The sequence below is a fragment of the Protobothrops mucrosquamatus genome, unplaced genomic scaffold (genome assembly GCF_001527695.2).
Source record: "Protobothrops mucrosquamatus isolate PMUCROS unplaced genomic scaffold, P.Mucros_1.0 scaffold_154, whole genome shotgun sequence".
NCBI lineage: Eukaryota > Metazoa > Chordata > Lepidosauria > Squamata > Viperidae > Protobothrops > Protobothrops mucrosquamatus.
Window position 1 is genome coordinate 484,569 of NW_015386230.1, and position 72,089 is coordinate 556,657.

Consider the following 72,089-nt stretch of genomic DNA (forward strand, 5'->3'; position numbering starts at 1 on the left):
AATTGAATTAATTGAAGTAGAATTACATTTAACTTATATTAAATCAAATAAAATATTCTTACTATCGTGCATGGCATGTGTATAGAGGATATCTTGGACCTACAAGTACTTTTGCTGTTACTAGCTAGCACAAATAATTATTTTGATATTATTAACATCTATTATTTAAATCATACTATCTAGAAATGAATTGATTTCAACTTTTCCCATGATTCCCCAGGTAATTCTGATGGCACCTTCACTATAATTTTTGTACATGCCTTTCTTTCTTTCTTTCTTTCTTTCTTTCTTTCTTTCTTTCTTTCTTTTTTTCTTTCTTCTTTCTTTCTTTCTTTCTTTCTCTTTCTTTCTTTCCTTCCTTCCTTCCTTCCTTTTTTCCCTTTCTTTCTTTCTTTCTTTCTTTCTTTCCTTCCTTCCTTCCTTCCTTTCCTCCCTCCCTCCCTCCCTCCCTCCCTCCCTTCCTTGCTTCTTCTCTTTCCCTAAAAAATCCCAAGTTATCATATCCTCTTTGTAAACCTGTTTCAGCTTTTGATAGGTCAGAGTAGAAACTAGGTAAAGTAATGAAGCTATAAAGGAGTCAAGTTTCTTAAAAGAACTAACAAGACAAAATGTAGAGGATGAATTTAAGACAGAGAAAAGGAGGGAGAGAGAATGAAAGAAAGGAAGGGAGGGAGGGGGATCAGTTCGAGTATTTGACTAATGTAACCAGCACGAAATCTATACTTGGAGTTCCATTTTTATTCTGGAGAGAATGTCACATAATACATGGCAAAACCTGTAAGATAAATATATTGCTCCTCATTAAAATGTTGATGAATTCTTTCTTCTTTCTTCCTCTCAAAAATAAGGAGAAAATCAGACAGTTATCAGAAAGAATAGATTTGTGAATCTGTGGTGGGGGAGCAACCTTAGGATGAATAAACAACATGTGAGCTAAATTATAACATATAATGGGGAAATTTTGATGGACAAACTGTCACTCAGAAAAATCTGCTACAAGCTCTGAAATATAGCTAAAAAGAAAAAGAAAAGCTACCTACTAGAATTGCGTCTTTGAACCGTACGACTTGACCTTCCGGATCAAGAGTCGAGTCTACACGTCATAACTAAACCCTAACAGCAAACTACCTTAAGTGAGTAAGGTCTCGACTTTATATAGACTTTAGATGGACTTTTAGTCTATGTTTTCTCTTCAAGAAAAACCTTGAATCCTTTTTTTCTTTTTTTGTAATAGGTGCTTTATTCCAGCAATATTCCTGGAATATTTACTATGAGGAAAGAAAAAGGTACTTGTAGTCATCTCATGATTTAGTCTTCCCATTCCAGCTATTTCAATGATAGTAGAAAATTCTAGAGATATCAGGTGTGGACAAAGGAAATCATATAAATTACTTGTTAACACAATAAATAAAGTCTTTCATTGATTTAAGGTTGTTGTATGTCCGGTGATCATCACCTGTATTAAAAGAACTCAACCTTGCTTCCCCGACAAATATAGAGTCATTGTAAAAATAGCCCCAAAGTATTTAAGGAATTATTTTAAAGCCGTTTGCAATGTAGGGTTTTTTTTGAATTCAGAAGCAAATATTCTTCCATGTGGAAAAGAACTAATCTTATGAAAAGCCTCTGACAGACATACAAAATCGATCCCATGCCAAGGGGCAAAGGTAGGAGGAAATACAAATTGTGCATTGGTAGAACTTATTAAACAAATCAGAATTATTCTGATCCCATCTCTATTGTTTAACAGAAACAGGATGTTTGCATTGTTTTCATAAATGCTTTCTAATTTGCAAGGCGAGACTTGTGGGAGCAGTTTAATGATGTCACATTAATGCTTGCATTTCTATTAAGTTCAGTATTTTTACACGTCAAATTTTACAAACGTCCCACGTCCCTTCTATACGACCTTTGAGATGAGTAAGTAAGACTTTCTCTAAGTGATTTATATATATATATATATCACTTATATACAGAAAAATCCTGACTTGACGTTTCAACCTCTTCCGTTATCTTTATAGGGTTTGTATAAATAAATGTCCGTTTCCTCTATTGAATCAGTACAAAGAAGCAGAATGTATTCAGTTCATTCCGATTTTAATATCAGCCATAAGGAGGTCTTGTAGGGGAAGAAAATGTAATATTCATATCAGTGGCCTCAAGTATCCAGCTAAAGATTGACCATTGACTTTACATAGTTGGGAGATCATTAAATCAGATCTCATTCTCTTTACTGTGATTCATCATTTAATGATTTGACATCACATGGACGAAAGTCTTAATATGAAGGCTCTAATCAGTTGTGCATGTGGTTTATTATTACACATACACCAATGCTATACAATTAGAGCTCTATTGTCTCTGAAAGATGCTCCTCCAGAGAAACATAGCAATCACCAATTTCATACGGAAGGTCATTTTAAAGATATTGTCTTAAAGATGCAACATATTCAAAGTCACATGTTGGATCTGAAATTACAGTGCTATATTTATATAATTATAATATATCAGACCTATCATACTTCTGAGTAAAAAATCTACAGTGAGGATGCATGAAGCACAGAGTAATGCTCCCATATTACTTTTATTTCTGAGGAATGCAGAACAGGAACTTTAACCAGAAATCCTGAGATAAGAATAATATTTAGGATCAAAATATAAAATAAAATTTTAGTGTAGAAAGAAATGTAACTCAAAAAAACCAACTGCCATTCCTAAGAGCATCAATTAAAGGATTTGAGTAATAATATATTGCTTTATATAATTGCTATTTACAATTTAACAGTTTTCTGATCTAAATCCTATCCTTTATTTTTCCCTAGACAGGTTTAATTTTTTCCCCCCATACCGAATACAGTATTGTCTGTTTCAGATACATTGCATATGCACAAGCAACGTATAGATTGCCAAACCGAGAGAAAACTAGCTCACTTATTTAATACACTAAACTTCAGGTTCTTCCTGTCTTATGTGAAATGGCTTGAAACAGGAGGCAGCTGCCAAGGAACATCACTTCTTCTTTGCTCAAGAGAGACAAGGGAAGAAAAATGAAGAGGGGGGGGGGAGTCCCTGGATGGATACTACAATAGCATGTCTTTCATTATCGCCCTGTGTCAAGGCACTGTGTAATACTCATTGTGCATGCATAGTAAATTCCTATTTACCTGGCAGTTTCTTTGATAAGTCAGTCTTTCTTTCCTCTTTCCGTCCACGCAGCATGGAACAGGATTTTTTTTCTTTTTGCCTATAATTCTTATTAGGTGATACTTTTTCTGAATAAGAAAGCATACTGTTCCCAAAGAGGCATTCTCTGGAGTTTTTAAGGGCCATTGTTTTTATTGTTTCCCTTTTATTCCTCCCCTCCTGCTGTGTTTTAATGCTATAGTGACTTCGCTGTGTATACAGCTCTCATATTGAAATGTCTGCTGCAGATATATGCAATATTAAAGAGTGCTTATGAATTTTTGACATCTAATTAGTCGCTACCCAGTTAACATGTCAAGACTTAGAGGGATTCAGGAGTCAGCCCTTTCTGAATAAGTTAAAGCTCTGCCCTGTCCTTTTCATGTATTATTCTTTAATGTAGGTGGTGATTATTTTGCTGTGATTAATTGATGAAGCTCATTGGTCTGGCAAGTGTTACAGAATTCACCATTCCTCATTTTTATTTCTCTCGGTTGGGCTTTCCTCCTCATTTGAGAGAAATTGATTCTATTCTGGAACATGGAGATACTTTTTCTTTCCCAAATAGGGTTGAATTTTGCTTTTGCCTTTCAACATATTATCAGATTAACCTTTTGTCTTTTAGGTTGGTTGAAGCAGTTAATTATCTTTTTTTAAAAATGACCAAAGAATGTTTTTGCTTAATTCCCTCTTCCTTCCATCCTCTGCCTACTTTCTGTATTCATTGATTTGAGTGAAAATTACAGACTTCTCTTAAATACTGAAAACAGAATTGCTACCTTGCAAACCTGATCTGTTAACACTGCAGGATTGGCTGATACATACAAATCCATATTTTTGGTTTGTTTGCTCTTATTTCATATTCCTTTTGAACATCTATTTGGAGAGCCTGATGGCATACAAAGAGCTTGCATATCATTTTTTTTTTTAATTCCAAATTTTGTTTAGGGTACTCTTTATTCTCTTGCTACCATCATTCTTCCCCCTTCCTAGCACCTGTAGAAATCACGATGATGTTCATTTCAAAGAAGACAATTACATACAAATTCAGCAGCGTATTGAAGTCTTTGCTAACCTGCTAAAAGAGCATTTTAAAATATAAATTTTAAAAGTACACACTAAAGGAACATTATATTGATTATACACCTCTGGAGATAAAAATGGAAGTTTAAATAGCACCTATATTAGATAAACTACAGAAAGGATTATATTACAAACAGTAAAAAAAATGGAATCTGTATATTAAATGGATACATTATATACAAATCAGACATAGTGAGCCACCAAATTGCTGGCAGTGTTTAAATCCGTGATGCAGAACAGCATGGAACAAGGCAGGGATTGGAATGGCAGTTTCTGAATCCCTAGTTATTCTACCCTCAACATGCTTAATGTGGGAAAGGGGCCTGTCATTTGCTTCAGGGTTTCATGGGGAAGGCCTTTGCACACTCCCATCCCAGTAAGGCAGTCATTTGTTATAGAAAAATGAAACAGGTGGATGTTAGGAGGACAATTCATCAGGCAAATGTTTTCATGCAAATTTGAGCTTTAAGCAACTATCTAATCGTGCATCAGAGCCCCTTAGAACTTCATGTCATTTCCCTATCTCCTCACAGCGAGGCAACAGAACAAAAGGCTCCAGCCATCTCTAGCTGCTGCTATGGACAAAAAAATAATTACTTTGCTAAGTAATTCTCAACTCCGGCCCATCATAAATCTCTACCATTCAGTTCTGTAAATCGGACAATAAGAAACCTCCGAGTCACTTATTGCAACATTGAACGCTACACCCTCCCCTCAACCATCCTGCAGAAGAAAAGGTATCCATATGAAATAATCTTTTACCTATAGTCACCAGCCAGAGTTTTAATTATAACAGCTATGCACCATTCACAAGCTGGCTACAATTTTGTCTCTCTTCATTGCAGGTATTCTATTAAACCTCAGGCGTTTCTGCATGGCACCATTGTCTGTACCTAAAAGGATATAATATATACAGATTAAAAAGAAACAAAAAGTAAAACATCAGTCTGTCAACACTTTCATCTCAACATTTTGAGGGTACGTGTGTATGTATGTATGTATGTATGTATGTATGTATGTATGTATGTATGTATGTATGTATGGGGGGGATAGTGATTTCCAGAATGCCAGAAGCAAATTCATAGTGTGAGCAAGAAACTATAGAGTGGCCAAATATTCATCAACCCATAATAATTCCTAGGAAATAAAGGAGTATTAATATTGGCATACAAAGAGGAAAAAATGTGAAAATTTAGGTGAGAGAAAAGAAAACGGTGTATTTATAATAGGGAAAGGGGAGCTAACATGAAAGGTAGGGGGACCTGGAATTATAAGAAATATCAATCAGTACAAGCACAACGTCTGCTTTCTGCCACACAGTAGATTTCTATCAGAAGAAAACATTGAACTTTGTAGTGTTAACAGCAGCTGAAATTTAGAATTATTGTTTCCTCGTAACAGAAGACTCATTTTCCACGGCCGCATTTGCAGCATAATAAGCTTTTTGTTATTTTTTCAATTAGAGTCAATTGACCTAACAAAATGGTTGGCAATTAAGTGATTTTTGTAATGGTCCGGGGGTAATTTAGTCGAGCTTGTCAGCTGTGTTTCATGAAGCCGAGATGTCTTTTTTCCCCCATTGCCTCTCATTCTCTCTCTCTCTCTGCTTCTCTGCCTCTCTTTCTCTCTCCCTCCCTCGCATAATGGCTCATAATTTCAAAATCTTTTCCTTCTGTTTCCCTCACAATAATTCACAATTACAGGAAGTTGTTGGAGGTGATTCTCTACCCCCCCTACACAGCTTACCTTCTGAATCAGTAATTTTAAATAAAATGTACATACTGTAAAAAAAAAAAAAAAGGAGAGCGGGGTAGAGAAGGGAGAGGCTATTATAGAAATCACATTTTTATGTAAACTCAATTATTTTATGAATAGTGACACCAGTTTTAACCTTAAAAGGCTGGTATATTATTATTATTTCCTGGCCTAAATATTTGAAATAGCAAGAACACTTTCTCTAAATAAAAACAGTATTCAGTCAGCCCCCCCCCCCCAAAAAAAAAGGATTGTACTAAATTCCAAAGAAAGTAAACAATAAATGTTTTGGAAGACCATACAGTGGCTGGAATTTAGTTTATTGTTTTTAAAATATATATAAATTTTGGATTTGCTTGTTTGATTTATAACATTTAGATTACCAATTCGTTTTTTTAAGCTTTTTAAATGTGTTAAATGTGACTTTGTTATTAATTTTGACTGAGGCATAGACAATAACATTCCTTTATGACATTCATACATAGGTTTTTACCTATCTTAAATCATAGTTCTTAATTGATTTTTTAAATGTTTTATCCAGCTCCTTAGTGGCCTTATATGTTATACTCATCATTTGAGGTAAAGAAAAATTTAAAAAGTTTTTATAAAATGATGGATTGGGTCTCTAAGACATTTGCTGCAGTATGAACAAAAAGGACTTGGTTGGCAAAATGCATCCAAAATTCCATCTAAGCAAAGTTTGTTTTCCATTTTCATCCAGTGAAATATAAAGGAACTAGGGGCTTATTCAAAATATTTATTGGGGGCTATAAGCACTATTTTATGTCTGTGTTTGGGATGTATTGAAAAAAACCCAGCAAAAATTATACTATAGGAAAATGATTAACCATCGCTACACTAGCAGAAGAAAATTTTTAACTATAAAAGTTGTAATCTCAAATTTTAATGCTTTTAAGAAATAAGAAAAATAATTCTTTCCAGAGCAGAAATCGTGGCTTTGAATTCCTATGTATGGGCTTCTGCTAAAGTTACTAAACTAGTGTTAGGTAAACAAGCATCTACCTTATGTGCACTTTCCCAAACTGTCATTGCCATCTAAAATTTCATAAAGATTGTCATTTATACATTTACAGAATGGAAATAAGGGTATAGGGGACATAAGAGAAAGAACTTTAAATCAGATTGGACATCCCCAAAGATGTCTAACTTTTGCTGATGATGTCCATTCATATTCTTTATGATTGCCAGAGCTTTTGTTGTTGTTGTTGTTGTTGGCTTTGTTAAGAGGGAAAGCACATCATTCTCCCTACTAACCTCAGTTTTGGTCTGTTCTCCAGAGCTTTGATTAATCTATTGCACTAACCTCCCTCCCAACATTTCATAGACTATAAAAAGAAAAGTTACAGTTCTGAATGAGCGTTGTGGAAGAAAAAAAAAGAAGAAGCTGAAGCATAAAGTATTAAACTTTCATCTGGCACCATAGGAGAGATGTAGTTATTAAATTTCAGCTGCTTATCGAACTGATATGAAAGTCATTTTGCATGATTGCTTTGCATCCTCAAATCTTCTGCTTTTATTTGCTGTGCATCTCTCTGCTTTCTTATTAGAGAAATACTCAAAGGATAAAAAAGCTGATAATATTATTCAGTTTTGACAATTAGGTGGGAAAAACATTTTAAGAAGTGCTTTTTTTATTGCAGCTAGTAATAATATTGGTGGTCCTCCTGGTAACTGTCTCTGCTGATGTTACCCAAGAGTGATGCTAGTTCTTTTACCCAGGAACTACTAAAGCCCTAATGGGTAGAGTGGATAAACTCTTGAGAAGTTGGGCCAGCTATGTCATGCCCAATAACATAAATTTCACATGCAGTCTTAGCTTACACTGTTCACACGGGTTTTCCCATTCCTGTGTACTCCCATTCTATTAACCATAGTTGCCTCCCAAATGTGATGAACAGATATACACTCATTTTTTTGAATAGCCAGGTATCAATCATAAAGACAACCATTTTGATAATAATAATATATAGAAGCAATTCTTGACTATGTAGTAAATCAGGGATAGTGTTTATTCAAATGCCTTGTCTACTCCCCAGAGAAATCAAACATGGGTTTTTTTGGTCTTGGTCCAATAGACACGAACAGAGAAGTTAAGATCATATCTTTTTTAAAAAAATGTTCCATAAACATCAATGGCAAATAGCACTGGTGACCATCTAGGACATGGGTGTCAAACTTGCGAGTCACGTCATGATATATCGCAACTTTTTTTTCCCATTGCTGGCAATGGGGTGGGCACAGTTTTGGTGTGATGCATCCGGCCCACGGGCCGGCAGTTTGACACCCCTGATCTAGGACCAGCAGAGCCATTAATTGCAGATGGAGCCAATGGTCTTACAACAGTCAATTAAGGCAGACCTCAAGAGGTGAAATAACTTCAAGTAACAAGCTCCTCAAGATTTGAGCATTGAGAGAAGATGCAGAGGTAAATAATTCCATTCCTAAAAGCCCTCCCTTTATCTTCCAATAGCAACTATTTTCAGAAACCAAGTCAGTAACTCAGGCTCAAGTTCATAGAGGGCTGGGGAAGTCTTATTTGCACACAATGCTGAAAAAAAGCACTACCTTCAGCCTGCAACTGTTTCGCTGTTTCAATAGGAGCCCATTTCTCAGAAAAGTGGAAAGGTTCATTTTTTTAACCATAAAGATCAATCTGAACACTTCCAAGGTTTACAGATTTGTATCATAAACCAATTAATATTCTAATGCAGGTTGTGAAGAAAGAAAGAAAGAAAGAAAGAAAGAAAGAAAGAAAGAAAGAAAGAAAGAAAGAAAGAAAGAAAGAAAGAAAGAAAGAAAGAAAGAAAGAAAGAAAGAAAGAAAATGGGAGACAATGGGAAAATGGGAATGATGGGAAAAAGGATAACAATGGTGAAAAGGGGGGATGCACAATATTTTAAAAACAGCAACAAAAACCGACAAAAGGTAAGGGATTTTTCAACTTTTAATCTGCATCCATTTGTCTCTGCAGTTGACTCCTTACTTCACAGATTACCAGATTATACAACAATATTGCTATATTTTGGAAACATCTAATTAAAACAATATTGATATAGGTATTGAAGGCAAGAGATATTGTGTAATGGGCAACATGCTTATACAATTAAAATGAGTAAAAACTCTCACTAACTGACAGGCCCATATTTATGGACTGCATTAATAAAAAAAAGCAAGGGAAAGGAATGTAACAAAAAAAAAATCAGAACATCTAAATATCAATATTTTTATTATATCTTAACTCTCCCAAAATGTTTACATGAACATTGATATAGATGTCATGTTTATCATTTGTTTTGTGTATTGTAACTTTTTATTATTGTGATTTTATTTTTTTAATTTTAAATTTATATTAATATAAATTAAAACATAATTTAAATTTAAATTATATGTAATATACATATAAATTATATAATTATAATATAATTTAAATTAATTTAATATAGGTAGGTAGGTAGGTAGGTAGGTAGGTAGGTAGGTAGGTAGGTAGATAGATAGATAGATAGATAGATAGATAGATAGATAGATAGATAGATAGATAGATAGTAGATAGATAGATAGATAGATAGATAGATAGATAGATAGATAGATAGATAGATAGATAGATAGATAGATAGATAGATAGATAGATGATAAAAAGGCAATAAGGACAAGTTTGGTCTAGTGGTTAAGGCACCAGGCTAGAAGTCATGACATGGCAAATTCTAGTGCCACTTTAGGATGAAAGCCAGCTAAATGACTTTGGGCCAGTCACTCTCTCTCTCAGCCCATCTTATCTCACAGGGTTGTTTTTTGGGGGAAACCAGGTGGAGGAAGGAGTAATAGGTATATTTGCCACCTTGTGTTATTTATAAAATTGTATATTATTTATGCAATTAATAAAGGTGGGATATTAATCAATCAATCAATCTCCAAGTTGCTGCCTTCCCTCCTGAAGCTAGACACATTGTGTTATTGGCAGGAATGTTGGCAGGTCTCTCTTCTAGAGCAGGAGTCCCCAACCCCCGGTCTATGGACTGGTACCGGGCCGCAGCATGCCAGCAATTGGTCCACACAAACAAGCAAAGCCCCATCCGTGGGATACAGGCAGCACACAAAACTATGCACTCTCCAGTCCATGGAAAAACCTTTCTCCACAGAACTGGTCCCTGGTGCCCCAAAAGTTGGGGACCTCTGTTCTAGAGCAGTGCCTTTCCAACATATTCCACGAAGCAAACCAACCAACCCAACATGGGCTGAAACCATTCTACCCTGGTACGGGATATCTATTTTGCTACTTTTCCTCTTCTCTTCAGATTAAAGCTTTGTCTCCCTTTTCCAAGATGAAGCATCCAGGCTCTTCAGAGCAGTTACAAAAAGTGTCAATACAACATTGGCTTGGAAGCATAATAAAAGCATTTACTAGTCTTCAGATACTACAAAATTCTTTGCATTCTTTGTTATTTCCTGTTTCCATCCATCCTTAGCTTTCAGCATGTAAAAGATAACATGTATGTACAGGCCAGGCAGCAATGGGAGTATGCAGTATGCTTACTTGGAAAGGGAATCTTACACAATGGAACTGAAAACTGGCACAATTGGAAAATATGAAAAGTGGCTGGCAGGGTCTCTGGCAGGTGGCAGAGCAGAAACTCCAGCTCTTAAAAATAAATTAGCTGTCAGCAGTTTCCATTCTGATGGGATGGGTGATGTTTCTTTATATAATTTTTAATTCATTCTACCACTTCATATCTGTGTTAATTTGCCACCTGGGTTCCAGGCTACTTTTGAAGGCGGGGTTTGCTTGCAAATACCCTGTGTTCCCACTTTTTTAAAAAAGTAAAACAATATTTTAAAACCCAGGTGCAGGGAGTCTTGCATGCATCTGCAGGCATATTGGTGGCCTGTTTATTTCTGGGAGGCCTAAATAAGTCTCCATTCCATGGTTGTTCCAATAGTCCTTTCACAACATCATCACTGACTTACTGAAAGCAGCTGTTGCATATAGTCTATGCCAGAACCAACACCTGGGATTCTTGGGCAGTTGCCAGGGGTCCCACATCCTGGCAGGGATCACAGTTTGCCCTAGGCTCTTCTTGTTGTTTTCTTTTTCCTGACCTAGCATTCCAAGCAGGGACAACTGCCCAGAACTAGCAACTTTTTTTGATTACTCTACACCACTGTCCTATCTCACTTTTTGGGATTTTTTTCCCCGTTAGGGGTAAACTGTCCAGTAAATGCAGTAATGCAATATAGTACCATGTTTCCCCAAAAGTAAGGCTTACCCTGAAAATAAGCCCTAGCTTGATTTTTGGGGGGTGGGTGGGCCTTATATCAGCCCTACCACCAAAATAGGCCCTAGTTTTGGGGCGAGGCACAGACTTAAAAATCAAGCTAGGGGTGTGGATCTGCCCCACAGGCCCTGCACCCGCTTACCTGGCAGCCAGGTCTCTCCTCGCTGGCCCAGATCTTCTTCTGCACTGTCTTCTGCAGCCAGGCCTGCATTTCTCAGTCACAGCTCAAGAACTGAGCTATGGATTGAATCTATAGCTCGGTACTCGGCTGCATAGGTTTTATGGAAAGGCCTGACTGCAAAATGCAGGCCGGAATGCAGCTGCAGAATGAAGCTGCTCCTTCAACCCCAGAAGAAGTGGGCCTGCTGGGCGGGGCTGTTGGTGCCAGAGGTGAGTAAGACATCCCCCGAAAATAAGATCTGGTGCCTCTTTTTGAGGGAAAAAAAATAAGATCCGGTCTTATTTTCGGGGAAACATGGTAAATGAACCACCCAGGGGTCACTCAAAGAGGAAGATCCAGATTAGAAGATTAGTTGCCTAAGACACTTCCAAATTGCAGCTGTCTGTATAAAGTTTATAGGCTCAGCCTATACACATTTCATGGAGGTTGGTGTTGACTGACATCACAATCTTTATATAGAATAGTCATATAAAATACCTGGAGACCTGTCAGTTTGAGTAAAGAATACAGGGCTAGCTAGTATCCTGGTAAAAATATATATACTATATTCAATAGGTTCCAGCAGGGTTTTTTTTGTCATAGAATGCCCAGAACGGAGTTCCGGCACCTTTTTTGGATGGAACCTTGTAGGATAGGCAAGGCGGGTTGTATGACATGTTTGAGTTCCGGCACCTTTTTTTATATATATATACAAAAAAAGCACTGGTTCCAGCCCCATTACTACATTTACCTGATCAGTGGCCTTGCAAGCACCATACTAATGGTAAACTGTTATTATGACTGTCCAAGAATATAGTGCTGTAATATAGTATGCATGGGTCAAATCTTTTATTTCAGCCCTCATATTAATATGCAGCACTCCAATCCAAGGTAATCATTATTATCTCCAGGAGAGCATAATAGTTTCACTGCAGCATATGCACTTTATGTTTGTGGTAAATTTTGTGTTTCAAAATTATAGGTCTGGGGAATAGTTTATTATTATAACTATTCAGTGGTGAACAATTGTCAACTATTATAATATATCAATGGTTTAGGTAAGTGGTTAGATTCTGTTTCAGATATACCAAGCAGCTTGTAACCTAATATTTTGCTGATTTTTTTAACCCATTCTTTTTTCTAAAGGCCATTTAAGTGTAGCAAGATTTAAAGAAGCAGATATCAAACTGGTAATTTTAAAAGCATACTATTTTCAAAAGGATCCAAGATTGTCAGAATGATCTTGCTAGGCAGATGAAAAGTACATCTATTCAAGCATTGATTCTCTTGATGATTCCAGCTAGATTTCCAAGCTTGGTTGGTTTCAGAGATATTGGATGGTACCCATTCCCATATTTCTGCAATAGTTAGTCTCATAACAGATAATGAGTCCTAAAGACAAACATGTCTGGGAGTGGCAGGGGTGTAGTTATTAGGTTCTGAAGGATAGAAGGCTCACAGGCAGGGTATAATGGCAAGAACCAGAACTAGGTATAACTGTGTTACCTCTGTATTATCTATGTTACCTAAAACTATGATAAGTATGCTTATTTGGAAACCTTTTGAAAATTGTGACATTTGCTATTGATCATTTACAAAAGATTTTCTCCTTCTTTTGTTATTCCATATATATTGTTGTTGTTGTTATATATATATTTAAATGCAACTACAGTTAAGAAACTGAACAGGATGAATTTATGTGAAAGCATGCAAAACTGACACTAATAATACATTTCTATTTTTCTACCCCTAATATCTAAAGATGCAGTGATGGGGAGAAAAGAATGTTAAAAAGGAAAAGTAGTAAATCACAGAATCTTTGAGAAAGAAATAAGCAAATATAAAATTTAAATAAACATCAAAGTGAATTAAATTGAAAGAAAAGAGACACGGCCCAACTGAATGAGTAGAAAAACATTCTAAATTGTATTTTTTGTGTGAGAGAACTAGTTTTTTGTTCTTTACAAAGAGCTGTAGATATGTACCATATCTTCTTTCAAGAGAAGGAAGATACAGTATACTTTGTAAGATGCTACATTTTTTATTTTTTTTTCTGCAAGCCCAGATCCCTTGGCAGTGAACTCCAGGCTTTAAATATCTTCTACATTAGCATGGATTATTTTCTGGTGTGGTCAGCATATCTCATCTTTTAAAGCAGAGTTCCCCAATCTTTTGGGATTGGCAGCCTGGAGTGGGGGGAGGGGGGAAAGAAGAGAGGGTTTGTGGAGGTATGTTGTGATTCCTCGCCAGCCAGTGGATCTGGCAGCTGAGTCTGAGGAATCAGATGGAGTGACATTAGAGTCAGAGGAAGGCTCTGAGGAGCTCCAAGACTTACAGTCGGGCAGGGAGCCTAGCCCCTCTACTCGCGCTCAGGCTGAGACACACTGTGCTGGGAGCCTGAGTTGGACAGTGATGAAGAACAGTTGGGACAAATTCAGGATGCATGAAAACGTAGGCAAGAAAAGCGAGTAGGACAGAGAAATACAATGGGGCGGCTCCAAAGGCAAAGGAGAAGGCATTAGGAAGCCATGCCTTGGCTGAATTATAAAAGGGAAGGCATGGGAGGTGCTGGTTGCCAAAGGCAACCATTCATGTTGAGGATCGAGTTTCTGTGAACTGTGTTTGTTTGCCTTGGACATTGATTCAGGACTGTGAGAATAAAAGGGGTTGGTTTTTTCTTGTGGTTCCTGCCTATTTCTTGGAAGAGGGATTTCTCCTTGTGAGCATAACAAAGACTCACATAGGCTGGGACAGAACAGTATGTGAACGCATGTGTATGTACGTGTGCATGCACGGACACCTGTTACTTATGTGAGTGCAGCCGTGAGCTCTTGCACAAGTGGGGCTGTGAATGCCCGTGATGCTTGTGGCGACGTTCACATGAGTGGGGCCATGAACATCCGCAACAATGCTCACACGAGTGGGGATACAAACACCTGTGACGACGCTCACATGAATGGGCCACAAATGCCTGTGACACTGGCCAACAGGTTGGGCACTCCTGTTTTAAAGGCTTGTTGTGGATGGTCTCACAAAATGGTTGCCATGGGGAGGCATTCTTGTTCATAAAGTAACTGCCACAGTAAGCATTGCACTTTTCTACCAGTCCATTTAGTGCCTCTGCATAGTGTCCTCTTCATCATTTGAGCTTATTATTACTGGATGTATGGAACTTCAAAGAGATGCATCCCTTCTCTGAAACTTCATGGAAGCAAAACTGTTATGTAAACCACCCCTACTCCCTATAGATTCTTCTAAGCAGTGAAGTGTTATGCCCATGCCCACTTTTCCTCAACAAACCAAGGTGGATTCTGTGTAGGTGGAATGCATGAGCCCAATTCATTTTATGTAGGTGAGGCAACCTTCTGCCATGTGAAGTAAAGTGCCAAAGTAGAGTGAATCATGTCCTCCTTGCAAAGCAAAATATTGAGGCAGAGTCTGCCCATTCATACATCTCAGTGCTTACTTTTCTTTCAAAGTTAGCAATGCAATCATCCACCATTTATATTATCTTAAAAAACAAATACAAAGGTAAGGCTCCTGTAAATTAAAAAAAAACATTTTCTTTGCATCATGCTAACTTCTTTAATTATTTTAAAGTAATAATAGTTGATTTCCATTTGTTTCAATTAAAAGTCTAAAAGGAAACATTAAAATCATGGTGGCAAAGTCTCCTTCCTTCCCTCTCTAGTCATCCATCCATCCCATTTATTTTTTATTTCATTTGTACCCCACCTTTTGTATAGGAGCTCAAGGCAGTAGCATTCATGCATGCATGCATTCATTCATTCATTCAATCAATCAATCAATCAATTTTGGTGCTGCCCAACTCCCTACTGTCTCTGGGAGGCTCATTAAATAAATTATTCCTCCTAATTTTCCCATTTCCTATATCTTCTCTAGACTTTTTATAATAGTCTTTCCAAGTATTCATTCAGTTGTACTTAGAGTCAGACTTGGTCACAACCCCTAGAAAAATGTAATGTCAGAGCTTTTTAATCTCTGCAGTTGATAAGCGAGAACAGTGGTGGGATTCAGCCAGTTCACACTAGTTCGGCAGAACCGGTAGCTAATTTTTTGTTGCCCAGGCCCAGAATGGACTTCTGGAAGTGTCATCCACACATAGAAATGGTGTTTCACATATTTGAATCCCACCACTGAGCGAGAAGTATTTAAACACCTGCTTCATTTGACTATATCTGGTCTTCCAAACTTGATCATGACTGCCTGTATATACAATACTCCAACTTTTAGTACTACATCTCAGTTTTTGAGTGAGTCAGGTCCTTGGCAAAGCACGATAAATGTATTTGTTTTATACAAACTTATACATCCACCAGTCTATCGGGAGGAGTTCAAAACAGTGTTAAATAAAACACCTTGTGTTCTCAAGAATCTTCTTCTATCATAATATGTTGATTTTATGTTTTGTAGAAAACTATAATTAGTAATTACTGAGTTGGCCTTCTATGGTTTGCACTTTTTCATCCAGAATCAGAACTAGGTATTACATTCCTCATTCTTATTTGGAAGGCAAATGCTGTGCAAACTATGGATTACAAATCGGAAAGTAATAAAAAAAATGTATAAATCAATGGCATTATATTGGAATCATCCTGAGTCTCTAAATACTTCCTGAGAAGGTGGAACAGATTATCTATTGTACTTCAAACAGAGAGATGTAAAAACTTTAGTTGCAACAAGTTTACAAACATGTCCTTATAGAAATGGCTCATGTTATCAAAGTTGTTTTTAACCAATATTGGATTGGAATACTGAATCAAAAATATTGGTCCATACTAAATCAAACAATGATCCATATAGCTTAGCCATAAACATGGGCATTGAATCTGAGTTTTTCTGAATGCCAAGAGTAAGTTCCATCTCTGATCATGGTCCTTTCCTGATGTTCCTAAATAATTAATAAAAAGATTTACTATGATAAGATTACAGCCACTTAAATCAAATTTGTGAGCTATATCATAGTCTTTGAAAGATGTCACCTTAGTATTGTCAACACAAATTGAGCTTCCCAAACAATGTGTTGTATATAAACAAACATGCAAGATTGTTTTATTGTTTTATTCTACCATAAAGCTAATACAAATCTGACAAAATGGTTTTGTTCCACAAATATTTGTGCAAAAAATAAATTTGCAGACTAGGCTGTTAATTGTTTGTTTGTTTTTTGTAGCAATAAAATCTACCTCTAAAAGAAGTAAAAGAAAATATGGTATATACCATATACATAGAGAGAAAATGCAATGTCCTTTGCAAAATTTCCAGTGATACCATCCTTTAATATGAGTATAAAATAATAAAATTGTAGGATTCCAAACAAATAATGACACATTATTTGGATAGTCCTAGGCATTTTCCTTTAAGAAACTACTGCAGGACTGATAATATTATAAATCTATACAGTATAGTATGATGTTGCTTCACCAACCTAACATGGACTAATATAATATATTGGGACTGCAACTACCAAAATTCCTACAACAGCAATAATACAATTTTGAATAGGAATTACACACCCAACATACCTGGAAGATGATAGATTTCTGAAGGCTTGTATAGAAGTTACAATGTTTGAATGGCATCAGTGAGACCCTTGTTATCATCACCGAACCATAGGGATAACTGGATCAACTTGTGCTATTATATATGTGGTAGTAATTAAGTATATCGAATGGAGTCGTGTTATGGACAAAATGGGAATAGAAAATGTGTTTTGGGAAAGATATATTCAATTGCTGGCACTTCTTTGATATCTCAGCTAGTGAGAAATCAGTTCTTGGCCAACTGGGGAAAAAAAGGGAAGCCTTTTATTTGCTGATCATAGGATCATACATTTTGTCTGTTTCTCATTTGCAAAAGAAAAAAAAATTAAACAAATTAAAACACTCCTGCTGCCACAGGAACAGAAAGACACAATCAAGTACAATGGAAATGATACACTGATCATGTCAATTGAATGGTGAGAGGCTTAATCTGTTCCACGAACAGTTTGGTATCTGCCTGGTAATGCTCCTTAATTAAAGTGTTTCACAATAATCTTTCAAGATGTTTTGGGGCCTATCAGTTGATCTGGAACATTTCTCTGTAAGGATATAGTAATATGGATACTTGGTTCTGGGCAGCACCCTTGGAGTGTTACATTGGGATGAGAAGATGAAAGATCCACATAAGAGAGTGTGAGAGAGAGGGGAAGAGGGCAAGGGGGGAGAGGGCGAGGGGGAGAGGGCAGGAGGGGGGCAGGGGGAAAGGCAGAAGTGATACAAAACTGAATTGATGGAATAATTAGCACAGTTTTATTCTTTACACCTCTGGAAGAGGATTGCTGCATCATAGACTTCAAGACTATCCACTTTTTAGTCAAGCTGCTTGATGGCTGAACTTCTCTCAGCTTGCATGTCCAGGAATATCAGAGGAAGGATAGCAGCCTGCTAATCCCCAAGCCAGACTGAGAATCTGTTTGGTCACCCCTCATTTTGCCCCTTTGAGACTTCCACTTTCCTAGTCCTTGAAGTGTCTTATAGCAGTTAGCTAAAAACCAATAATCCAGCCCAATGATTCAAATGCTGTCTAGCAAATAGTGAGTTGTTGATATTAACATATGAACTGTTGTTCCAGTTAGAAAGAGTGGATAGGGAAGATGATGATCACCTAGGAAGAACCTCATGAAGGTGAGTCATCTACCAGCTTCAAGCTGCCCCAAATTCAGCCAAACTAGCTCCACCTTTCCCAGCAACTGCTTACTTTTGCTGAGAAATCAAATACCATGAAAATAATTTTAATAAGCTGACTGGAATAGGTTTCTATCCCACCAACCCAGCCATTTAAAAAAAAGAAGGAATGTATTTATTTGTAACTTCTTCGTGGCTTCTATCTCCTTATGATGTGACAGTGCAATAAAATTGACTTTTCAAAAAGAAAAAAAAAACACCACAAAGAAATAAAGATCAATACTTCTTAAAGTACCCCTAAAATGAATCTTAAGTTCTCAACATCAAAACAAGTCTTACAGAAGTAGAAGCAATTCAATGACTGGCTTACCTTATAGCTTTGTGCTGGGATTCTCAAATGTTGGAATAATCCCCAAGAGGATGAAAAAACATTTTTTTTTTTTTTTGGGTGGGGAAGAGAGTCAGAAATTGTTATTATAGAGGATCAGGCTGACCCAGAATCTTAAAATTTGTTCCCATTATGTTTGGGTAGTCAAAGTGTCTTTCACAAAGTAATTGTTGAGCAAAACTCATAAACCGTCAAAAACAACCAGCAGTCACGAGTGTTTTATTAATTAATAATTTGTAATTTAGTTTTCTTCAGTGGGGGTGAGGGTTGCACAGTTTTATCATTTCAGGGAATCATAGTATTGCAAAGTTTAAGAAAAACTGACTTAATATAGTGCATGAACACAATTCTTAAAGTTTGTAAACGAAGATGTTATGGCTTCATGCAATGAATTAACCTACTGTAGATATTTTGTTTAGCAAATCATGGTTAAAAACACAATAGATTAATCCATCCAAAATGTCTTCAATAATAAATCAAGAACAAAATATTTCCATGTGATATTATTTTTAAAATTCAGGATCAGGATTAATGTTCCTGGGGACAAGATACATAGTTAGTTCTTATTTTTAGGTTTACAGTGAATGCCTTTCATATCTTAGCCTGTACCTCCACTTTTATTTAAAAATGGCTTGAAATGGCTTTTTATTATCTGATACACAGCTCTTTTGTATCATATTTAAAAGGAGGTATACCATCACCAATTGCATAGGTTAGATTTGGTTTTTTTAAAGATATAGATAGATTATAAAGGTTTTAATATATATTGCCTTGTTTACAAGGGTGAACAATTTTTAGAAATGATGCATTTCCAGTAAGATGTTTGTTTAACAGATTCATTATTGCTTCATGTTATATATAGATTCAAATTTAGTTATTAAAATTACATCTTTTTTTTCATTTTAGGAGACATATGATCACAAAGTTTGAGAAGTACCAGTCTAAACAGCTTAATTCACTGAACTCACTGTTGTTAGTAGAAGCAACCAGAGAATAATATCATACAATATCATATGGCATACAAGTTAAACAAACAAACAAATAAATAAATAATAATCTAGTCTGATTTTGTTGATGAGTTAATCAGATCCAGTCAATCATTTTCTATATTAAACTTTGTTTTTCAAGTGGAAATGGCCACTTAGTCCATGGGCAATAAATTCTTCACTGAGAGGAGAAAGAGCTAAGAGGTCATGGATTGACTACATCAGGGGTGCCAAGCTCGCAACGTCATGTGACGGGTCGCGATGTATCGCAACTTTTTTGCCATTGCCGGCAATGGGGTGGGCACAGTTTCACTATGATGCATCCGGCCGGTGGGCCTGCAATTTGACACCCCTGTCTTACATTATTCTAACATTTTGAAAAGTGATAGAGGCAATAATGACTTTTTGATGGTTGCTTTTAGCCAGAGACTGTTATAATCTCACCTTGGGTATGAAGCTGGGCGAGTGACTTTGAGCCAATCACCTCCTAGCCCTAGGAAAGAGGCAATGGCATAACTTCTTCTGAAAAAAAATCTAACCAAGAAAACTGCAGGGATTTGTCCAGGCAGTTTCTGAGAGTCAGACATGACTGAATGAAAGAAAAGATCAATAACTAGAAAGAGTGCAGAGAAGAGCATCAAAGATGATCAGGGGACTGGAGGCTGAAACATATAAGGAACGGTTGCTGGAATTGGGTATGTCTAGTTTAATGAAGAGAAGGACGAGGGGGGACATGATAGCAGTATTCCAATATCTCGGGCTGCCACCAAGAAGAAGGAGTCAAGCTATTCTCCAAAGCACCTGAAGGCAGGACAAGAAGCAACGGATGGAAACTAACCAAAGAGAGAAGCAACCTAGAACTAAGGAGAAATTTCCTGACTGTTAGAACAATGCATGATGAGTCATGCATGATGATATTCCTTAATTGACAAAACCTATAGCACAGCTCTCCTGCCAAATGCAATAGACAGGTAGAAGGGACTGGGAAAAGTAGTCCTACAAATAACTTCACTCTATCCTGACCTTTTTATCCACGCTGCAGATGCCCTTCCTTCCAACTGCTCCACATGCACATAGCAAACTTTTTTTTTCCTTCCATGTCCTAATGCTAGCCAAATGCTGGAGGAAGTGTAATTGACTTATCTGCAAACTATGTCAATTTGGAGATAAAGTTCTTTTTCTTCCCAGGCCTAAGATAGAAAGCCTTTGTCAACTAGAGTAGGAAAAAGAAGCAGAATAAAGTGGAAAAAGAAGCAGAATAAAGGGCAAGAAATTTTTTTGTTATTGTGTGAATTTAAAATGGAATTTAAAAAATATGAGAAATTTGGTGGGTCTGATAGGGAATCCTTGTGGATCATATATGGCCAAAGGGTTGGAAGTTCTCATGATTCTTCTAAACAAATAGATTCACAGCTTGGGATGTTTGTTGGTACATTTCATCAGATGTTCATGTGAGTTCTATGTTTCTGCCTTTAAACTTTATTTTATTTTATTGTCTAGAATAGAGTTAGTTAAATTCCACTGACATTGGAGTGTTCAGCCACACTACAGTACACTTGTTAACTGTACTGGCTCTGAATCAGTTTCCAATTAATATTTCTGGCCCTGATAATTAAGCTACCTAATGATATCTTTTACCATAGTTAATTATTCAATGAATGTACATGTAATCAATAAGGGAAGAACCTTTTTGCTTTGTGTTTTGTATTGATTATATTGCTTATATTATATCATATTTTAAAACATCATTTTTTGCCATTTATATTCCCTAAATATAAATGTAATTTTGAAAGTGAGCATTAAGACGGGATAGAGAGAATAATAGAACTGTGGAATTGGAAGGAAACATGTGTCATGTTGTTCCTTCTTCTGATATGTACAAGAAATCTTCACAAAGCTGTGTGGTTTTCATTTTAGCATCTGAAATATATTTGTATCACATATCAGTATCATCCATCCATCCATCCATCCATCCATCCATCCAGTTACACCAAACTAAAGCCAGTTAAAGTTTTAACTCCTTCTTTAGCTTTCCATTTTCATATCTATCCCCTCAATAAAAGCTGGGCTACCAAGTGATTTAACCAGTTGAATGTGGCAAGGGATAGTCAGATTCTTATACGTTTGACTTTTTATATACCAGAATTGTGTTTTTGGCTGATGCATCAATGTATTTTTTCTGGACAGTAGATCAAATTAGAACAACAGATATGAAATTTGAAATGAACGTGAAGACTTGTCAATAAACATATAAATATGGGCTTAAATATTCTCATATATGATGTTGGAGATGTTTGCTGCAGGAAAAGAGTTGTATTATTAGCAATGCATCCAGTTTCTTTTGTTAAGAAAGGAGTTTCACTTGAGATATGTGGATTTGACCACTAGAAAGTTTGGCTATGTCTACAGAGATGGTATTATTCAAATGTTATCTTGTACTCAAGTACACACAATGGAATCTTTGAGTTATAGATTTGTATATAAAGTCATAAAGAAAGGTAAGACATGTTCACTTTTGTGGAAAAGCCACTTCATTGCTGAAATAGCAACTCCTTTTTGTATTTTATAAACAAGAATATGGCAGTGTTACAAAAGCTGTTTCATTTAGAACCATCCTATGTTCAGCAATTTAATTATTCCCTTAATTATTGAAACATTCATCATAGTTTTCCAAATGATTCATTGCTGACTGGCTTCAGCTCTTTGACTCATTAATATAGTGACAAGTGAATTGACAACCTTCTTGCTAACTCTACATGAATACTGGGAATAGGAGACTTAGAATCTTGATAGGGGGTGTGTGTATTATTGTAATTAACCAACAAGACCTAGTGGCAGAAGCTTCATTAAAAGGCAAAGGTACACAATAATGTGTCAGAAAAGCCCAATTATCCATGGCTTTTATAATCAACTCTACAAAGTAATGTCTTCCTGAGGCAACTTTATTTTATTAGGGAATAAGCAATAAAGAGGAGATTCGTAGTGCAAATAAGCCTTCTACTGAATATGGGCACCTAACACTAAAAATAAGCATATGCCACAGTTATACAGATATTTTGAAGTGATTAGAACAAATGTGGCTTCGTGAAGAATAAATAACACTTTAGAAATCTCTAAACATCTTGGGGATATTTTCCCCCTAATTTTGACATTTTTGTAAGCCACCATTTCCCCGAACCTAAGCACCTCTAATAAAATAGAAATATTTCTCTTTCTTTAGCTAAATACTGCAGTATATAACTTTTCTGCAATCTCTCTCTACAAGCAGTCTTTCCGAGCCTCTCTTTCTTTGCCCAGCCAGCACTCAGTAACCGGCATCCAGCTCTTCATCTGATTTTATGTACACTGTCCTTGGATACTTCTTGACTTCAGAACACTGAGCAATTTAACAGCCTTTCCCTCATGTTTCAAATAGGGACATCCATACATAATAGAAGGGGGAAAAGGAGAAGGGGGCAGCAGAACAAGAAGTTTGAGCTTTTGAAACAGTCCTTGAGGTTTAGTGTGCCGCTGATGACTGAATCTTGCAGGAGCAAATCCATGTAAATCAATACATTTATTTTGTTCACTCACCAGCTCTCTCCCTGAGTTAACACCCCAGCACACACAATGCTAGCGAAGGTGATTATCTCTGCTAGCATAATTCCTCCGTAACATCTGCTTTCGCCCATAACACTCCACTAATTTTTCCCTCATTTCATTACACATAATTTTCTTTCAACACAATCTACATGTATTAAGTGGTAATGACTTTCCAGTTAAGAGCAAATCGACGCCAAGGGACCCCCCTCCCCTCGATTGCCTGCCGTGCCTGACTCCGGCTATTAAAGATAAATTTGGTGTCTCAGAAAGCGGCAGTAAGCTAATCAATCAATTAAGCAGTTAGGACATACATTATCAAAATTCCACAGTGTGGGGTGCATGAGAGCATGCTGATATGCTGGATGATTTTAGGAATAAAAAATAATTTGTAAATGACTAATGAACACACTTTGAGGTTGAAAGTCAGTATTTAGCATCTTCTGAACTGAAAACACAAACTATTAGACTAGTTAATCTAAGGGGAAAATCTGTGTAAGCAGTTAAATTGACCACTTAGATGATAAATTCAGCTTGCTGTCTAGCAGTATTTTAAGAATGAAGTATGCGAGATAATGATTTGTCAAAACTGTATAAAATAAGCAAAAGGAGTTCTTCATTAAGGTAGTCGTTGCAACTTGTCAGAATGTCTGCTATCTTGCCCAACTCTCTGAAAACAGATTCGTACTAATGACCTGCTGGATACAGACAAATGGTTTAAGACAACTAATACACACTTCAATAGTTTTTAAATTAAATGGTTAACCTTGATTTTAGATGCATATCATGCATTCTTATTTTTCCCCCTAGAAAATCAAAGAAAAAATAAAATAACTTTCCAAATAACAAAGACTAACCTCCCAAACACAACATGCATGCAAGCACTGCCTGTCATCAAGAGTCTAGAATGTTTTAATTACTCACCCCTATAAGAAGAATCTGCACAAATCTAAGGCAGAGATGAGTTCTGATTTCTGTATGCAAACCGTTCCCTGAACAAATAAAGAATGCAAGTTACACCAATCACATGTGCTTTTTTTTCTCTTAAAAATTGCAATTCATTCTTTAATGGGGTTGGGGGGGGGAGAAAGAGAGCGAGAGAGAGAGAGAGAGAGAGAGAGAGAGAGAGAGAGAATGTATGTATGTATGTATGTATGTATTGTTTGAAGGAGGAATTATAGTTATTCCAGGCGCTTTTTAATTTATTTTCCTCAGTCTCATATCTCACTTATCAGCTTGCATGTTAGTGCTTTGGCAAATAATATGAGTACCACTTGTTTCTGGAGATTGCAAGCTCAGTAGAGGAGAAAAAAGCAAACTTATATTTCCTAAAACATAATGAGGCTGAATAACAAATTGGGGCTAAAAAGAATATTACAGCAACTAGGCACCTAATAATGAAATTGTGAAAAAAAAAACCCTTCTCCTGCTCCTTTTTTTAAAAAAAAAGAAAATAATCAGTGAATCTTTAAAATAAAAAGTGACTGTCACCAGGCTTTGCCAATTACTTTCCCTGTCAGTGTTAACCATTTTGCCTAAAGCTTTGTTATCCTAATGCTGTAGATATCAGATGAAATGACATTAAAAAGAAATGTAGGCTTTCCTTGAGCTTCCATCCTCCACCTGCAGTCACCTCTGTTCATTACCTTGACACAAACTGGGGTTTTGCAGTCCACATAGCAGAAGTGAAAGAAGAAAATGGTAACTTTTACTCTGCAAAAAGGTAAAAATGAGAAGAATACATGAAAAATGGAAGAGCACTTTTTAATGCAATCACAAGTTAAAGAATGCCAAGGCACACATCAGTCCTTTTTTTTTTTCTTTTGTCTTCCTTTTTTGCCCAGGTAAATGTATCATGCTAAGCATAGGAAGCAGAATAGGAATCTGCAAAGTAAAGGTATTGTTTATATAATCATTTATTTTACTAATTCATAATCAAAATATGCACCTCCTATAATATCTGGGTAAAGAAATAAAATACAGTAAAATATGAATAATTCTCCTGTTAAAAAGAAATTAGAAACACAAAAATATTTCTAGGGATTTTTTTTTGTTTTTGTCTTTCTAATATCTTTCTCCATGAATAAGTTGCAGTCCTGAAAGTGTTAAAACAATTAGCCATCAAAATTACTTGATTTCTCCTCCCCCTGACTTTCTCTTACTTACTATCACATTTGTGAGAGGCCTCGTGCTTTTGTGACATCTTAAATGTTACCGTGTTTTACTTTTAGTTGTTAGGGCCAGCCTTTAAAAAAGCATGATGTTGATTTTCTTTGAAGGAAACACACCAGGACTCTTCTATTTCACTGGATTTCTGACTGAGCTTATTAAAAAAGAAAAAAGAAAAAGAAACCTAACCAGACTCTACTTTTACTAAGATCTCTCTGTCAATTCTCATAGCTAAAAGATGCATTTTGAAAACACTCAGGACTTTTTATTAATTGCATGTTTAAGAAGAAAAAAATATTTTAAACTAAAACCTTTTCTATGCTCATTTTATCCAGCACAGGTGAACTCAGAATGTCTGGCTTTCAAAGTTTGTGTTTGCAAAGTTTTTGCAAGTTGGTGAAAATTACGTCCCCCTTACACACGTTTTGTTTTTATTTATTTATTTATCAGCAGATGGGTCTGTTCTATGGCCAAATGAGGAAATGTAGGGTGGCTGTTGTTGTTTACTAGAATCAGTTAAAACACCCACCTTAAACCCACCCCTTATTCGGTTCAGTAGTACCTTCATCCTCCAATAAACCGTTTTCATTCCATCTGGCATGTGTTTGCTCTGAAGACATTTTCCTGTCAATCTCTCCTGCCACATTAAAAAATCTGTCATTACTATTGCATTGCTGCCTGGCTCCAGAGATTTGTCTGACTGCTTTATTGCTCCACTCATTTTTTTTCCTGCTACAGCCAAGAAGCAGAAATAAAGGTTTGTTGTTGAAACATGGCCGCAAGGAAAGTAGGAGGCACACATCTGTCAAGGTATTACCTTTCTTCAACCAGGGATTAAGGTGTTTTACTGCACTCGCTACTGAGCAGTCACACTGAATAAATTTTCTCAGTAGAACATAAAAATGAACTCATACATTTTGAACTGGGTTTCATTCTTTCAACCAGCCCAGATAATTATGCAATGGCCTCACGATGGGGCTGGGTAGAAAGAGTCCGGAAGGGGAAATTCTTTCTCTTTCAAATTTGCATTATTTAAATACAAAGCAGAAGCCTGAGAGGGCTCAAAAACATTGGAGCAATGTAGGACTGAGTTGAAGGAAAACAATTCTACCTCTTTCTTTCTTTCCTCTTTCACAGAGCTGAAAATAGGCTATGGAGATATGTTTTTCTTATATGTATCTCATGCATTAGAATGAATGAATGGATAAAAGTAAAGGTTTTGTATTAATATTCACTGAAGGAAAATAAGCAATGCATTCACATCTACTCCTTGACATGGTTGGGACTTTTCCTAATTGCTGTGGGGGTTTGCTGGTGCAACAACCTTACGTGGAGAGATGGGTCATTCAATCAGTCCATCTTAGGAATCTGTTTCCAGAAGGCAGATGAGACGTTTCCCACCCCCGAAAAAAATCATGGGTTCACAAAATCATAGATTCATAGAGTTGGATGAGAACTTGGATATTTTTTTATTCCAATCTCTGCCAGGACAGAAATCCTCAAACCATCCCAGAGGCTTTATTTGAAAGCCTCCATGGATGCAGCACCCACAACTCCAAGAAGTCGACGGCTCACTTTGGAAGGCAGCTTGAAGTGATGATGGGCAATTTCTCTGAGACTTGAACCAGAGTCTCTAGGTTGAAAAGGCAGGGAAAAGCAGCCTTGGCTGAAATTGTACCTGAATGGCTTCTGTCCTTGAGGGCTCATTGGTGTTCTGAGAAGCTTTAGGGAAAGAAATAAACTAGGAGATTCCTAAAGCACAACTGGCATAAATCAAGGAGCAAAACTGATTGAGCATGGATAAGAGCCCATACCCAGGCATATAATATAGCAATACAAGTAACAAAATGTTAACATTTCTCTGTTCTTATTGTATCCACAGAAAAAGGGCACTGTGAGGAATGTTATGGACATCTAGAGGACAAAGCCACTTGATTCACTCAGGGCTTGACACAAGCTGGGCTGGTTCAGAGCAAGATGGTGGCGGCCCCATATTGCAATGTTATTTGGGTTGGATTAGATCTTGGGATCCTGAAGAAGTAGGCAAGCTACTCTGCAATATCAGTTTAGCTACTTGCTGTCTGAATACTTGCCTCTCCTTGTTGGTAAAAGCCATCAAAGAGTCACAGATAGCTGGGTTGGGTCAATGGTTAGTGCTTCCTTGAGAAAGATGTGTTATTCTCTTCTTTCAGCCACTCCTAATGTGTTGGGCAATTATTAATCTCTCTCCAAACATCCCTTTTTGAAAAACGTGGTACAAAAAGATGTTAGGTTGCAACTGCAAAGGGTATGGAAGATATGTATTATCTGTACCAATTTTAATTTGGTTCAAGCTTGGGTTCAGCATGGATTCAATCTTGTTTCAGGCATGGGTTCAGCCCTGATTATGCTTTTGATGATTTCTAGCAGGACTGGAGTAGACGTCATGTGATCCTTTGGGTTCTTCTTGAACCTCTGGCAGCTTTTAATAAAATTAATCATAGTACCCTGCTGAGTTTTCTCCAAAATTTAGGACTCAGTGCTGTTCCTTGTTCCTATTCAACATCTACAGTATGTGAAATTGCTGGGCTAGATCAGCTGTCAGCATGCTGATGATATCCAATTGTATATCTTGATCCCTGATTGCATAAGGGACATTATTTTATTCAAGTCTCAGAGGAGAAGAACAGGTTGAGTCTCCATCCCAGAAAAGACAGTAGTTTGGCGTTTGAAGATTTGCCAAATCCCAGTGAGAATCCATCATTAATTCTTAATGAGGTTGCACAGCCCAAGGCAGAGTTGGTTCACAATTTGGAATCTCTTGGACTCACAGCTGCTGCTTGAGGAACAGGTGACTGCTATGGAAAGTTGGATGACTCCATCTTGTGCTGTAATTTTTCCCAGAATGGCTAGTATTAGTCACTGTTACTTATGCCATGGTCACTCCTGAATGGATTACTATAATGCATCCCAGATGGGTTTGTCCTTGAAGACCACTCAGAAACTTCAAATGTCTAGAATGTGGCAAAGTATGAAATTATGAGTGCACCTCAGTATGCCCATGTTACATGATTAACTGTATTGGCTCTCAGTAGATTTCTGGATGCAATTCAAGATGATGGCTACCACCTACAAAGCCCTTTGTAGCATTAGTCATGTTATTTGCAGAACTGCCTTTTTCCAAATGTTTCTGCCATTTGGTGGGATTCACAAAGCAGCCCCTGCCCTTTGGAACATATACCTCAAGATTTCTTTGGCCCCAACCCTGCTGGTATTCCATAACTCCTTGAAGACCTGAATATTCTCTTGGGTATGGCATCTGAAGGCTGGGTGAGTCCATCAATGTGATTTTTTACAACATGACTACAGTTGTATAAATTGAGTTATATTGTCAGGTCCCATTATTTATTATTATGCTATAATTATGTAATTACTGCTGTTATTCTTGGGAGGATGTTTTATGCTTTTATTTTTATTAGCTTCAATTCTACATTCACTGCCTAGAGCAGTGATGGCGAAGCTATGGCATGCGTGCCAGAGGCAGCATGTATTGTCCTCTCTGTGGGCACGTGTGCTATCGCCCCAGCCCCACCTCCCCCCATGGCCCCCTCCTCACCAGCAGCCCCCCCCCGGAGAATTGCCCCAGGTGCGGCCCGCGCAGAGCAGTGCAGCCAAGGACATGGCAGCCGGGCAGCAGGGACAAGACTCTGCCCTCATGCCCCATTGTGCACAGATGATGTTGTGGGGCATGGCTGCCATGGTGCTGCAGGGCCACCTGGATCTGCTGCGGTGGGCCGTGGAGGCGGTGGATGGCCCTGCGGGCAAGTGGGCGGGGGCGGAGCGTGGGGCGAGGCAGGTGGAACAGGGGGCGGAGCGAGCAGGGTGGGGGCCGGTTTTTGGGCACTCGGTCTCTAAAAGGTTCGCCATCACTGGCCTAGAGTCACAATAGCAAAAAAGATGGCTATATTAATAAATATAAAATTAATTTTAAAAAATTGCAATTAAAACAACATATTTAAAGGACAAATAATTCCTACCATTATAATGAGTACTTATGATCTGTAACTATTTTTTTATAATATGTTGTACATGTACTTTCTTCCATAAAACTAATCATGGTCTGTGTAGTTTTCTTTTTCCTAAATATATCCATAGTATATTGGCTAATAAATATGGAATCATAGAATAGAGGGGTCTCCCTACTTCATGCAGGAAACTAAAGTCTTATATTTCCCAATATATCCTTGGAAGTCTACAGCAAGACAAGTCTGCACTTTTGTATGATTCCATTCAGAAATGTATCCTACTGTTGAACTGACCTATACTTTTCTCTGTATAATTATACAAGCATCTTTAAGGAATTTTCTCCTTCTTTTCCTATCATAAAACTTTGTTTTTAAACTCTCCATTGGAGGGGGCTGTTCATGTATCTAATAAAATTGGTTCAACCATAGGGTTACAAGTAAGATGTCCTTGTGAGAACATTCTTTTATCAACTTAGCAGTGCTTCTTATGCATTCTTCCATTGTTTTCATGGGAAGCATTAAAACTGACACACCATCAATGCTGGCATAAACATGGGCCCAATTGCAAGAGGAAACCCACTTTAAAACTTGTTAACAACTTTAAAACTCTTATTTCATCATTCATATGCTAGTCCCTCACTTATCTTTTTGTGTTGTTAATCTTTCTTTCTAAACCCAAATGAAGTGTGTCCCCATTTTCCTAATCATTTTCAAGAAACCGAAAGAATCTTTGCTCTGGTGTTTACAAAAATCTCATTGTGAAGCTATCAGGTGGCCTTGTTTGTCACATATATATATGATTCTGAAGTTGTCCTAAGTAAACAATAGTTCCAGCAGCCTTAGCTTTTGGGAGTCATAGTATTAACTGTGGACCTTACGTTCAGTGAGCAATGTCCAGCTGCATGCTTAAATGCATAAGAAAGGTAGGTATGCAAATGGCTTTAACTACATTATGGCATTTGCTTATACTGACTTCTCTAGAAATACAAAGAGTTCTGTGCCTTTAAATAGTTTCCTCAGAATTTCGTGGACAGAGAGCAACAGCTGTGACCACACAAGCTCCCTTAACCTCCTGTTTTGCAAAGCTGTGAAACCAGTAGGCCTGCTGCACTGGGAGCCCTCTTGGCCACAGGTGAGGAACTTAGCCATCTTCAATACTCAGTAGGCCAATCAAGCTGGCCCTGCATGAGGTAAGATGGATAGTCTCCCTGTGTGCCATGATCTCCCTCTGAAATTTCAGCAGATCAATGTCATTGTGGCTTTTAATTACCCCTTGGCTTCATCATTATTTCATGGGCTTTAATATGCCCTGCAGGACAAGGCCTCACAGAATACAGATAAACAACCACCAAGTACTATTTTCCCTTGGGGGTGATACAAACGCCATTGGAAAGGAAGATAGTTGCAATATATGACTTGTTTTGTTAACAAGACTGACCTCAGCCTTTTTGCGTTACTTTTTGTATCAACAACAAAGAATTAATTTGCCCTTTGATATAAAGTTCAGACTGGCTGCTTTGCTCTGGATACTACTGTTTCTTAGGATGTCCAAAACTCTCCTGCTAATATTGTAGGCAGATTGTAGCAGCTGAAGATTTTCTGTCTTGTATTAGTTTAGAGGTGGCAGATACTGATGGGCTGTTACTTTTTCTGGTAGGGAATTGATTTGCCCTTTAAACCTAAAATCCTCTTTACAGATTCTTTTCCTCTAAGAGGCCATGTTGTTTTATTTGCAAAGGGGTCTCATGTGGGTTTTGTTATATTCTGGAAAATATTCAATCTCTGATGCTCCTTCTATGGGATCTACCTAATGAAGAAAAATATCTAAGAAATCATTACCTGTGTCTTTTAATAGTTGCAAGATGTAGACCTTTCAGCAGGTCTAATTTGCATTAAAAAAATTACACTCTTCAGCATACAACTGTTAAAAAAGGAAAGTTGTGTTCTCCTTTGCATCATGGTTGTTCAGTTTGAAAGATACAAAAGCATAATAAAAAAGGAATAATTTGATAGATGCAGATGTGTCCATTTTTCACCAATAAAACTATGCCAGATACAATAAAGGAACTCCTTTGTACCCTTATTTTTTAGCCCAGGAGAAAGGACTACTCCATTAGCTCCTTCAACATTTGATCCTAATAGATCAAAATAAATCTCATTTCCAGGATCTGCCAATGAGGGAAACTTCAATGCATTCATTTTAATACTGATAGCTATACAGTAGACCCTAGCCCTTATTCCAATTTCATGTATTCAGAAAATATATCCAAGAATGCACTAGATCAATTGTTTTGGCTTCACTGCTGCCTTAGATCCCTTTCTCATATCTCTGGCATTAAACCAAAGTAAATTATACCTACAGGAATGTTTTAGGCTATGGAAAAAGTGATCTCTTCTTACTGCAAGGACAATGAAATATAAAAGGTTCTTCTATAATATCCTAGATGACAATAGCTTTGTGGTCTTAGAAATAACTTGAATGCTATTTAGTAGAAAGAGAAGAAAAAGACACAGAAATGCACAATTTAGGTTTCAAAATATGGGTATCATGTTTTTTTAGTAGTGATAGAATAACACAGCCTGGGAGTCCAACCAGGTAACTAGTCTCCATTACATTCTCTTGGCTAATATTACCAGGGACAAGGGCAGGTGTGCCTTCTTTGTAGGAAATGGAAACAGGCAGAGATACCCCTTTCACCCCACAATCACTATCCCACTGTGAGGTTTCCTTGCAAGTTAGAATATCTATTGCAATCCAAAATGTTTATTTGTCACCTGTGTCTCTTCAAATGTAGAGAAAGCACATTGACAGAGGTGACACTTGAATGGATGCTGTCCTATGTGTTTACGATAATGTCGAGTCAGCTCATCTGAACGGACAACTTTCCAACCACATCCTTCCCAAGTGCAGTGATATGGTTTCTCTCCTGCATGTGTGCGAAGATGAGCCTTGAGATGGGAGCTCTTGGTGTATGTTTTCCCACACCTGGGATGACTGCAGATGTGACTAGCAGGCCGCTTGTGGGACCATTGTTTGTGTCCTTTCTTAGGCTTGGCTATGGCTTCTCCAGTAGGTGAAGGCAGTTTCTTGAAACCAAGGAGTGGCAAAGCATAGAAAACAGAATCTGTATGGTACATTTGATCTCGGGCTTGATATGGGCTATGGGAAAAATATGGTATCCATTCAGCAGACTGCAGTGTGGCAGCTGGGAAGCCACTGCAGCTGGTAGAAACTGATTGTAAGAAGCATGTTTGCCTAGCAAGTGAGGACTTGGCTGTACATAGGCTTCACAGGTTATGTGATAATATTGCCCAAGAGATTTTTGTCTGGGCTCCCTGGGCTGTTGCCCTGCTGCAGCAAGAGCCACAGGATGTCCCTGGGCAAAGTGTGGCAACTGATTGTTGGAAAATACTAGACGCTTATTGTGTTGTGTTCTTTTGTATTCCCCCCCCCTTAATCCCCTATGCGCATCCTGATCACCCATTAAGGGTGATTGCCCTTCTCCATTGATCACCCATTAAGGGTGATTGCCCTTCTCCATCTGCATACAGAAAGTACGGGCAACGACCAACCGATTGATCGTTGCCCCAGAATGGTCGGTTACCTTAACACACTAATGTTCGCAGGGGAATCCCATAAAAGAGGGCTCCCCTGGCCCAGATGCCAGTCCGGATTTACTTTATGCCTTGCCAATAAACCGAGAGCTGACTGTCACTCGACTCGTGTCTTACTGCCTGCACGATCTAACACTGGCGACGAAGGTGGGATCCCAGTAAGACTGCACGACAAGGGCAACCTCGTGGCAAGCAACCTACTTCGAAGCAAGAGCTCCTCCACGCAGCCTTCTGAAGCAAGAAACTATCCGCGACTCCAAGATGGCTTCCACCTCGAAATTCTCGTCTTCCCTACCGGCATTCAACCCAGAAACAAACGACTGGGCCGCATACGTGGGAAGATTTGAGCTACACCTGGCCGGGAATGGGCAACAAGGCATTCCCGGGGATCAGAAGAAGGCCTTATTCCTTGCGAACTGCAGGGACGAGGTCTACCACGTGGCCCGCTCCTTGGTCGCTCCAGCCAGCATCGAGGACACTCCTTGGGCAGATATCCAACGTCTGCTGGCTGGTCAGTACGGGATCTCCGAAGGGTTCCTAGTCGCAAGGAACCGCTTCTACAACCGACGACAACGGGTGGGCAAACCCATCAGAAAGTACCTCGGAGAGCTCCGATCGATCGCAGCCCGTTGCGAGTTCGTCGCCCTGGAAAATATGCTGCGGGATCGACTCGTCATGGGGATGAGGGACAAGCACGTGAAGAAGCGACTCATCGTGCGTCGAAGTCTCACCCTCAGCGAAACCCTAGACGAGGCCCTCGCCGCAGAAGAGTCCGAATCCACGGCCACCGAGATGAGACGGGGTGACATCCATCGCATCCATCGCGAGCCAACCCCCGATCCGGAGGCCACCGAATCGGACGAGGCCGGCGAGGAAGAGACCGTCTATCGCACCTTTACCAGCTGGAAGCAGCGAGCATGGCGAGACGAGCGGGACGACCTCGAGTGTCCAGGGTGTTTGGGGAACCACACACGAGCAAACTGTCGGTTCCTAGACACCACGTGCAGCCGCTGCCTGAGGCGAGGACACATCGCAAAAGCATGCCGAGCCTCGCGCCCAAATTCCAGGAAACAGCGTTCGCCCCCNTTTCATGCCCGTTGCTGGTTGGCTAACTAGCAACGGGGTCTTACCAGCCAATGGAATTGTGTGATTACAAGCCAGGGGAATCCCATAAAAGAGGGCTCCCCTGGCCCAGATGCCAGTCCGGATTTACTTTATGCCTTGCCAATAAACCGAGAGCTGACTGTCACTCGACTCGTGTCTTACTGCCTGCGCGATCTAACATATTGGGCTCTATTATATCCTGGAAATAACTGGGTAGGATCGGGGCACAGTTCACAGAGTTCTCTTTTAGCAGGAACTGGATTTCCAAGCTTGAGGAACCAGGAACTTCTGCAACCTTGAGGCTTCCTGGGAGCGTTTCGCTGACTTCTTCCTCAACTGACACTGTCTAACAGACAGCAGACACTGAGGTCTGGTCCTCTTGGTCAACTCGAAAAAGACCAGCATTTTGCCCTGAGGTAGAAATTTTTTTTAGTAGAAGGTCAAGGTCCCAATAGGCTTCCTCATGCTCCTGCTTGACATTTTGGATCCTCTTAGGTTGGTTTGACTCCAAGAACTCCAGAGATGGAGTTTCGGGGCAGTCTTCTGTCTTCCACCACTGGAAACTTTCAGATTGTATATCCTGGAAATGGTTAAACCCTCCCAGGATACCAGCTAGGGGTAACACAGCCTCCACAAAAGCCATGGCTTATAAAAAGCTATATCCCTTTTGCTTTAGGTGTTACCATCAATATTTTTCTTCTTTTAATTCTTTCCTTCATTTGTCCTAACTGTGTGAGATATTTGTTCCACAAATATCAGTCAACAACATTGTGGAAACTGCACAGTTACATGTAGCCATTCATGTGGTGATGACAGGATTTACCCCTATTTAGAACAAGCAGCAACCATATTTCAATTCTGACACCCCTATCTTAACAGAAACTGTATGCAAGGACTCTTCTTTACAAATGTCCCAACAAATGTGTTGGAAAAAGAAGCCACAAAACACTTTCCATCATTCAGTCAGGCTGTGAAATAAAGGAGAGCTATTTCCTCTCCTTCTGTCCTTGATCAGTTCCACTGACTCTCCCAAGAGTCAATTAGCCAATAGGTATTCCATCAGCTACCTGAACTATTTCCATCTCACATGTTCATGACAAGAGCTGTAATTTAGCAAATGTTGCCAGAGCTTGCTTTTATCCTCAGTTTTCCCACTGCTTTTCCCTTGTGTGTTGCAACTTTAGATGGTAAGCTGGTGGGTAGGGAATGTGTTAAATAGATAACTAAATCGAGACTAAATCCCTGAAAGAGAGAAACTAGGAAGGTGGATGGAACCCATGTTTGGGAACTAGGGAACTTGCCTTTTCTAGATGGGGTTGCATTTAGAAACCGGAATATGATTTCAGGTAGCTCCTTGAAACATATTCCAAACGTGTTCCTGTAATAATTACTTGTTCCTATAGTAATACAGAGAATTCTGTAAGGCAAACTGTAGCGCATCCTTAAACCTTGTTCAGGTGAGATAGTACTACAAAATGTAGCAGTTGAGTGAGACACCAGGCTGTCTTCATGTTATACCTTCCTTGCATTAACTCTGCTAGCTATCAATTACCTGCCAAGCCAGGTTCAAGGATTTGGTTAGGACACACAAGGCTGTAAACAAATCAGGACCAGGATATCTGTCAGAATGCTTTTGGCATGCTTAGAGATCTAGTGTGTCATAGAGGTAAGGATAGTTCTCTACATACCAAGAGCCACCAAATTGCCACCTGAAGGTTGCATGTGGCCAGGTCTTCTCTATGGTGATACCAACACTCTGGAATATTCTTTCCCTTGAAATTTGGAAGGTACCTACTATACTATCTTCTAGACAATTGTGAAGAATTTATCTTCCTACAGGCTTTTTTCCATATGAAAAAGGTGTTTTTTTTAAACTCTCTTCCCCCCACATTTTAATGAATATGTTTTATTTAATAATGTTTTAGGTACTTTCTTATTTATGTTATTAATATTTACATTTACAATCTTGTTGTCTCAACTACAGGATTAAGAAGATAATAATTTGTGACAGGTATACAGTGTGAGAAGAATTTACATAACATTCACACTGTAGTCTATTAATGGGAGCTAGATATTATCATATTTTAAATATTTACATCCCGTCTGATTTTAAGTATATTTCAGTAGGTTTTAAATGATATTTCTGTATTTTACCCAACATTCATTTCAGAAATCAAGGCTGAGACTGAGGGTTTTTCCATACTATGTCTTCTTGAGTTGGCGAGGTTATGTCCATAAGAACTCTGATTACTTACAATCTCTTTCTCTGACCTTGTCATGCTCCTGGATTTTTTTCCCCCTAAAATAGTCCTCCTGTCAATCTTTGTCAGTGCCTCTGACTGCTCTCAAGTGACCAATTGGGTGACCTACCATGTGAGCGGTGTCTTTTTCAGGAGGAACTGCTGTTGCCACCAGTGCCCATGCTGCAAGACTTGGCTTCAGTGCCATGAAGGCAACCCTTAAATGAAGAGATAAGGGCCCAACTTGGGTTATCATTTGCTGCACGTGTAAGCACAGCAATGTCTGTAAGCAGGGTCTCAACAGCATCACTGTAATTTAAGATTTAGCTTTGGCTATGGCATTATTCGAAATTGCTTGATTCCTGTTCATGATATCAAATTCTGTTTCAGCAACAGGAGGAGGTAATGGATCCAACTCCCAGCTGTTGTGATTAAATGAAGCAGAAGCCTTGTTGCAGGCATCAGTGGAGGCCCATGGCTGCATTTGGGAAAGAAAGCTGGACTGAGATGCAGGACAGTGGCACTGCCCTGGGAGGTGGCATAGCTGGATGGGGAAGGGAAGTAGAGATGGAGAAGGCATGAATGGTGGAGGAGGTGATATGGATGGAGGAGGCAGCCCCATGAGGGAGGAAGTTGAAGAAAGATAAAACAGGTTTCTCAGTGGGTAGTGGTGGGATAGCAATCTCTATTGGAGTCACTCAGCCATCAACAGAGTATCAAGGGCACCTTGAGGGAGCTCTTGGAGGGAATCATTTTTGGTCTTGTGGCTCATACTGTGTGTGCAGCAAAGCACAACTCTGATGGTTAGCCAACTTCACTTCCTTTTTATCCCCATTCAGAATCTTTCCCGATTGCAGCTCTGAAAATGTATGGACTGAGTTCTCAGAAGCAACAGCCACTTCTGCATATCCTTTAGATTGGCTGCTGGCTCTATTCTCAGCTCCACAACATCATAAATATATTCTGGTCAATTTCTAACAAAGCTGCCAATATAAACTGCACCCATTTTACTGCATAGTCCATTATGGGTATACAAAATAGCAGTCAGTTTGCTGTTTGACTTAGGAGACAGTTCTTGGCAGCTTTCAACTGGTGGCTCAGCTAGCACATCATCACATAGATCCATCTGGTCAGCATTATTAAACTCAGAGTTCTAGTTAAACTCATTGTCACTGTAGATATTAATGAGGTTACTCCTTCTGAGGTAGTTTCTGGAGCCCCATAGAGACAATGGGAAGAAAGAGTCTCTCTCTCTCTCCTACTCCCACTCCCCCTCCCTCCTCCACAGTAAGAGCCTCCTCCACCTATCCATATTGTTGAAATATTGTCCACCTATCCTTGAGCTGTAGGGAAGAATGCTGACATGAAATTTGCTGTTTCCATTATGGATTCCTTAACTGTTCTCAGCTACCTGACTTCCCTCTTATATACTAGGAGTCAAAGCTCTTAAGGCTGTTTTGGTGGTGTCAGGAAAAGTGGGGAATGCCATACTAATACTTCTAGCGTTAAAGATGATTTAAACCTGTCTTACTCATGGTCTGGGGTTAAAGGAAAGTAATGGAAAATTGACAACCAGCAGAAAAAGAGAGGTGCCCTTACTATATAGTTGGATGCAAGTGGGGAAGGGTTCTAGGAGATAATGGCTTGCCTATAGTTAACAAGTGTGCTTTATCATTGGGCAAAATGTACCCCACTCCCTATTCCTCAAGGCATTTATATGGGCAATGGTGAGGGCTCAATAGCAATTGGGGAAGAGTTTATCAAACAGTTTGAAGACTTGTTATTCATTCTTGGCAAGTCAATATTGGCTTTGAGTTATTTATACAAACACATTTCAATAATAGAACAATGATGAAGCTATTTTCTTCCCATTATTATTGTTTTGTTGCTGTAATGATGATGACATATAAACCAGGAAACTCAAGAGAACTCTGTATCTATAGATCATTCCATCATGTTACGTGGGAAAATGTCTTTTGCTATTGTTTTTTTTTTTACTATGGTTTGTTATCATTCATTGATTAACAGTGTTTCTGTCTGCTGTAATTATGTCTGGATTTTATTATTTTAATTTTAGTTTGTTTACTATGAATGGGTTGATTCCACTACTGATATTTTAAAGAATTGTAAATTACAGTGAGTTCTTGGCAGACTTGGAGGTGTAATAAATATATAGACAAATGGACCAGTAGCACTAAAATTGCAGCCTCCCCAATGTTCATTATTTTTAATAACCTATTATGATAATTTTTCTTCAAAAATATGCTTTTTCTGGGATAGTCTTGAGGTGGAGAAGAAGCCATTCAGGTATGGCATATTCATCAAGATTATTAAATAAAAAACAGGAAAAATATAATTGTACTTCTATTATGAAGTAAGTATAAGCATCTTCAAAATATCTTCAATATATGTGGGTGCATTCTTCAATTTATTTATCATTTTGTGTGGTATCCTCCCAAAAGTAAAATGAAGTTCATAATTCCTTTTCACTCCTTATCTTTAAGGTGCATATCCTCATATAAGGACCAAGAATCAAATCCAGATTTACAACTATTTAGAATAAAATCATATTTAAGTTTCTCAGAACTAATTTAAAATCACAAAAGTTCTGATTTAATCTCACAGATTTCATTCCAGTTGTATATTTGAATTAATTTCAAAATTCAATAGAATTCCCAAAGGAGCTTATTTATATAACAAACATTCATGAACTGTGATCCATAACAGGGTGGCATAAAACACCAAGATTACAATTCTTATAAATCTAAATTATGCATTTCAAATTATTCTTTACTATTTTGGTATTGCTGCAGTGTCTTGAGTCATCCACATATAAATTTTTTAAAAGAAGGTATCAATTCCACCGAGACAGCAACCTTTCTACCTGCTTATCAGAAGTGATGTGTGAATTATTAGGCTCTCAAGAGGTTGTTACATCTATGTTCTCTTTGACCTATTATTCTCATTTTGAACATGTAGACATGACTTCATAGATTGAAATGACTTCAGGGGTTGCTAACTGAGAAAAATTAATTATGTACAATAGTAACTGCCTCTGCAATTGTATCTCTGCTTACTTGAGAATATCTTTCATTTGATCTAAAGGAATCTTTCCCCAAAACAATATGAAAGGCATTGGGCAAAATCTGCCAGCTCAGATACTTGAATATGTTGAACACTGTTTATTACAAACTATTGACAGTATTGGTCTGTATTTATTGTCTTTGACTATCTTTCTTCATTTTAAATATTATCACAATAGCGTTTAAAGTACCATATATTGGAAGTGTTTTATGGGTTCTTTAAAAACACTATTTTAATTTCTTCAAGCAATGGCGTGTGAGTGTGGGGGGAAGTCCCTCCAAAGAATATTCTTACCTCAAATCTAATAATTGTGCAGACTTCCAGTTTCTACAGAAGCACCTAATTTGGATTAGAGACACATCTAGCCATGAATATGTACTATTTGCAACATGCTCATGAATAGAGTGGACAAAGCATTCAAGAGGTCTGATGAAGCATTAAAGCAGCTGCACACTGAAGGTTCAATGCAGCTATTTCAAGAATTTCCCTTGCTCTGTTTAAATTTCCTGCATCTACAGACAATGTTTCTGTCACTAAAATACAAAAAAGAAAGACTGTGTATACAAATAGTCCTTGACTTATGACACAATTAAGCCCAAAATTTCTGTTGCTAAGTGAGACATTTGTTAAGTGAGTTTTTCTCCACTTTACAATCTTGCTTGCCACAGTTGTTAAGTGAATTACCGCAGTTGTTAAGTTAATAACATGGTTAAGTGTTATTGATAAATGAATCTGGTTTCCCTATTAACTTTGCTTATCAGAAGGTTGCAAAAAGTGACCACATGACTCCGGGATATTGCAACTATCCTAAATATGAGTCAGCTGCCAAGTGTCTGAATTTTGATCATGTGACCATGGGGATGCTGCAATGGTCAAAAGTGTGAGAAACAGTCATAAGTCCCTTTTTTTTAGTGCCAGTTCACTAAATGAACTTTTGTAAATTGAGGATTACCTGTACTTATAAATAAGTCCATCTGCAGATAAGCTGGGAAAAGACAGTGCCAAGGGAAGTGCTCTTAGATAAGAGATAGCATAGCCCATAGCTGGATAGCGAGTGGCTCAGAAGGTACCTCCCTTGTTTTGCAGGAGACAAGAGGAGAATTATACTTTCAGACTAATATAATTTTACAATAAAGTACACTTAGCTTATTTGGTTAGGTTTTCTTTCTGGTTTACCTGGAAAGGCTGACACCCTCACATTTTTGATATGTTTTCATTTTCTCAATTGGCTCATATTGGATGGGCCATTTTTCATAGTATTTTCTCTTCAGATGACTTATCTGCAAGTATATAAAGGTAGTCTTTGAATTACAGCCACAATTGGGACCAGATATTTTGTTGGACCATAAGAAAGGCTGAGCGCAAAAGAATTGAGGCCTTTGAACTATGGTGCTGGAGAAGACTCCTGTGAGTCCCCTGGACTGCAAGGTGATCAAACCAGTCAGTCCTAGAGAAGATCAACTCTAACTGCTCTTTAGAAGGCCAGATCCTGAAGTTGAAACTCAAGTACTTTGGCCACCTAATGAGAAGGAAGGACTCACTAGAGAAGAGCCTAATGGTGGGAAAGATTGAGGGCAATAGAAGAATGGGACGATAGAGAATGAGGTGGTTGGATGGAGTCACTGAAGCAGTAGGCATGAGCTTAAATGGACTCCAGAAGATGGTAGAGGACAGGAAGGCCTGGAGGAATGTTGTCCATGGGGTCGCGATGGGTCGGACATGACTTTGCAACTAACAACAAATTTTGTTGCTAAGCAACACAGTTGTTAAGTGAGTCAGTCCAATCTTATGATCTTTTTCCCTTGGTCATTCAGCAAATCACTGCAGTTGTTAAATAAATCACAGCAGTTCTAAAGTGAATCTGGCTTCCTCATTGACTTTGCTTGTCAGAAGCCACTTGGGAAGTTGCAAATGATAATCACATGACTCCAGGACATTGCATCCATCGTAAATACATATTGTTTGCCAAGTGCCCGAATTTTGATCATAGGACACCGTAATGGTTGTCAGTGTGAAAAATGGTAATATGTCACTTTTTTCAGTACTGTTGTAACTTCAGTTGCCAAATGAATGGTTGTAAGTTAAGGACTACCTGAATGGGATATATGGTTAAGTTTAAAAAAGCTGAGGGAAAAAACTACTATTTATATTCACAGATAAGCCCATCTGTAGATAAGTCAAACTCAATTTGGGGGTATATTTTGACATCTATGATGCTTGGCTTATCTACCAATATATAGAGTATGTTACAAATGGTTTTAAAGCAACCATCCACCATTTCATTCACTTTTAATGGTGGTAGTCCTCATGGCTATTTCAGAACCTAGGGAGAAGGGAAATGGAAACAATTTTTAAAACACTAGAACAAAGAAAGTATATGAATCTTGCTGGGTTCTTAACAAGGGGATTAGCACACTTTTTAAAATAAAAAGCTAAAAATACTTATCCTAACTGTAGTAAATGTATTCTATTTGTTTCCCATTGCAAATTCCCAATTCTCCAAATCACAGGTCTAATGGAAGAATAATACAAAAAAGCCAATACAATTATGCTAGCAAAGTTATGATTTACATTAGCTTATAACAATAATGAGTTTAGGATCCAATATTAAATTATTCTAAAGGCCTATAAAAAGTTCACACTATCAAATACAGAGTACTCAGTGGTCTAGAGCCAGTTTGGTATGGAGGTTAAGGTATCAGATGAGAAATCTGGAGTCTATAAGTTCTAGCCCCATCTTGGGGACAAAGTCATAAAAAGACTATGGATCTGATTTGTATCACCTGTGTGAAGAAATGTGCATTCCTTATGCTGATTTCACTCTATTACTCTCCACTTATTTATCTAACATATCAACTTTATTTGGGGTTTTATTTCTGGCTTCTAGGGTATCAGTGTTCTCACCCAATTTTTATACAGATTCTAAGTACTAAGATTATACTGGTTCTCTGCGTTTTCACTAAAAAATGAGTATGTTAACCCAATGGAGAACAATTTATTATATAGTACAAATCATGACTCACGATACACATCTGAAAGCTTACCAGATCCTTTTAAACAGATGAGTTGTAATTAGACTAATTTTATACATGAAGCGTCTGTGTTTTTACTTAAAGCAGTCATATACAACAAAGTGTTTCCTGTAAAAACTGAACCTTAAAAAAAAACCTTTTAAAAAGTTATACTACCACATGGTTTGTTTTAAAAATATATTTAACTACTATTAAAGAACAATCATTGTGTATATTTATTTCTTTTGAGTGGGAAGCAGAAAGTGTCAGTATTTCATGTTCTTCCTGCAAGTGTAACAAAGGTATAGACAACTGCAGTAATAACATAACAAAACAGAACATTTGCCTTTCATGCTATCTTCTCCAATTAAACCCCTGACAGTGGGCACCTTCTTTGCTGGCATCTATGAACACTTCATTGGAATTCCCCTCCCTCCCCAGCCAGCCCAATCTGAGCTGATACTGCAAATTATCTTAATATCAATAATGGACTTTGGAGGATGAGAAAATAGTGGCTGGATTATCACTATTCTAAGAAATCACCCAGAGTCACTTAGGCGAGGAGGGCGGTACTGGTAGTCCTCGACTTACGACCACAATTGAGCCCAAAATTTATGTTGCTAGGTGAAGAATTTGTTAAGTGAGTTTTGCCCCATGAATGTTAACTGTTAGATTAGTAACATGGTTGTTAAGTGAATCTGGATTCCCCGTTGACTTTGCTTGTCAGAAGGTTGCAAAAGGGGATCACATGACCCCAGGTACATAGCAACCATCATAAATATGAGTCAGTTGCCAAGTGGCTGTATTTGATCACATGACTTTGAATGGTCGGTAAGTGAACTGTTGTAAGTCGAGAACTACCTGTATATAAATGGAATGAATGAATGAATGAATCAATCAGTCAGTGTGCTTTAGGGCTACTTTCTGAAGAAATGCAAAACTTTCTGTCAAAAGAATAAAGCAAAGTCCAGCAGGGCCTCTAACAATCTGCTGCCCACTCTTAATTTGAGCAAAAGCCCAGGGGGTTATTTAGAGTTTATTCTTTTGTCATCCTGGCATCCTTTTCCTTGGTTTGACTAGTTTTCAGTCAAACAGAAATTCAGATATTTATGGGGATTTCTGAAAAGTCTATGAAACCATTTAGTGAAAACAAAGCCTGGGAAGAGAAATTATTTTAAGAACATACTAATTCTATTGTCAAGTATTATCTTGATGCTGATGGTATTTTGAAGCGATAACATCTGAATTTTTTGTTGCTCTGGCAGTTGGGATGGGAAACAATGAAATCTGAAGACTCAATTCCTCCATTAATGATACATTAAAGGTAGTCCTCAACTTACAATCACAACTGAGCCCAAAATTTATGTTGCTAAGTGAGATAGTTGTTAAATGAGTTTTGCCCCATTTTATGATCTGTTTTGCCATAGTTGTTAACTGAATCACTATAGTTGTTAATTTAGTAACAACAATTGTAATGTGAACCTGGCTTCCCCCATTGCCTTTGCTTGTCAGAAGGTTGTAAAAGGTCATCATGTGAACCCAGGACATTGCAACAGTCATAAATACGAACTAGTTGCCAAGCATTCCAATTTTGATCATGTGACCATGGGGTTGCTGTATGTGTGAAAAATGGTCATAAGTCACTCTTTTTAGTTGCTGTTGTAATTTGAATGATCACTAAATGAATGGTTGTAAGTCAAGGACTACCTGTACATTGACCTCTCTGAATCTGGGATAACAATTTTTGATTTGCAGTAACAGCCATCTCTGTTTTTCCATTTTGATCCTGAAAATCTGTAGCCATGTCATCAGCCCCCTTTTTAATTATACCATATTCTTTACATCTGTCCTGCTAAATAACTCTAATTGAAATAGCACCGGCGTGAATTTTTGTAATGTTCCCCCCAAGACATCCAGAAAGTGACTCACACGAGAAAACAGACTGAAGTCACAGCTGGAAGCACGTCAAGGATCATTTCCATTTTTACATGATTAATTTGAATTTAATATCTTAAATCAAAACCTGATTAATTTAAATAAAATTTTGATGGTGCCCTGCTTCTAATATACATTGCAGTAATTAGATTGGGCTTAATGTGATGATTTTTTTACATAATTAAAAAAAAGAGCAAGTCGTGTGTAACAATGCAGTGTGTGTACAAGACTTCTGATGGGGTAGGCAATTATTGCATCAGTTATTAGTTAGCACCAAAATGGCCAAGCAGAAACAATATGTGAAAAGGTCAATTTTTTTAAAAAAAACCTTCCTTTTTCTGGTCACAGGCAACTGGAATGAGGGAAAGGTCTAATATACAAAGTTGATCATCACAGTGAATCCATAGGAGGGAAATAACTAAAAGTATGGAAGTGATTTACTTGAAAAACAAGATGTAGAATTTCTTCAAATACAACTTGTAAAAAAAACCCTTTCGTTTTCATAAATATGGATAACCAAGTTAGGAAACAAAAAGAGGAATAGGAAAGAGGAGAATACAATTATGAAATTAAAAAAAAATGGGAAGAATCAGGAAAAACAGTTCATTTTTTTTTTCCAGATGAATACTTTGACTCAATAGCGTGATTTAATTTTCTCCAGGGCCAGCTTGAAGGGTGATCTCTCTTCAAGCCATTATAGAATTGGGAACAAAAGAGGAATTAGGCAATCTGTCACAACGGCAATGACCTACATCTCTGGAAATTGTTTGAGTGCCTGAGAGCTTTGAGTTGTGTCCCTCAAGGGAGCCTTTGCCAACGTCTCTACTGCAACTCCCAGCATTCTTAGCCAGGATAGCAAAGAGGGCTTACATACTCATTCTATTCTTGAAGAATCAGGCTTTATACTGTGCCACTATTTGGCAGGGCACAGCAGTTGACCAACTTTGGATTTGGAAGCTATGTAGAATTAGGCCTGATTAGTCTTTGGCGGAATCACTTCCTAGACTGGCTCCTAAAAATTTGAAAGAACAATGACACATCACTTCCCTATTATTGTTAAAGAAACAACACAGAGATTTCATGTAGAGACCAGGAGTCAAACATGATGTGAAGGAAAGTTTATCCTTTGACTGGCCACTTTCTTTTTTTTTAGCAAGGAAAATTTCCCTGCAAGGTTATAAGCTTTTATAAGTTATCTTAGTTATCAATAATTAGCAGAAAAATAATTCTGTCCCTTAAGTAGGACTATTATCTTATACCTGTAAACAAATTATCAGCTAAAAATGCTGAGAAAACTAATATTCATACACATATAACTCAAGGTTTGATATCTCTTAATATTTTTGATCTCCATCTTAGCAAAAAGAAAAAACCCTAAAGAATATGCCTATAGAATTTTATAAGTTTTAGGGGAAAAAACCAAGACGGGTGCATCTTGGCAAAATTAATGAGTGGGGTTTTGACTAACCAGTCCTTCACATCTTTCAGCTGATGGATCTTGTTGACAGAAGCCAGACAACTTGAATATAAAATCCAAGAAAGCCACTTATTTATAATTCATCAGACACATCAATAAAAAAAAGTTGCCACTTTTTATCTGACAGCCAAGACTCTGATGACAATCAAGGATTTTAATTTTTTCACCACCTCTAAATTTAGTTCTTCCTCTCCACAAAGTATATACTTTTGTCTAAAAATAGTTGCTATCTGGCTGAAGAGGATTTTTGGAAAAGGGGACTTTGGCACTAACACTCTTGTTCGGAAGTTAAAGTCAAAACAAAATTAATCAGGAATGGTTATCTATAATGAATCAACATTCGTTTATGAGAACAGAAATGTGTGGTGGGGGACTCTTTCATAGCAGCTGATGGAAAGTACATTCAAGGAGTTACATTAAACTATGGATGCTAAGGAGAAGATTACAGATCTTCCATATTCAGCATTGTGAATGAAAACTCTTAGGAACTATTCTAACTTACTGCCGCTCCCCAACTCCTCCTGCCCCAAAGCAGCAGGGATTGCTTTTTGTATAGGCAATGATTTAGATGGCTAATTGAAAGTAAGCAGCGGTGAGCTGATTCCTGGGTAAAATATTACCAAGACAATCTTATCTGAGTTTACAGAGTCATTTCCAATTTGTAAATGCTGTATTCATTTCTAGCAGATAAAACACCTTTAAAAAAATCCTACACCCAGCCAGCTTGGTTTGCTGTTATAACCACACTTGCCCGTTCCCACTTCCTCATCCTCTTCTTATCATCTGCATAAACTTTAGACTCACAACTGAATAATTCTGCTTACCCCCAGAATAACTCTCCCATCATTTTGCAAATAAAATTAATGATTTTTCCCCCTGAATCCCGATAACTTGCTATAGTTGCAGTTGTTGCTAGTAATCTGCCCTACAGAGAATTATCCTTTAGAGCCTACATATTCTTTTAAAAAAATATTTTTCAGAACATCACCTTTACAAATTCATCCCTTACCTATAATATCCATCTCTCAACCTCCACCAACATCCCAGGTTTTGTTCCTCGATTATAATAGAAGCAAATTAATGTTTTCCCATTGTTTGTTGCTGTAATCATAGAGGCAAGTGTATACGTCTAACAGCTATCTTATTTTCAATTTGCAAAGCACACTGTGCGTAATCCCATGTGGCAGCCTGTGGTTCTAGATATGAATTTTAAAAGGTAATTAGACCTGCACAGGAGGCTGTGCCTGAAATGGAGAGAACTGAGTCTTGCCAGGTCCTGGGGGGTCTCTTAGAGGACCCAGGCTGGTCTCGGTTCCCATCCTAGCTTATTAGCTTCTCTACTGTGTGAAACAGCTTATTTGTTCATGAAAATTTAAATCATGTCAGTACTAGAAATATTATTTTAAGCCATAGCAAGGGTCACAGAGTGCTTGTTGTTGTTTTGTGCTCAAGGATAGATGGGCCAAAGCTTTCTGCCTTCCTGCCCCCATTCATTTTTTTTCCTTTTATACAAATAGCCTTTAAAGAAGATGTCCACTCATAAGCATAATGGATATCCTGCAGGGGTAGTAAGTTTGTAAATAACAAACAATTAAGCAGCAAAATAAATGGAGAATCAACAGCAAAACACTAATATATTTTAAATAAAGCTCAATATGCCATGGGTATTATAGAAATAGTCATAATAACTTGTATACATGTAATAAAAATCTCCATATGTTACAATAAAAAAACTTAGAAATGGACAATTGATCAAGATTTTATGAAGCCAGGGAAAATGTGGATATTTTCTAACAAGCTAAAATGATAAGTAAATCCAAGTAGTGAACCTTTAAAATGTATCTATATTTCTATTTTTTATTTATAAAATATAATATTTAGGATGCCTAGTTTATAAAAGTACTCCCCAAAATTCCTGATTTCAGCTTTGCTGACTATCTTATTAAATCTAGGATAAATAAATAAAGGTCAACAAAGCACTCATAATTATGTCCAAATCTCATTTTTGTTTCTCTAATTTAATGGTTAAGGTATGAATATCTTGTCTATAGGCATTTGTGCACCCTCAAATCAACATATGTATGATCCAATCCAACTTCTTCAAGAAAAATCCACTCAGGCTGCATGGATACTTCTTATGATGTATACTTACAAAATCATTTATCTTTATTTCTGGAATAAAAATAACTTATATTTTTTGGAATGTAAGTTTTTAATATTTTCCAACATCACAACATGCTTAGGGTTGGGGGGGGGAATCCTCGAATCTCTAAAGTCAGGGAATCTCAACAGGGAGAAAGCAGAGCTGCTTAACTCATACTTTGTGTCAGTCTTCACACAAAAAGAAACTATAGCCCAACATACCCCCCAAAAAACCACTGCAAAAGACATACTAGAAACAAAAAATAAAATAACCAAGAAAATAGTAAGAGAACATCTATCCAACCTTGACAAATATAAATCACCGGGACCCGACAGATAACATCCCAGAGTTCTGAAAGAGCTGGCAGATGTTATCTCAGAACCATTGCACCACATCTTTCATAAATCCTGGAGCACCGGGGAAGTAGCTGAGGATTGGAAATGGGCTGATGAAAGGAAAAAAAAATGGACCAGGAAAGTACAGTTTAATATCAACACCTGGGAAGATCCTAGAAAATATAATAAAAAAACAAATATGTGAACAACTAGAAGCAAACAAAGTCATAACTAGTAGCCAGCATGGGTTTGTTAAAAACAGATCATGCCAAACCAATCTTATCTCATTCTTTGATAAAGTGACTAGCAAAATGCAGTGGGTAGTATACTTAGATTTCAGTAAGGCATTTGACAAAGTAGACCACAACCTACTCTTTGATAAGCTAGGAAAAGGTGGAATAGACAACACCACCACCAGATGGATCTGTAGCTGGTTGACAACCGTACTCAATGGCACTACATCCACGTGGAGAGAAGTAAGCAGTGGGGTTCCACAAGGTTCCGTCTTAGGCCCAGTACTCATCAATATCTTCATCAATGACTTAGATGAGGGAATTGAAGGGGCACTCGTCAAATTTGCAGATGACATCAAACTGACAGGAGTAGCCAACACCCCAGAAGACAAACTCAGGATCCAAAAAGATCTTGACAAACTTGAACAACGGGCCCTATTCAACAAAATGAGTTTTAATGTGGAGAAAAGCAAAGTTTTACATTTAGGCAGGAAAAATCAAAGGTACAAATATAGATTGAGTGAGACAGTACAGTAACTATGAAAGGGATCTTGGAGTCCTAGTGGATGATCACTTGACTATGAGCAGCAGCAACCAAAAAAGCTAATACAATCCTCGGTTGTATAAACAGAGGCATAGAATCAAGATCACATGAAGTATTAGTACTGCTTTATAAAACTCTAGTAAGACCACACCTGGAATACTGCTGCCAGTTTTGCTCACCATATCACAAAAAAGATGTAGAGAGTTTGGGAAAAATTCAGAGAAGAGCAATAAAGATGATCAAAGGCCTGGAGACTAAAACATACGAAGAATGGCTGCAGGACGTGGGTTTGGCTAGTCTAAAGAAAAGAAGAAATAAGGGAGACATGATAGCAGTGTTCCAGTATCTGAGTATCTGCCACAAGGCAGAGCAGGCCAGCTTGTTCACCAAAGCACCAGAGGGAAGGACGAGAAACAATGGTTGGAAACTGATCAAAGAGAGAAGCAATCTGGAATTAAGGAGAAACTTTCTGACAGTGAGAACAATCAACCAGTGGAACAGTTTACCCCCAGAAATCGTGGTCGCTCCATCACTGGAGATTTTTAAGAAGAGACTAGACAGTCACTTGTCTGAGATGGTATAGGTTCTCCTGCTTGAGCAGGGGGCTAGACTAGAAGACCTCCAAGGTCCCTTCCAGCTCTATTCTATTCTATTCTATTCTATTCTATTCTATTCTATTCTATTCTATTCTATTCTATTCTATTCTATTCTATTCTATTCTGTTCTATTCTATTCTATTTAATCATTACACTCCTGGGATAATGAAGAGGTGCCTGTAGAAAGCTGTAACATTTCAGGATGAATGGCTGTAATGTTTGCATTACACAATTCTTGGAGTGTTTGTCTTCCCACTCTGTTCCTGCCTCACCTCTGTACAGCCCATAGACCCACAAGTAGTGCAAAATAATCCAGGAAAACATTCTTCATTCTCTATGAAGAATGTGTTCATTCTCTGTGACTCAAACATGTCTATGCACTATTAATGCATCTTAGTGAAAGGTGAGTCCTGCAGCATTAAGGCAACTTACACACCTAACTATGTTACTGTATTTCTCACATTAATTCTTGCTTCATAATACCAAGAATTCCTTTATTACAACTGTATTCAGCCATGTTAACAGAGGCAAAAAGGGTTGTTATCTCTGTTTCCCATATAAATGTCATTCCTTGTAAACCTTTAAATCAAAGCATTTAAGATTCCAGATTACAACTGATGTTCAAAACCTAAATAGAAGTGAAATTCTCTACAGGCCTAAGTAACCCATGTGCCACAATATCTGCAATGATCCTCAGCCTTTATTTGAACTTTGAATATTTTTGTGTATATTTGACTATAGGGACAAAAAAGGCCTCTAAATAATTTCTAAATAGACATGACATGTACAAGGAAAATAATTTAATAAATCAGAATATTCATCAGAACATTCTAGATGGGGAAATGGCCAGTCAACCTTTTCAAAGACTATAAAGAGGAACAAAGTGCCTTTGAATGTGCAAAATTTGATCAAAAGCCTACATTAAACCAATGAGAAATGGATACCTTGTGCTATGAATCTTTATAAGTTTATACTTTTTATAATGATTAAGCAACCATCATTACTTAATAAACATTTCTCTTTCCTCATAGTCTGTTCTGCTCATTGTGTGCAGAATTATTATTCCATAACATTATAAACTGAAAGTTATACAGTAATATTAGAAATGGGAAAATGTTCAGATACTAAATGAAGTCATAACAAGTAGAAAGATATTTTTTTTGTTAAAAAATAGTTATTATGGGGTCAATCAGTCTCAAGCCTCCTAGTGCTGGTCATTTAGCTAAAAAGGTCTCCATGTGCAGGGATGTGTGAGAGATTTCTGCTGTCTTGCTTAGTGGTGCCCTAAAGCTCATCAGGAATGATGGATTTTCTCAGCCTCGGTACTTTTTTTCAATTACAGGAGGCTGTAGAGAGATCAGTCAAGACTTTATTTTTCTTGGAAATCTTTGCACATTGTATACCTTCCTTCTTCAACTTCACACATCATCTAATTATGCTCACCTAACCTACGGCATGAAAGACATTGAGAATTTCTGACATGCTTAGCCAGGAACACTGAAGCACAGGAGATTATTTGTGGCACTGAATCAAGTCTATGTTCTTGTTTGCCACTCTGACCCCGCACAGTTGCCTCTCCCTTGATAGAAATCCAAGCCACAGCATGAGTAAAACTTGCACATGTACTCTAGGGCACACTGCTGTGGTGTGATCCCATACTTTGAACTTTGCAGGCTGTATGTTTGCTGCCAAACAAGACCTAAATTAATCACAGTCATGGCTAAGGTCAGATGTTGTTATACTTAAATACTTGATCATTTAAACATGACTGAGTAGGTTGGATTGCAGTTTCCTCTAGGATCTCCAGGACAAAATCCTGGTTACCAAATTATTTCATTGCATGTGTGTGATTTATTACCTCACACAGAATAAAAAACGTTTGATATTCATTTTTCACCCCAAATTTCAATTAGGTGTCAACTTATTAATTAAATTTATATAGGTTAAAAGTATCTCATTTAGATTTTTTAAAAAATAAAGTTACTAAAGGAATAATTTAAAGACTGGCAATGCAGAAGAAAGTGAAACTTAATTTATAAATAAAAATTGTGGCACTAATATTTTTTTATATTATATATGTTATATTTACATTTTATTGACTTTCTTGTAATTTGTTTGATTGTTGCAAGCCACTCAGATTCATTGAGAGCTGGCACTATAGAAGTTTAATAAATAATAATAATATTTATTATCAGTCAATTGCAAAAGGCAGCCATACTTGGAAAAGCTTCATCCTACAACGATGCTTCTAACACCATCAAACATCAACATCTGCCTATCCCACATTCCTGGAAAGGACTTGATAGGAGGATAAAATGCCAAATCCAATTTGAACATCTGGCTGACTGTGTGAGAAATGATAATATTGGGATGTGGGTATAATGGGTTTTATAATTGGGGGTTTTATTCCTGTAAGTCACCCGGAATCACTGTGAGTAAGTTTGGCAGCCATGTAAATTTCTTAAATAAATATTGTTTGAAATCATGTTAATGACAGAGAATGATATTGAAAATGCATAATCTCAGTACAAATGAACATTTTATTTTATTTTTTAAATTTTGGGTCACATTTGCTATTCTCCTATGGTAGTTTGTTGAAATGTTTCCTTGGAGGTAAAAGTAAATAAGTAGAATGGAGTAAATAATTGGAATGGAACCAGGGGAAACAACAAGGCCTTTGGAGCACTTGAAGACTTTCCTGATCTTCATAAACCTATAGAAAATAAAACAAATCAAACTTCCCCCCCCCTGCTGTCCTATAACCAGCCTTCTTCACTTCTTCCCCCCCAAAAAATGTTCTATGAAAAGAACCTGGATTTCCCAACTCATATCCTACCATGCAAATAAGAACATAAGAAGAGCTCTGTTGGATCTCATCCATTCTAGTTCAGCAGAGAGGTAATAGAGACAAAGATATGAAAGGATGGTAAGGAATCCACCATTTTTTGCCTGGAAACTGCCCTGCATTAAAACAATTGTATGGACAACAATATTCAGGATGCAATCTGGGTCAGTCACAGGGACCAGAGACTCGTGCTGGAGCCCATCTTTAGGGTACTTCTCTTTAGCAGAGTGCACACCGACCCAGATTGGATCCTGCAACGTTATCCTGGAACACCTACCTTTATTTGTGGGACAACAATATTGCCTAGCCTTTCTACAGAGATGCAGCAAAGCTTGGTCATTGGGTGAGCACATTTTTTGCCAGATCCAAGTTGGAGGGAAAGCATACAAAAGCAGCAATCTAGATGAACCCAATATGAAGACGATATGAAATAATGTGATTGAATTAGGACAGCTCAATGCAACCAGAAGTCAATATTTTAGATTGTGTCCCAATGCACAAACAATTTGCATATATGTGCTCCTTTTGTTAATATGACTTTATTTTCATGAAGTATAGCACCTAAGAGTTGAAATTTCCAGTAACAACAAAAGAAATAAAAATAAGAAAGGCTTTCTCCTATAGTTTGCCTTCAATCTTCAGTCTCTAATGAGTTATATTAGATTTATTAATAAGTAAACAGACCTGTGTTTATACCAATCCTACCAGAATTTCTGTATATACATGTTTAAGGATAAATACATAAAGATGAGATGAAAGGCAAATTCATGTTTCATTTTTTTCCTGTGCATTCTCTTACTGTATTAGGAATTGAACATTTTAAAAGATAACGAGAAAAGGTGCAGAAGACAACATCCGTTCTCATTTCTGTTTCCTGGTAGGTAAGTGTGGTTGGGGAAAGTGTCCAAAATGGTACTGATTTTGTTTTAGTAATGCTTGTGATCAGAACAAAATACTCTACATCTATATATTTTGCTACTATATATTTTATTCCTATAGTCATTAACAAGGCTTTTCTTTTGCTTTCTAATTTTTTGCTATGAGTGTTTTTTTATGTCCTATTTTATCACTGTTACTATTACAATTTACTGATTGTAACCAATCATCTAGCACCTACTACTGATATTGCTACTAATAGTAAGCAGGCCATTAGTATCTAAAATTTTTCTGGGTTGTTTAAGGAGAATGGTCATGAAATGACTAAAGTTATCAACTTGGAAGCTAGATTGATCGCTTTAGAGATAATGACCCTGCTGTGCTTGCCTTCTAGGTTCAGAAGCAGCAGAAACAGTATTATTGCCCTCCTGTTTTGGTAGGGGCTTCCCAGATATACCTACTTGGGAATCAAAATGTTAAACTAGAATTTTTAATTTCATCTAGAAGAGTTTTTCTTATGTCCACTTGTATCAATTAGAAGTGATTATGCATCAACAGCAAACAAAGTCTCAGAACTACATGAAAATTTCTATATGAGATCATTAATGACCTAAGGAGCAATAGTCATTTGTACCACTGTACATTATTTTCTCCCAGTGTATGATACAGGGTAATCCTTAACTTCTGATGATAATTGAGCCCAAAAGTTTGGTTATAAATCATTGCAGTCATAAGTTGAGTCATCACATGATCAGACTCAGTTTATTTGTTTGTTTGTTTATTTAATGATAGTCATTATGCGAGTTATCATGGTCATTAAGTAAATCATATGTTTGTAAGTCTGGAACCAGCTTATTCAATGGCCGCTTTTTGCAGAAAAAAGCAAACAACATTTCGAAATGTGATCTATGTGACTGTGTGATGTTGCAACCAGTCATAAATGCATGACAAACGCCAAGCACTCAAAATATAATCATTTGACCAAGATGGTGGTAGTGGTGTGCCATAGTCATATTTTTAAGGATGGCTCACAACTTTGAACAGTCATTAAGTGAGCAGTCATAAGTTGAGGACTATCTATAATGTAAATTTGCTTAAAATAGTTCTCCCAGGCACTGAGATAGGATGATGATGAATGAAGATCTATGTTTGCTAGGAATGATTTCTTTTTGGGAAACCAAACTTTTTACTTTATTGTTCTGGCTTTTACTGTGTAAAGTGTTCAAAATTACTTGGAGGGGGAGTAGGGCATTTTTTTAAAAAAATATTTATAAATTAAAAGCTGCATCTTGCCACGTTTTTTTCTCCAGAATGATAGGACAATGGCAGATGGATTTCGGTGAGTTATTTTATTCACCTGAAGTGTTGTTTTATTATGAGGGGTTTTTTTGTAAATAAATAAGAAGGCTTAGAAACTCAGCCAGTGTAGAAATAAGTCAGGTCCAAATAAATACATGATATTAAAGAATCTAAACAAGTATCTCTTTCTCTGACAGATCTGGTAAAAGCTCAGAATAAAACTGCTTGTCTCTTCCAGATGTGACTAAGAAATAAATCAAGAAGGAAGGAGACAAATAAATAAAGACCACAACCTGCCATTCCAGGAAAATCTAAAGAAAGTTTGCTGAGTTCTCTGCAGTTCCAGTTATGCCACAAGATTTTGTTCAATGCTTCAATAGAAGAGGTGAAGTTTCAACAAAGAGATTTGGGACAGTGCTCTTGCTGCAGACAGGAAATCAAGCTAAAGAATAGAAATGCAAGAAGTCTTTGACAAGGACCAATTTGTCAGCAGAAGCCAAGCCTTCTAATCATTCGTTGAAGCTGCCAAATGGGTAGCATCAAAGGTCAAATGGGATAAAGTGAAAGATCTTTAAGAAATGTATTTAGTACTGTCACAAAGAATTGGGAAGCCAAGAGTTAACCTTTATGCCTAAAACATGTTTAACCTTTATTTCAGCCCAGTTAACTACTTAATTTTTTTCCTGCCACCCATCCTTTCTTCTTGGGTGAACAATCAGAGCTGACCTTTGGTTAACTCTTGTCTATATTCTGATTCCAGGTAGGCTACAATTTCACTTTTACAGGCTAGACTATTTAAGATCCACAGAAGTCAGTATTAGATATTAAAAGTGGCACACAGTATATAGAAGCATAGATCTGATAGATCTGGACAGAAAGAGTGAGAGAGATTCCTCCAGGTCCTTTGTAGAGAACCAGTATCTCTTGAGATCTTCTGAGGAGCTACGGGAGCCAAGACTATGTGGCGGTTTACCTTTTTCCTTTAAAATATATATTCCTTGCATTTAGTTCCTTTTTCCCCCTTGCTACAGATACATGCTCAAAGTGCAGTATAATTCAAGCTTCTAAGCACAGGGAGTTGAATGATACTAAACTTCTGCTCAGTTTTTAAATTGTTGAAGCTTAGTATCAGTGCTTCATGAATGCAAAACTTAGAATGTTGTAGAACTATAGCGTAAATCATTTGCTATTAGAGCCATCATCTGTTCTGAACAACTAAGCTTCCACCCACTTTCTAGGTGAGGAAAAAATAGTTCTGGGGAATGAATAATTGAAGTCAATGCTGTGGCCATTAATGAACATAAAGCTGTTTTTTTTCTGTGTGAGTGGGAAACTTGTAGCTCATTTAAGTGTTGGATTCTATCATTCTCAGGCACCACAGTAACTGATAGTTTGTTTCAGGGTTATCAAAAAAAAAAAAGTCAGAATGGCAGCCACAGTCATGAGACATAAGAATCATATCCTTCAGTCTTAGGATTGTGGCTTTTGGGGTTTTTTGCTGTTCTTTTTTTTTTTTTTTTTTTTTAAAAAGGGGGGTGCTTTAATCACAGAGTTGTGGCTGCCACCATAATTCCCTCTGCAGATATCACTGCTAGTAGAGGGCAATAGACAATTGAAATCAAGCAGCCTCTAAATGGACACAAATTGCTCACCCTTAGAAGCTGAAAGAAAGATGCCAGGAAGAACAAAGTTGGGAATACAAGTACCTTTATGCTTAATTATGGTAATTGGGTCAAGCACTGGGTTCATCACTAAGTAAATTGGTTGTAAAGCATGATGTCATGTGACTGTGTCGTCTTATGGCAGAATTTTAGCAATTCCAGTTGCTGTAATTAGGTGACCCCCCCAGCTGCAGTATCTTATGGTCATGTAATTGCCCTTTGCAACCTCCTGCCAACCAATTGACATTGTCGGAAGCTGATGGTAAGGGCTCATATTGCAACTGTGTGAACATGGGAAAACCATAACCATTGTAGTTGTGAGCTACTTGCCAAGTCTAAATTGTGACTATGTGACCATAGGGATACTGCAATGGCTACAACTATAGGGAATAGTCATAAATTCCCTTGTTTAGCACCATTGTGACCTTGAATAGTGGTTGAATACTTGAACAGTCATTGAGTGAGGACTATCTGTATATGCTGAAGTTTATAATCTATGAACAGTTGTAATTAGTATGTGCACATGCTACATAAAAAGAAATCTTATTGCCAAGGTTATATCGAAGCATACTGAAATAACAAATTAGATAATAAAAATAATAAATTGTTTTTTTCTTTTTTTAAAAGAAAGTATATTTAGAAATATTTGGAATGGGGAGAAACAAGATTTCCAGCATTTACTATTACAAGAATTAATGCAAGTACCATGTAAAAACAGTAATTAATTTATTTTTTATTTGAATGTTCTAGCATGCAACAGTTCAAAGTGTGGTTCTATAAAAAAATTAAAAAATAAAAGCAAGTAACCTCATTAGGTTATTTCATCTTATAAATAATGGTTCAGTTGTTTACAACTGAATTCAATTTTTCAGCCTCTATTGATTTGAATATATCTCTGTTGAATGATTCATAGAAGCAAAAATATTTTGTTTTTCTTCCTTAACATGAAGAGTTTTGACCTCCAAAGCATTTATTTGTATATTTGCTGATTTATCCTGGATGCAACTCTGGATCAGAGAATAAGAGCAGCTGCACCTAAGTGTAACACTTGTGCATGTGTGTCTCACCAGAATGAGTGCATTTTCTTCAGTTAAAATTATAATGTTTGGAGTGAAATTTGAGATATTCTGTTTGTGAAAATACCTCTGAGACAGTTCTTACATAGAAAGATGCTTTTAGTTAATAATAGTGTTAAAAGAGAATAGAGAATGGAAATTAGTTTGACATGATCCATGTGCATTACATTCAGCATCTGCATGTATTTCTCAATTATCTTTGGGTTCAAAACTGAATAATGGTTTCATTTTTTTCTCTTGCAAGCAAGAATGGCAAACTGTAACTACATAAACTAATTAGGGAAGGATATTTCAATTTCATTTTTTATATTTCAGGCCTGCTTGGTGCCCTGTGTTAGCAAGACAAAAATCTTTCAAAATTCAAAAAAAGAGAGCCAGTTTGGTTTAGTTATGAAGACACCAGGCTAGAAACCAGGAGTCTGTGAGTTCTAGTCCCATCTTAAGCATGAAGGTTAGGTGGCTGACTTTGGGCCAGTCATTCTCTCTCAGCCCAACTCATCTCAAAGCCCAACTCATCTTGTTGTGGTGGGGAAAACAGGAGAAGGAAAGAGTATTAATTATCTTCACTATCTTAAAATTATTTTAAAATAATAAAGGCAGGAGAAAATAATTACAATTTTAAAAAATGAAAAATTGTAAAATGATTAGTTCATATTCAAAACCCTATATTCAAATAATTAGAAAATAAATATTTACAATTATTCACCTGTAACATGATGAATATGGAACTACTCATTTTTAGCTGCAATTTCCATGTGCTGCTGCCCTTGATTTCCATTCTGGGCACCACAAGAGAAGTTGGAAAACAGATGTACAGGTCAGGTCTTTGCATTCTTCTCTGAGGTTTACTGTTTAAACTATGACTCCATTGATCACTCCAGTTTCACCCAAGGGCTCCTAACATCTACATTTCTGAACATATGCAATTGTAAAAATGGTTGAACTTTTAACCATGGCATTAGTCATGGTTTACAGTTGTAAGACTTCTATTTAGACATCAAAATGTACTTTTAAATCCTCCAATAATGCAATATACTTATTCTAATGCATATTATAGCTGAGGAGGTTTTTGGTCCAACATTTTAGAAATTATGTTTGCAAGTGTGTATGTACTTGTGTATGTATGTGTATATGTGAAAGAGAGAGAAAGAGAGATAATTTACGGGTTTTAGCAAATAACTCTTGAATATTGCTTATGGATGGGGTTATAAAATGTTTCCTAATACATTTTGGAGGTAGCAGAAAAGGTAACTAAGGCTGAATTGAAAACCATCTTTTAAAGCTTCCTGTTTTCCTATCAAAATTTATTTTATTTATTTATTTTTTTAAACTTATATGCCGCCCTTCTCCCAACAGGACTCAGGGCGGCTTACAGCATATTAAAACAATACAAATTAGCCTGTCTAGTAGCAAACTAAATCTCAAACATTAATGGCATTTTAAAATAAATGGTCATCTTTCTCATACTTGCCTCCTTCTGCTTCTGATATACTTTTCCTCTGGGTATGACTGTAAAAAACTGGGGAGTTTGTTCTATGGTCAGTCAAGTGGCTTTTGAAACACCATTCTGCTGCTTCACATGACAGTTTATCTAAGACTTTTAATCTTGCCTTGAGCAAAGCTAAGCTACTCTTGCTCAACTTTTATTCAGTATATAAAGAAGAAGTTACCAGGTCACAAAAAGTTGGCTAGATTCTCTTTTTTAAGGGGGCAGGCTATTGTTTGAAAGGTTCACCAGGTGATCCCATATTTTATGGGCCTTGAAGCTACACATCAACACATAGTAATTGATGAGTGGACTGTACACTGTTGAGCACTTTGAGAGTTGTGTTTTATTTCTTCTAATGGCAGAAAGTGAAGAGGCATTAAAGAGCCTCTTGATGAGGGTGAAAGAAGAGAGTGGAGAAGTTTGCTTGAAACTCAACATTTAAAAAACTAAGATCATGGCATTCAGTCCTGTCACTTCCTTGCAAATAAAAGAAGAAGAAGTGGAAGCAGTGACAGATTTTATTTTCTTAGGCTCCAATATCACTACAGACAGTGACTGTAGCCCTGAAATTGAAGTATACTTGCTCTTTGGGATGAAAGCTATAGCAAACCTAGGCAGCATATTAAAAAAAAAAAAAAGCAGAGACATCACCTTGCCAGTCAAAGCTGTAGTTTTCCCAATAATAATGAATGGCTGTAAGAGTTGGACCATAAGGAAGGCTGAGCTCTGAAGAACTGATGCATTTGAATTGTAATGCATCAAAGTGGAGAAGACTTTGAGAATCCCTTGGACTGCCAGGAGATCAAATCAGTCAATCCTAAAGAAAATTAACCCTGATTGTTCTTTGGAAGGACAAACACTGAAGCTGAAGCTCAAATATTTTGGCCATGAGAGAGGACTCATTGGAAAAGACCCTGATGTTGGAAAAGATTGAAGGCAAAAGAGAAGGGGACGGCAGAGGATGAAATGATTAGAGAGTGTCATCAATAAAATGAACATGAATTTAGGCAAACTCTGGGAGACAGTGGCAGTCAGGGATGGTCTGGCATGCTATGGTCTATAGCAGTGGTGTCAAACTGCCCGCCCACGGTCCGGATGCATCATGGCGAAACTGTGCCTACCCCATTGCCGGCAATGGAAAAAAAGTTGTGATATGTTGCAACACGTCTTGTGACATTGTGAGTTTGACACCCCTAGTCTATAGGGGCACAAAGAGAAAGAACCTAGTGACTGAACAGCAACAACAATTGTATTTCTGATTGTGTTATTTTTTCTACAAATCATTATCTTCTTTTTTGTTTGTGGATGGATCATCTGTATAAACATCTACCATAAACTACTATAACTTGTACCAAAGTAAAAAATAAAATGCAATTTTGTACAACAGCTGTATAAAAGATTCAGAAATGAACAGAAGCCGAAACTGAGTCTATGCTGCTACAAGCGTACATGCCTCAATTGCCTTGTCCAATATTGCAGGATGCTTGATTTCTTAAGTCCAACTCAAAAGTGGCTAGCTTGGCCTTCCGCCTTCACTGTTCATCATATCTCTCTTGATATCTGGATAGCTATATAGCTAGCTATTTAATCTATTTATTTTAGTAAGCTTATAAGCTATTCCAGCTGAATCCAATTCTGAGTGGCATGCAATTCCTATCTTCTCCAAAGCTTATATTGGCTCTGTCCACAAACCCCCATTCTGTAATGAATTATAACTGTTTTGCAAAGATTTGTATAGCTTTCAAAATCCATTAATTCATGGGATTTGTCTATTTATCTATCTTCAAATATATGCTCTATCTATAGTCAATTTATCTGTATACAAATTTAGAAAAGGCATTTTTTTAGATGTTTGAAATGAGATTTTATGAACTACACCAAACATAGTACATAGTTCCAGAGCATGGCCTTTTCAAGGCCTAAGGACCTACATATGGAAAGAGCTTTATCTGAAGTATGATGCAGTATTTGAAATTACCAAATATGCTATTGTAATAGTTTACATTCAGAGCAGTAGAACTCATCAGTTAGAATAACAAGCATGATGTATGAGTGGCTATAATATTTCACTTTTTCCACACTCCAGCTTAGTGGTCTATGGACTTCAATAAACAAAAATAATATTAATTTGGGGTGAAAACAAAAGTACATGAACAGGTGAGCAGTCAAATGCATTCTGTCCCCAGACAAAAGGCCAACATCTCAAAATTTGCCCTGTCTCTAATGGATAAACTTTTAAAAGTTAATGAGCTGAAATCCTGTGCTCCTGGAAATGAAAAGTTCACACAATATATATTCTTTTCCCTTTAGTTCCTTCCCTCCCTGGCTATCTCTAGAAGGCCAAGATGGAATCTTATAAAATATTATTATGAATTGCAGTCATAATGGGTTTCAGTGGGAGCAGGAAACCATAATAGCTGGGAATGTTGCACGAGCAATGCAAAATTCCTCTATTTGATTTGGAAATTCCACTCCCACTTAAGCCTTTGAATTATTTTACATTAAATTGTCATCAAAATCATGAATTCCAAGAATATTTTCTAAATGACAGAAAATCTTTGCACTTTATTTGTATTTGGAATATTCTAAACAGCTACAAGATATGAAAAAAGATCCATAATGAGTAACATGTCTCATTCTGCAGACTTAGTAAAACTACTTCTGTTCAATGGTTTAGTAAAATATGTATAGTATATGCCCTACAGTATGTGTTGACAATTCACTAGGTTCAAGCAGTAGGCAACACCAGCACCACTGGATGGCATATTTCCCCTCCCCTCTTTAGAAAAATATATCAGCTAGGTATATATATATATTTAAATATCTGAAATCTCATATAGTTTCAGCATTCTCACATAAGGTCATGTGAAACTTTACAAGTCAGATCACTGCAGTCTAAAGAGATTTGAATTTTTAAAACATCTTTGAAAAGGCAGATAATGTCTATGTTACAGATGAAGTTTAGCAACAACTTGAAAAACTTTAATATTGTCTATTATGAATGAAATTGACAGGTGTACCTTGTCAGGCTAACAATATTCATGCCATCTATAAAAATTTTCTCCTAGGAAAGGTGATGGAAAACTCCAGAGGAGTTTTAACTAGACCCTTTTCAGTCAAGTTTCATGCTCAGATACGGGACCGAAACTGCATTTTGCATTAGAGAAAAATATTTTTAAAATCCACATTTCAGGGTTAATATGATGACTATAATTTAACTGCTATTAAATATAGTAATTAGACCAGAGTTTCCCAACCTTTCGGGGTTGGCAGCCTGTAATGGGGGGAGGGGGGAAAGAAGGGATGGTTTTGTGGGAGGGGTAAATGCGTGCACGGGTGCATGCACGTGTATGAATGCCCAGTGCTTGTGTGAGTGGGGCTGTGAGTGTTCACGTGAGTAGGGCGTAGTGCCCCTAATGCTCATGGTGATACTCATGTGAGTGGGGCTGCGTGCACACACACATACATACACACACCGGGCAGCCACTAATATGGCCCTTTGGCCAATAGGCCGCAGCCCACAGGTTGAGGACCTCTGCATTAGACCAATGGTACCTAAAGTTTTTCTTATATTGGTTACTACATCATCACAGGATGCTTTGCTGGACCACTAGGTAGATTAGATTGGTAATATGGGTTCCTATAGGTAGCATGTCATCAGTTTAAACTGACTACAAGTGGTTCTAGACTTATAACAGTTCGTTTAATGACCATTCATAATTACAACAGCAGTGAAAAAAGTGACTTATGACAGTGGTGGGATTCAAATATGTGAACAACCAGTTCTCTATGTGGATGCCGCTTCTGGAAGTCCAGTCAGGGCCTGGGCAACAAAAAATTAGCTACCAGTTCTGCCGAAGTGCTGTGAACTGGCTGAATCCCACCACTCCTTATGACTGTTTTTCACACTTACAACTATTGCAGCATCCCCATGGTCACGTGATCAAAATTCAGATGTTTGGCAACTGAATTTTGACAGTTGCAGTATCCAAGGGTCATGTAATCCCCTTTTGCAACCTTCTGACAAGTGAAGTCAATGGGGTAGCCAGATTCCGTTAACAATTGTGTTACTAACTTAATGACTGCAGTGATTCACTTAACAATTGTAGCAAGAAAGGTCATAAAATGGGGCAAAACTCACTTAACAACCATCTTGCTTAGCAACAGAAATTTTTGGCTCATTTGTGGTCGTAACTTGAGGATTATCTGTATGTCACTTTGATCCTAGAGTATTTTGTCCATGCCCCCCAATTTTTTCCCTCCAATTTCCAGCAGTTTATCCAAGTGACATTAACTTTTTCATATTGAACATGTGAACATAATGATCTGAAGCAAAAAGGCACTTGAACTGCATCACAATCAAGCAGCAGAACTCTACAAATGATTCTTGGGGCATTGCCTCCATATTTGGGATGGACATAATAGTATATTGATATAACAGAAGCATTGAAGGCATTTCAAAATGAAATGTGGAGAAGTTATAATAATAATGTTGGAAGGGACCTTGGAGGTCATCTAGTGCAACCCCCTGCTCAGGCAGGAAACCCTATACCATTTCAGACAAATGGCTGTCCAATCTTTTCTTTAAAACTTCCAGTGTTGGAGCATTCACAGCTTCTGGAGGCAGGTTGTTCCACTGATTAATTGTTCTAACTGTCAGGAAGTTTCTCCTTAGTTTTAGGTTTCTTCTCTCTTTGGTTAGTTTCCATCCATTGCTTTTTGTCCTGCCTTCAGGTGCTTTGTGGCAGTCCCTGAGATATTAGAACACTGTTATCATGACACCCCTTGTCCTTCTCTTCATTAAAGTAGACATACCCAATTCCAGCAGCCGTTCCTTATATGTTTTAGCCTCCAGTCCCCTAATCATCTTTGTTGCTCTTCTCTGTACTCTTTTGAGAGTCTCAACATCTTTTTTACATCGTGGTGACCAAAACTGGATGCAGTATTAATTAAGTTAATGCAAAAGATCCTCCTCCTCCTCCTCCTCCTCCTCCTCCTCATCATCATCATCATCACCACCACCATCATGACTGAGCTGCCAAATGCAGTAACATGAACAAATAATACTAAATGTCTAAAATGTATCTTGAGGAGATACTTGAGGGAGATTCTTTTATGTAATTCCTGAATTATATTATACCTGGCCTTAGAGATTTTTTCTACTTAGATATGCTTGTTAAACAATGTACTAGAGACAAGTTAATGTATGCACATAATTTCTAATAATAACATTTTCTTTGTATCATCTTTTGCTAGAAACATTTCATGGCTCACTCATCAAGTGATTCAGATTGTGGCTTCATGTTATGTTTTTCCTTTCCCCCTGTGGTAGAAACCAATAATCAGCAACAACCGATCTTGGTTACAGGTGTAAGATATCTGAAACAGAACAATGCAAGAAAGATTGCTGCGATCTTGCTTAGAAATCTCTTTCAAAAATAAAAGTCATTATGATAAAACATATACAAACAACACCCCCCCCAAAAAAACCCAAACCAAGTTCGATAAAATAGAATGGAAAATAACTTAAGAGTAATGGTGGATTTCAAAAGAAAAGTGGCAGGTGAAGATGAGGTGGTTAACCTCTTCCCTGACAGACACTTTCTCATGTTGTTTCCCTAACATGATTGTCTGCTAGCAAACTGACCTCACTACCAGAAGGTTTCTAAATGCAGACAACATGTGGTTGAAACTTATAAAGGAAGATCTTTTGGACCTATTTTTGTTGGAGCTATGGTTTATGGGAAAGAGGAAACAATTCTCCATCAAAACTTTTCAGTTTAAATCTCTCCCATCCTGAAATGGATTTTCTCCCCCCCCCAAAAAAAAATGCAACCACAGGATTGCATAATATGCATCTATGTGTGATTTACAAAACCATCATTATATAATTTCTTGGTTCTCTGGCAGGATTTTTAAAACCATCAATGAGAAATATAAAAATATCTGACTCCCCCACCAGAAAAAAAAATCATAAAATATAAGCTAGTCTCAAGTGGGAAGAATCATGTGGGACAGGATATCAAAACAAGACAGACTTTTCAAGACAGAAACATGCAGTTCATTTTTACAAAGGGGAAAAGCTATTGCTCTCCAGTCATTGCTAAATGACATTTTCTAGCAGTTCACGTGAGCTGTAGTAAGTAACTAATGCTGAAAGTTATACTTAAGCAGTACATGGAATGCCTTAAGTCCCTACCAACTGCCCTCTTTCCTGGACCACGATGGCCTTTTCATGATCATTCTTAACTTAGTCACCACATATGACTGCTGCAATATACTCTACATGGATCTGCCCCTGAAGACCACTTGGAAGTATAGCTGTTCCAGAATGAGCCAGCATGAGCTGTTACAGGTGTGCCATGGCATGCCCATATATCAGCCCTACAAGGTGGATCAGACTAAGACATCATGCCATATAGGTTGAAACTACTTTTATTGTAATAGTATAATAATAGAATCTTGAAAGTCTGAATGTGATTCCCTCTTCCCTCACTTCATCTTTGTGTCATGTAGAGAGGGGCTTATCTGAGACATATTTTCAAAATAATTTAAATAAATGTGCTCAAGTTCCAATTATACAGTAGTGGCCAAAATTGTGGAAACCTTTTGGGAAAAGTGTATGTTTGAAGTTTGATTGCCAATAACACCACTTTTTTTGGAATAGTACCATAAAAATTATATATCAATGGAAACATAATTTAATCAAGAATGTAATGCAACAAAGTTTGTTCAATTATCTGCACTGTATTCTTTGAAAAGTTATAGCCAAATAACCAGAAAAAGGAAGCACAACTTGCTTAGGTTGATATCAGGTAGCTTCCTTCATCTGATTCTAGCCAATGAGCATGAGTGTTTAGAGAGCCAATCAGGTGTCATCTTGTTTTGGCAATGAGCCAATCAGATCACAGTAGGATTCAGTTATTGATGCCATGTATTGAAGCTGAGAGGAGGACATTTGTCAGTGTGTTATGTGATCACTATCAAGTTGGTTGGGTTTTTTTGTGTTCTTTCATTTAGTGAGCTTGTAAAATGTAATAAAATTAAAGTAATGGTGCAGAGAGTTGACTGGTTGCCCAGAAAGTGATGTAATATAGTATTATTAAGTGAACAAGGCTACAGTTATAAAGAAATTAGAAGAAAAATTGGTGGAAACTTAACCAAAGGTGATATTTCTACTGTACGCTTTTCCCAAAAGGTTTCCACAATTTTGGCCACTACTGTATGTTATCTTGTTAACAGCTCTTCCTTCTGTCCTTCAAGGCTATTCTATATTCCCTCTACATCATGTGACACTTCTGCTATGGGAGCTGCACTGGTTACTTGTGGTCTTCTGGGTGCAGCTGGTGCTAGTTGTTACCTATAAAGTCATATTTAAAGCAAGAGCTTAGTTGATTGAGTTCTCCCACTGTTTCTGCCTGTCCTGAAAGATTCCATACAACTCTTAGCCATCTGATTGACTAAGAAGGCAGGGCTTCCTGTTGTGGTGCCTCCCTCTGAGGAATAGTATCACCCCAGAGACCCAAATGGTTCTGCCTTGTTTCATCAATGTGACAATGTTTCTTCTTCTGTTGACATTTGTTGTTTAGGCTTTTATTTTTAATTCTGTACACTGCCCAGAGTTGATGAGCTGGACAGTCTTAGAGGTATAAATGAATATATAAACAAATAAGGCTCTAGTATGTTATACTAGAAAGTCCATAATATTAAGTAATAAGATATGTATTAAGAATATCTTTCTCCAAGAATAGAACTATCATAATTGTTCAAATTCTTTCTTGTTAGTTCAGTTTCCTTTCTTGAAAGCTTTGCCATCACGAAACCAGCAAATTCCTTATTTTTTAACTGAAGAGCAGTATGCTTACTTTTAAAAGATATTCTATACTTCATTTAAAAAAAACTCTAAAAAGTTATTTATTTAGTTTCTTGTCAGAAAACTATATGAGATCATTTTGCTTTCCTAAAGGAACTTTATTCTTTGCTCAGATTAAATGGATATATCCAAGCTTCTGTCATTGTAATATGACATTAGCAGGACAGTCAAACACTAGCTTTAACTCTAAGTGTCCTTCTAAAGTAGTAGTCGAGTGCAGAGTGCTTTTTGCTGCATCAAATAAATTGTTCTATCTTTCAAACAGCATTTCTATTTTCACCTCCTATGATCACCTTAAAATAATAGCAGAACTCCAACATAATCCTTTTTATTCTTACTATGAGAGTTTGCCTTTGATGGCAATAAATATTTGGTTTTAAATAACTTGACCTGACTTACCTATCCACATTATATATTCATTAGGCTTTTTTTTTCTTTTAATTGTGGTTTAATTTTCCTATTCATTCTGCATGTAAACTTTCTTAGCAGTCCATACTAATTGATGTTTCTGATCTGTTCTTTATTTATTCTGAGAAAATGAAGCTTTCTAGCTATTCTGGTGGTAGCAATAAGCAGATAGTAGTGATAAACAGCTGGTTGGTTTATCAACTTAAACAAAATTCCCAATGTACATAGTCAAATGCCTATGTTTGTCTCCCATCCATACTAGGAAATGACCTTTTGAGCAATTTGAAGACCACACATTTTGGCTACAAATGCAGCTCCATTTGGCTCACTGAATTCAGTGTTATCTCTGAATGAGGTCTATAAAAACAAAGTTGAACTCCTTAGGAACCTGGTACCTCTACTTAGACTTTTTATTATTTTATGAAGCTTAAACTGCATGCATATCCAGTTTAAGGTCTGAGGACTTTCTTGTAGGCAGACCAGGATATCAAGACCTATTTCAGAAGAAGGCAATGCAAATTATTCCATACTTTTGCCAAGTCAGTAATGTGGTATGTCCAGTGGTGGGATTCAGCCAGTTCGCACCACTTCGGCAAAATTGGTAGCTAATTTTTTGTTGCCCAGACCCAGAATGGACTTCTGGAAGCAGCATCCACACAGAGAATCTGTTGTTCACATATTTGAATCCCACCACTGGATATGTCCATGTGGTTTGCAGAAGTCAACTTCAACTTAAAGATGTTTTTACTAAAGTAAAGTTCAGCTGATTTAGTCAAAAGGCTTCCTAAGCATACAGTAAGTGCCAATAGGACCAGCAGCCTTTGCAAAACAGGAAAGACAAACAGGACTATTCCAAAGACAGAGAGAGGAGGAGGCAAATGCTATTCCCAAGGGAATACATTTCACAGCCAAATAAAAAAGTTTTAAGAGCAGGAGCAATTTCAAGAAGGCTGCTCCACAGACTGTCTGTGATTGGTTTATAACAGAAGGTCCATTTCCCATGCTCCCAGTGGCAGCTGAGGATCAGAAAACACTGCCACACTGCAGATCTCTTCTGAGAGAGCACAATCCTCCCACAAAAGCTGCATCTTAATCCTTGAATTCAATGTCCTGTTGGGAAATACCACTTTTATGTTTGTTGGATTTAATTTCATTTGGTTCTCCCACTTCCATCCCAGTAGATATTCAGTCCAGCCCACTTCTATTGGGAGAAATGATTGCCTTCTCAAAGATAGTGTGCTTTCCCTCAGACTGTCATCTGGCTTTTTGTTTATCCTTCCCTTTTCTATTTCAAAGTCCCTAGTTTTATCCTTCTTTGCCAACAGGCTTCTTCAAAGGCTCACATGACAAACTCAGTTCCATATGGAAGGTCAAGTGATTCTCACATAAAAGAAAAAGAAGTGACACAGTTTATGAGTGGCAAACAACACCTCTGCTAAGTGTCTGACTTAGCCCAGAATCTCAGCACAACTGACAGAGAGGTGCCCGCCTAATAACCTTACCAAGAGTGACAAGAGGTACTTTTTTGCCCAAGACAAACAAAGTGGCATCCTCATCAAACAGAGAGCAAAACATATTGCAGGTGTTTCTCCCTGAGAGTAAAAAGAGGAGAAGGAGAATTGACATCCTATCATGACACTCAGTACTAATGATTGGATGAGTCCTGTCTTGGTTTCAAACTGAGAATTTTCAGAGTTCTCCTCACAAGAAGAATGACCCAATACTCTCTCATTTAGAGAGGAATTGTTTATGAATTCTTGAATTAGTTCAGACTGTTAGAATAGAAAAGATTCATTCCATCTTGTCTTCATAGGAGAAGCTACCGAGCAACTTACCATATGAAAAATGAATTAAAATAATATTGGGTAAGAACTGTACCACATCAACCTGTAAGTATCTGTTTAATTCCAGACTTGTTTTTAAAACCAATTCTATATTAATTATATCAACATTTCTGAAAAATGGCTTCTCTAACTAGCTTTATTATCAATCATAAAGTATCCACTTGTTTGGGAATGTGCAGTATATACTGTTTAGGAAATAAACTAACTCAATTAAATAATTAGAGCAAGAACTATCTTTGCCAGTTAAGTGAAACTAGTTCACCATTTGTTTAGCTTCAACCTATTGGTTTAATTGTGGCTTATTTTCCAGTAAGACTGCATAGAATTGTAGCCTGAAGTACATCAATTGTGTAGGTTATTATTGTTGATTCTTCTGTTTTAAAATACACTTTGAGTTCACTTCAAATTCAGCATAAAATGAAGATCTGGGATTCTGTTTTAAAGTCCTTAGATATCCAGTTGGTAGGGATCCCAAATCTTTCTTCATAAGTTTCAAATTATCCCAAATGAGTTTATGCCTATAGTCCCCATCTTGCCAGTTTTCAACTAATCATCTGAAAACCTGAAATAAAGAAGAATAAAATGAAGAAACATCTTCTGGTAGATGAGCCACAGCAGAGCAATTAAGATGATGCTGCAAAAGTATGCATCTGCTCTTAGGTAGATACAGTTCCACAGATTCTATCTATAGTTGCAAACCTCCTGAAAGATAAACACCATGTGAGTGCAACATGTTGGAGGAAGTGGCACATTGAGAAAGAAGCGACGGAGTGTAGCCTCACAACCCTTGTGGTATGAGATGAGAGAGAGCAGGAGAGAGGCAGGTGGAGAGTGGAAAAGCCAGGCAGGCAGCATGAGCTGTGGGACAGACATAAATCAGAAGAGTGGTTGTGGGAGCAAACACTTAAAGGAAGGGAGCATTGTTGCAGGCATGAAATGTACAAAGCGGAGGTGGGGGAAATTGTTCTTAGAAATTTTGGGGTATTGCGATCACTTTCATATTGTATTCCTGCTCGAAATGTGAAATGGCCTTTTCTAGATGGTATTCATCTAGAAAAATAACACCACAATCAAATACATGTTTCTAGGATGTAAAAAAATAGGGATTTATTTAGCAGTTGTGAACTTTTTCATGCATTGTTTGATTCTTTTTCCCCCTTATAAAATAAAAAGGTGGAAAATCAGTTACAATTTTCCTTAAAGCAACTTCTCTTGATTGACATTTTAATGCAACCATTCTGATATATAGTTTTTAAAACATCATTTCCAAATATCTGCATCTTGCCCAAATACAGATTTCTTTGTACATACATTTTTTTACAAATAACTTAAGGTGGCAGACATATCCATCACAACCTCTTCCTATTTCCCCTACAACAACAATCCTGTGAGGTGAGTTAGGCTGAGGAAGAGTGACTGGCCCATGGTCATCCAGCTGGCTTTCTACACCAAGGCAACCTACAACAGGAACAGTATTTTGTAAATCAAATCTGTTTCACCAGGTGAATATTTTTAACAATGACAAACTAGAAAAAATATAAATAAAACAAACTAGTAGAAAATATTTATCATATACTTAATTTTATTATATAGTCACCCAGGTGGCACAGTGATTAGCATGCAGTATTGTAGGCTAACTCTATCCACAGCCTGGAGTTTGATCCTGACACAGTTCAAGGTTGACTCAGCTTCCATCCTTCTGCAGTTGGTAAAATGAGAATCTAGATTGTTGGGGTTAATATGTTGACATTGTAAACATTCTCTCAGAGAATGCTGTAAAGCACTATGGGGAAGTATATAAGTCTAAGTGCCATTGCTATTTATGATATTAAGATTAGGTGAGATAATTTGCATACACCATTAGTGCATGAGATTTTCATTTGATCAACATGTATTTAAACAATCCAATCTGATTAATTATTTTGTCATTCTACACAGATACAATGGTATTTGTCCAAAACTATATTAAAATATGTAGGAAAATGCACTTAGTTGTTTAAAATGTATGCATATTTTAAATAGGTTACATTCAGAGCTGTTTTTGAATGAAAAGATCTTTAAAAAATATATTTTTTTATATTTTATATTTTTCAAGAAAATGACTAAGGTAGAAAATTAGCGCAATAGTGTTATGAATAAATATATGTAAACCTGACAGAGATTCAGTCCTAATATAAGAATTCTATTTGTTTGGAAATTTTATGGTGTGTCCCTACTTTATCCAAAAGTATAAACCAAGAAAAAATAGTTTTGAAGATTGAACAAAGAAACCAACATTAAATTATATTCTCAATTTGAACATATCAAGGAACAGTTGTTTTTTAAGTATATATAAATGTAGGAAAACAGGTTAAGCGGGAATGAATATTATTCATATTTCAGATGATGTATTAAATCAGGACTATTCTATCCATAAAATATATTTATGTACTTCAGAAAAACCTCCAAACTTTAGTTTTACCAAAATTTATAAACCTGTGCTTACTTACTTTTGAATAATTGAATTTTTTTAAGCTTAATGTTTTTTGCTTTAAGTTTTGTTCTGCTAGATAAATCTTAAATAATAAATAAACTTTTCAGATAAGCAACCATTGTTTACTTCATTTAGTTGTCTTTTAGAGGTGTTGGTCTCATATAATGCAGTGGTTGAAAAGGTCTCATGGCTTATTTCATTATGCTAAGGAATGTCTTTATTCTGCAACAGTTCCTGTCGGTCTATCTTGTATCTACAGTACCTCCCTCAATTAAAGTTCCTCTTAGTTATGAGACTCTTATCTGGCATCTCAAGGAATAAATTAATCAAAGGCAAAACCTAAATTGGAGAATCCTGCATACCACTTGATGCCACTTCAATGCTCTGCTTTTAGGAAGGTGTATTTCATCATGATTGTACTTCTTTTTGCAGAAACTTGAAAGGGGGCCCTCTCTCTACTCTGTTTTGCTCTGAAAGTCTTTTCATCTTTTTCTAACTTCCTGGAATCATGTGTAGGACACATCAGCTTTGACCAAGTGGATGGATGAATATCCCATCCACTGGAGCCACAACTGGGCTTTTCAGGAGATTAGTTCTTCAGTGGGACTGAATGATGACCTTGTCTGTTCTTCAAAGGCTAA

General features: G+C 37.3%; 2 pseudogenes; both read right to left on the reverse strand.

The window, feature by feature from the left end:
* Window positions 1-32,032: 32,032 nt before the first annotated feature.
* On the reverse strand, window positions 32,033-34,649 carry LOC107291225 (annotated as a pseudogene).
* A 1,604-nt stretch (window positions 34,650-36,253) lies between these two features.
* LOC107291236 lies at window positions 36,254-40,371 on the reverse strand (annotated as a pseudogene).
* Window positions 40,372-72,089: the final 31,718 nt, after the last annotated feature.